At 39.3% G+C, this 72,089-nt stretch overlaps 1 protein-coding gene across 1 annotated transcript; it reads right to left on the bottom strand.

The window, feature by feature from the left end:
* Positions 1 to 17,439: 17,439 nt before the first annotated feature.
* Positions 17,440 to 61,829, bottom strand: LOC121665729 (vitellogenin-1-like). Its single transcript, XM_042030394.1, has 36 exons — positions 61,790 to 61,829; positions 61,463 to 61,483; positions 61,086 to 61,237; positions 58,395 to 58,646; positions 56,083 to 56,244; positions 55,240 to 55,391; positions 52,404 to 52,554; positions 52,148 to 52,305; positions 51,883 to 52,048; positions 50,673 to 50,795; positions 48,898 to 49,116; positions 46,620 to 46,837; positions 46,442 to 46,539; positions 42,017 to 42,141; positions 41,829 to 41,930; positions 41,627 to 41,746; positions 41,186 to 41,375; positions 41,004 to 41,097; positions 40,706 to 40,891; positions 34,333 to 34,477; positions 32,582 to 32,801; positions 31,514 to 31,683; positions 30,448 to 30,871; positions 30,008 to 30,267; positions 29,869 to 29,925; positions 28,839 to 29,033; positions 27,611 to 27,817; positions 26,299 to 26,441; positions 25,637 to 25,775; positions 24,318 to 24,453; positions 23,427 to 23,613; positions 22,927 to 23,024; positions 22,252 to 22,346; positions 21,987 to 22,146; positions 20,639 to 20,800; positions 17,440 to 17,674 (listed from the first exon to the last, which is right to left on the bottom strand). Exons 1-36 carry the CDS (start codon positions 61,827 to 61,829, stop codon positions 17,556 to 17,558), a joined length of 5,646 nt encoding a protein of 1,881 aa, XP_041886328.1. The 3' UTR covers positions 17,440 to 17,555.
* Between the last annotated feature and the right edge of the window lie 10,260 nt (positions 61,830 to 72,089).

Raw genomic sequence — 72,089 nt, 5'->3', positions numbered from 1 at the left:
TAGATACAGAAAAAGTCATTCCAAAGATGACAAAGTCCTTGAGACTAGATAAAGATATGTCTTCTTGTGTTTCTTTTCCTTTATCTTAAAAATGGAGGTAAAACAGTTTCCTTTACTCTTGTGTGCCTTGTTTGTTCCAACCCTGGGCCTTGAATTTCAAGGACCATAATTTCTGTTCAGGCATCTCTCTGACCTCAGTAGCCCTGACCTCAGGCTGGTGTTTCGAAGCACTGCAGTTAAAACTATAGCAATATTAATATTATCAGTAATAGGCAAGGCATCTGAAATGGGAAATATATCTGGAAATACTTTTTCTCACTTTCCCTTTCAAGAGAAAAGAAGTATTTCTAAATTACTGGAATGTAATTTTTTATCTCTTCTTAATAAGAGCAGTGTCCATGGTTACGTCGCTGCTGTCAGTCATGCCAAGTGTTGTTATCAAGGTACAGCCATGCATAATAAAAGTGATGGTGTTTATAGTTGTTTTATTGGTAAAAATTATATTCCAGCTGAAAGGTTTGGTGAAGATGAAATGGAGTTTCACTTTGCATTAAACAGGAAAGAGTGCAAAGGAAAAATAGCCTATTAAAGACAATGCACTGTATGCAGGATTATAAATTTGACCCTCATTTTGGAAATGAATCTCTAATCTTGCTGTGCAAGCAACACATGCTGCGTAATAATAGCACAGCCATAACATCAGGTTTAAAAAACTGCACATTCAGTGTGACAGACTTCTTTGGAAATGACCTAAATCTGGTGGAATGTGAGTCAAAGGCAGGCTAACTTAAAAAACTCTGGTGATCCACTTTGAATGTTTTCACTGCTCTGTCTCCTGACAAGTGTCTGACATGGACACAAATTGCACGGCAGATAGTCCTTGCAGCAGCTACTCTTGACTGTGGCTGGGAAAGTGGCTTCTCTTGGGAACTAACTAAAGTACATTCATGTTCTCCTAGGAGGTCATTTAGTTGTCTTTGATACTTGAATTTTAGTTGCTTGTCCATTCCTATGAAATCCAAGTGCCTTGAAGGCTGAGTGCCTCTATGCCCAAACTGCTTCAGTTCGATGGGATATTGCAGAGTGAAACTGGGGGCTAATTCTCTAAGGACATACAAGAGTTCTTATGCTTGCAGTCGAGACATGTAACTCTTGATTGTCCTGATACCCCACAGGATCAGTAGGGCTTAAGGGTGGAATTCTTGGAAGCTGGTGTACTCAGAGCCACTTCAGTAGGCCAGGAGGAAATCTCCTTTCCCCCACATAGGCACTTTGAGTGAGAGGCAGAAATCTTTGTACACCACAAGCTCTACCCAGGGAGGAGGACGAATGAAGCAGTGCCTCATGCTCCCTGATCTTGGGATGCTGACCTGGAAATGCAGCTGTCCAGAAAATCTCATCCCCATTTTAGGGAAGGTAAGATGTGTTAGAAAAGATAAGGGCAGGTGAGTTATAACATATTATTCCTTGTCAAATCATCTTTACTCTAAAATACTGGAGGATATTTATTCTAAAATCCTTTAGGTTATTCATTCCTGGATAGGGGATTATCAATTTTGCTTTCCTTTTACTGCAACCTAATTAAATATTACTTGAAATGGGGGGTATGATGCCCCAATTAAATGGATGACTGCTGTAACGATAGAACATTTTTTAAATTTAATGGAAAGGATTCCGGTTCCAGGTGCTGGCAGTACCATGGATACCAAGGATATGTACTGTCCCCGAAAGGAATGCCTAACGGTAGTGAGGCTGCAGTAGTTACATTAGTGTTACTATTACACATAACTTCTCTCTGACCCAGGAAATATAATAGCTTGTACCAAACTACTTCAGTGGAAGAGAAGAAAGTACGTCTGCACTGTGCCATGGAGGGGCAATGCAGAGACATTCAAGCTGCTGCAGAACTGAAATAATATAATTGCACTAGCACGTTGCAAATAAGGTCTGCCAAGAGGATTGGCATCATTATCTAACCTAGTGATTATGGAGCTTGGCCAAGAGTGAGGTATTCCTGGTCCCAGTCTCTATGTCCTTGATTATTTCTGGCTTGTATCTGTTTTTTAATCCAGATGCCATCTAATGTTAGATATTTGAACATCCGAGGGAGCAGAAACTGGGTCCCAGGTCTCTTATACTCAAATCCAGGTTTGTCCTTCTTTGCAGGCTCTGCATTTTCCCCCAGGAAGTAGAAGCAGTAGTTTCAGCTCTCCTCAGCAGGGAAAAGCCTGGAATTCAGGTCTACCACTTCCTGAGCAAACACTCTATTCGGGTATTATGTAAAAGGCCATGTCTGTGAATAAAAACTTGGTATACATTAAGATTGCTCAAAGCATACCAAATAAATCAGGCTCTTCAGGAGGGACAGCTAGTTTGTAAATCCCAAGCAGCCTTTGTTGACAGAGAAGTGCTTAGATTGTCAGCTCAGCTTGGATTTTTCAGAAATCTAGTGCAAAATCCCTTTGTGTCTTCAGTTTTCATTACCCCCTGAGCTGTGAGGCGGAGTATTCGTGTTTGGCATTCAGGATGAGGTTCTTTGCCTGTCCTGTGCACCTATAGCAGCTGCACCCAGGGCCCCTTTCCTGTAAAAGGATTTGTGGCCAAAGAGCAGCAGTGCAGTGAGAGCAGGAGCAGTGCTGGACTGTTAGAGGGCACAAGCCTGGCAGAGGACAGCACCCAGTGAATCAATATTCAGAACAGGAGACTGGTGAATGTATCAAGACGGAAAGCACAAACAGATTCCCAGTCTGCTGACATGTTCAAAAGCTGCTTCTAAAAAAAAGAAAAAAAAAAAAAAAAAGGAGAAAAAAGGTTATAGATAGAACAAAGAGGTTAATTTTGAAAGAACTGTATAAGCCCAAATTTTAATTCAGTTGTGAAAGGAAACAGCCTTTTAATACACACTTGGGCAGTTAACGTCTCACCCTTGTTAGTTTCCTGAAAAGTGATGCTTATTGCTTACACACTAAGAGTGACTGTCCAGAGGCTGTGGCCCATACCTAAGCAGCCAGATAATAACAAGCAACAGCAAGTTCTTTTGTGCAGCTATGCTGCACTTGGCTAACTGCTCCCCATGTCCTGGGAAATGATGTCTAATGCCAACAACATTTGTGTCTTGGTTCTTGTCTCAGACATGTGGAATTAGAAAGCCTGATATGTCTGTCCTGGGTACTCAGAAACTTCTTACTGCTCTGGCATCTTTTCCCAGACAGTATTAATTCTGCAACTGAGTTACACAATGGTTTACACATACTAAATCTATTAATGTGTTCATAGCATGAGGATTGCCAGGCCTTATTTACATATGTGGTTTATAAAACCTGAACATGATTTCCCGAATGCGTGCCAATGCCCTGTATCGTCTCCTGATATGCTCTGAAAACCAACCTCCTAATGACTTTTAGCCTATTCCTGAGGCTGCTTACGTTCTTGTAAAGTTGTTGAGTTACCTCTAACAGAGCCAGCAGCTCACTACTGAGATTTCATTCCCTTGTGAGATGGTAAAGCAACTCTTTTTCTCAGCTGCATTAGTTGTCTCACTGCAGATAACTCAGCCCAGATTTGCATAGGTGTTGGATGTCACAGCTGCATGTCCCAGTGGCAGCAAAAGGCACCCAGGAGTGCTCAGTGCTTGCTGAAAAATGACACTATTCGGATTTCAAATTTACCACTGCAAATTAGAGGAGTGGAAAGTATGAGGCAATGAAGGATAGGATTTATTTGCATTCTCCTGATTCCAGTATACTGGTGTGACTACTAAATATATTTTGAGATCCCCTGAGTCTTAGTGAGAATGTAATATTTTTTTTGTTTTAACAAGGAAAGGAAGAAAATGATGGATGAAATTGGATGTCACAAATTTTATTTAAACACGCTGTCGTTGATTTGCATTTTATTTCTTGGTCCAACTGCAGTAGGAAAAGGCTGCTTTTTCAGCTCTCCAAGTTCTATGATTACAAGAGAACCCCCTAAAGAGCTGATAAAACAAATGTGACAACTCAAGATAAATAATTGCTCCTGGCTAATTGTTTCCAAACTACAGATGCAGTCATATAGTCAAAAATCATCATTTCATGGAACATGGCCAGTTCATGGAACATCTGTTTCATATAGAAATGCTGTGATTCATTTTGTATTCCTGTCCATTATGTGCTCTTGGTGAATTTAGTGCAATTACGTGTAGAAAAAGGTTATTGCTTTTTTTGAGGAAGGCACTGTAAGCTGCCATTTTTCAGTGCTGTATTTCTGTGCTGTATTATTCCTCCCTACAAAAAGCAGACAGAAAGGTGTGTCAGAAAGACATTATCTTCAAAAACACATGAAAGGTGTCAGTCTGATTTCAACACAGTTTTGCGCAATTTATGATTGTTTTCTGTCACATTAACTGTTAACTCTCCTGTTTGGTAAAGACACATGTTGATAGTTAAAAACTTCAAACAAGAAATGGCAGGATTTTCTGAAAAAAATTGCTTGTGAGAAATTTTGCTGGGCTGTTCCTTCTAGTGCAACAAATAAACAAACTGCCGTACCAATAGAAGAGATTCTGCCCAAATTTGGCTCTCCACCCACGGGAATGGATGTGGAACTGAAGCCGCAGTGATCCTGTCTGTTAATTTTTCTGGGTGTTTGCTCTGTTATCTCACTTCCTTTCCTATAAAATGGGATATTAATCCTTCTTTCGTTCAGAGAATTAGTTGGGTTTTTGCAGTCCTTTGGTACTATTAATGTAGGATTTCCTATGCAGTTTAACTCATCTCTCCCTCTTTGCACAGACACTCCTCACTACACCAGGAACCTTTCTTTACAGAGTCAGATTTGCTGTTTTTCATTAGGAGCTGATGAATGTAAAGCTGAGATTTTCCCTGAGAATCTGGAAGCGAAGCTGAAATCACTTCAGTGAGAAGTTAGCTGGCATGGTGAGTTTTATATCCCTAAATTAGCATTGGAGAGAAGGGGAAAACTTAAGAAGTAATTTCACAGTAAAGCTTCAGTGTGCTGGTGAGTAGGAAAATAAAGTATTCTTCATCCATGAATCATGCTCACTCCTGGGGAGGAGAGATAGATACTTATTGCTCTTGCCATTTACCCTCTAGCCAGCTGTCTGAAGAAGAGTCATGCACCTATAGCCACATGTTGAAAATATCTTCTCTGCTCTCTCAAGTTGTTATAATGGTTAGAACAGAGAGGAATTGTGAAGGACTTTCATTATTCTCCCCATTTAATTTTGCAGGATGCCCTTTGGTGCTTTGGCTCTGCGGTACAGCAGAGTCATTCTGATTGATGTATACATCTGGTGGACACCAAAATAAGGCTACCATTACTAAGAAATACTGACTTTGATGTCATGAATTACAAAAAGAAGAAAGAAAGCAGTAAGACCATTTTGAAAACATGAAGTAGCAATGCTTACTAATTTAGCAGATATAGCACAGAAGAAGAACACCCAAAAGCAAATAACCCCCCTCTAAAGTATGGGACTGTAGTGCTAGCAAGCACCAGTTCAGTCTTATCTCCTATGGATACAGTTGCATGCAACAGCAGGAGTGTTATTTTCTCCCTGCATGATACAAGTCACTTCCACAGGAGCCAATATGCAATCCTAAGAGCTAAGTGCTAGGTGTTTCATATTTGCTGAATCTCTTGCTTTGAGTCATTGATTTCTTCACATCGAATCTCATCTCTGGCCCAGTTAGTGAGCCATTAAGTGAGGAGTCTACTGTGTTGATGAAATAATAATTCTGTTTACAGAGCGCCTTCTCACCAAGGCACTGTAGGTGCAGCACAGTGGCTGCTTAATTCACACTCTTTTAATAATTAAAGCTTTTCTAACTAATGCCTTTGTGAAAAACTGAATTCTTGTGTGATCTTCAACCAGAAGCAATTGCTGAGAGGCTTCCTGGGGAGCAGCTCCTAGAAGGTTGCCCATTTGTTTGGTGCCAGAGCATGCTTTCCTTTAGAATGAGGAAAACATTTCCTTCTTTTGATGAAGGTGCTCAGACCACATACTCAAGCACATCAGCTGAGAAGGACAATGCAGTTGTACTCTATTTCTGCCACACTTTTGTCCCATTAGTGATCATCACCATACTCTGAATACATAAGTCATGTGACAATTCAAAGTCTTTTCTCACCTTCTAAAAAATTAAGATATGCTGAAATGATGCATATTCCTTAAAGAATAAATTGTCTTCTGGTAGCAGAGAAAAAGACAAGCTTAGGAAAAGTAAAGGCTAGCATGTCTTGCTGCATCCAGCCCAATCAAGAATGGCAGGAATTTACCCATCCAGCTGAGGATTTCCCTAGAATGAACAAAATCTTGTTAATATGTTTTTGGACAATCACATTCTAAAAAACTCCCTCTACTTTTTTCTTTCTTTCTTTTTTTTTTTTTTTTAATTCTCATGTATAATTAAGGAAAGAAGGAGAAAGGGAGTGAGGTGTGCTGGCTCTTAGATGATGTACTGTCTCATTGCCTAACATCTGCACACTGCTGGCTTAAATATGAGCATTCCCTCATGTTCCACTTAAGATTCATTAGGGGTGCTTGCAAAACCTGTCTAGAGCTTTTCTTTCCTGGGCCACCAAAACACATTTTGTGTGCTGGGTGAATCTAATCCAGGAGAGTGTTAGTTACCAAGGCAAAGATTTTGCTTGAACCTGAAGGGCTTGTGTCTTCTCTTTTTCCCTTCTGTGGACATTCATGAAGTTTTTGTAAAAAGACACATTAGGGCTCGGTACATACCTTGTGTGGGTGTAAAAATGACACACAAAAAGAAGGATGTAAATGATCACTTGTCATAATCTTAAAGTGCCCTCATTAGTGCTTTGCATCTCTAGACCTGCTCTTGGGCTAATACTGGGTGATTAATTAGTTGTAGTGGCTGGATACAGCTCTGGAGTGACCATCTACAGGGGGATAGCTGAGACACCAGCTGTGAAACATGGTGTCTCTCACATCTGGCTGCCATGACTGTCCTTGTAGCACAGTTTAGACTTCAGGTCACATTACTGCTTGCTTTTGAACAGGAAGAAAACCTAGCAGGGAGCAGATGATAGTCCATGTTGGCAGGAATGAATCAATTTGCTTCTTACACTTGTGTGAACACTGGCTTCAGGAAGCAGTGTCTGTTCCCACTGCTGTGGCATGTCCTTGGTGGCCATGTCAGGGGACCACTGACATACTCAACAGGTTACACTCATCAAGCTGAAATACTTTGAAAGTGCCCAGCTTTTATTTTTAATATTCTCGCATTTCTGTGCCTATGTTTGGAGGGAGGGCTAAGGGACGGTGCAGAGAGAATAATTTCAATTCTCATTGCATTATCCCAAACAATTTCTCTGAAGGTTATTGGCTGCTGTAGTAGGTGAATAGTTCTGGTGGCATTAACCCACCTGTGAGCAGCCTGTTTCCTGAAAGCTGCCATGTGTCCTGGTGTCTGGGTGCTGACAAAGGGCTGGAGCTTATGTGGGTAGGGTCTCCAGACCCCCAGGAAAGGGGTGGTGGTTGAGAGCAAATGTCATCAGCCAAACTGCATCCAAGTGGCACCATTGCTGGTGTGAAGGCAAGGGAGCAGCTAACACAATCTCCTCAAACAGTGCCTTTGAAAATATTTTCCTAAGATTTTTACTTTGCTTTTGCCACAAAAAGAACAGCTAGAAGATAGTTTGAGAGCTCTTTAAGATAAGTCCTTTTGTGCCTTTCCTGCAGATGCAGGTAATTGCAGAGAGATTTGGGATCTGTCTAAGTCAGATCCTGCCCATTAAAAAATATATCTCAGTGTTGGATTTGACATACAGTGTTGACATCCTTCTTTCTATAGTAAGTCAGATGATATGTTTAGCAGACAGCTACTTTGACAACTTTCCTTCTGAGAAGCTGGAGGAAAATGCTGAAAATTTCTGTTGCTTTTGACATTTTATGTGCTTCCAGGGCTAATCTTTGTAAAATTCTGATGTTGGTGGGTCACTTACTGATACCAGAGGCAAATGCAACTCCAGAGCCTGAATCTCATTGTAGTTAGGGAGCTGGACCTCCTGTTAACAAAAAATATTGCCTTGCTTGCATTAAAGGGAAAACAGAGTCACCAGCTTCTGAACTTTGATACCAATTCTGCAGGATCTTTCTAACCCTATCATTTCTTTCCATTAGAAAAATCACCTGCACAAATCTTTCAAGAAATTATCAAACAAATACTGCTTCCTCTTCATAGTTTAAATTACGTCTTGAATGATTCCCTACACAGTGTTCTTTACTTTCTTCCTTTCACTTTGCTGCACCAGAAACTACCCTCTGTATCTCTAATAGTTGAATAGCTAAATACCCATATTATGTGATAATGAATAACTCCACATACAGACCCTGAAGCCATTATGAAGAGTTATTGAACAAGACTTGAGCTGCCTATGTGCTCATTCAGAATGAGATAAAAGCCAGACAAGTGCCTTGTAGAGTGAGTCAGTCTGGATGTCTCATTGTATCACCCCTTACATTAATAAGAAACACTTAGAATGGGATCTCAACAATTTTCTGGAAGGTTTCTGACTAGTTACTGTGACTATATTTTTTCAGAATAATTATCTTCCATAGGATGTACAATATCTAGTTTGTTTTCATTTGCATTGGTTTGAAGAACATTAATACATATACCACATTTTTACTTGAGTATTTGAGGAGAGTGTTTGGCTTGCTTGCAGTTATAAAATTTTTTAGGGACACATGTAATGAAGTGTCAATGTGTTTTGGGAGAGTTCCAACCATGAATATTTTCAGCGTGTCTTACATCAGCATCTCTGGTAGAAGATACCATCACTGTATCTTTTCTGAAGGTACAGGTAGGCAAAATTAGCCATAATGAAAACTGATTATATATTAATGTACAGGGATTAATTTTGTTAAATGCTTGGTTTGCCCTCTAGTGGCAGTGAGTTTGCAGCTGATGGACCCCCAGGAAGCAGCCAAGAGGAGCTCAGAATATCACTAATGGATTTTATTTAACTCTGTTGTTTGTTTTATGGTTCTGTCTATTTATCAGCCTCTACTGTGAGCATATAACTGTATAGAGAAGGCTTCCTCTCACCTAGAGGTCAGGGTGAAGTGTGAGTAAACCTATTTCCTGCTGCTCCATTCCCTCAAGGGTAAAACCGTAGAGGAGATCACCGAATCGCTTATCTAGAAGGTAAAGGCAGCAGCAGCTGGTAGGAGCAGAGGGGGCTGCTGTTTGGTTTCCTGAGGGTTTGCTGTAGGAATCGGTTCAGCTTGTTGAGACGCACTTGATTTTGTAGTGCTTTCCTGACAACCCTACTTAAAAACTAACAAGGGAAAAACAAGCCCTGCAAATAGCATAATGCAGAATTCGGGCAAAGAGAAGAACTTAAAGTGGGAAAGGTCTTTTCATATGAATGAAATCTTCTGGGGAGGGAAGAGGGTGATGAAACCTAGTAGCTGTGAAATTGATGTGTTGATCACCAAGCAAGAAAACCGCTTGGTTTGTCATTCAGAAAAATTATTGCAGTTTTCAGTCTTGAGACATTAGTATAGTAAGGCAGACTATGCCACACATTTTATTCCTCACATACTGCTTTAAAATATCTAGCAACATTTTTGCAGCAGAAGAAACTTTTTCTCCTTTTTTCCTTAAGTGCATATTGATGTGGAGGTAAACAGCAAGGCTCATGTTTTCAGTGTTAGTGCAACTATAGGGGAAATGGTTGACATTTAAGGATGATGTAATGAGGAAATTACCAGGTATCTTCCTGAGGGGGCTAACTCTGGGTGATCCCACTCCATCTGTATTCCAGACACCCATGACTCAGGGCCATTGGTTCTTAAAAAGCACTATTTATTACTGCCTTGATTGCCTTAGGATGAAGTGCTTGTAGAGCAGTGGAAGTGTAATGAGAGCCTTATTGGATGAGAGACTTCCCAAGCTAAAATATGAGTTTTGGCAGCTTGGCTAAACAAATACATTTCCAGCTAGCAGTTGTGAAAATCTCACACTGTCTACAGCCCAGAGGTTATGCAAATGTAAGCTGTTGTGGCACTGCTTGCTTCTTCTGCTCCATATGGAGCTGCAGTTAAAAGGGGACTTGATGACTGGAACAATGGTGAAGGGATGGACACAATTACAGGAAATATTTCTATTGCTCTTACGGGGCCTTTCAGGCATAGAGTCCCGATCATCTAATCTCAAAAAAAATCAGATGCATATATAAATAATTAAAAAACTTATTTTAAAATGAAACTTTTAAGGAGGAACAAGCTCAGGAGGAGCAAAACTTACACATTTCAACTACTCTTCAGCACCACGCTGAAAACATGAGGCAGGTGAGTGAAGGTGACATTCAAATGTTTGTACCATAAAGGATTTACCCTTAGAATTGATAATAGAAGCTGTAAAAGCAATGAGAAATCCTCCTTAATTATTTTTATATTTATATTGGCATGATATAGAGCCATACTCTAGTCTGAGCTATGATTCTGCTCGGCCAGGACAGGGTTCTCTCTGTAGATGCTTGTTCATGTAAAGCTGCAGATTTGGTAGAACACAGAGCACAGAGCTTTGCCTGTGCCTATAACCTAAACCATGACCTTTAATTCAGCCAGTCTGTGCCTACTCATTAAGAGAAAGCTGAATTGCCAAACATTGTGCAAAAATTTAGTGCTTTGAGTGCTTCAGATCCTTTGAGAAATGTAAATGAAATAACTTCATCTCAGCACCCTTGAAAAGTTCCTCTGTCCCCTGCCTGAGTGAAGGTGGTGAGGCAGAGAGCAGCCTGCAGGTGCTGCAGAAAGAATCCTCTTCCCAGGGCAGTTTGGGGCTGTCACATTGCGCCTCGCTCTGTGCAGGAGGGGGACATCGGCATCCCAGCATTTCTCATGAGTGGAGCAATCCATTTTGTCGATCTACCAGCTGGCCAAAGGATGGGGGCAGTGCCAGGTTCCCTGTCTGCCTGGTGCTAACCAGCTGGCCCTGGGCATGCTTAGGAGCCTGCAGAGCCAAGCTGAAGACAGGAGGCAGCGCGGGGGAGTTGGCTGGTAGCTGGACTTGGAGTTGGCAAGCTTACCCGGCCCAGGGAGCAGTGTAATCCGTATGGCTGCAGCTGGGGATCTGAGGACTTGGCAAAGGGGGCAACCTGCCTGCCAGATTTATTTTGGTCTGTCAAGCAAGGTCACCAATTAATTCCTCTGGAGCATTTCATTTTGGTTGCATTAGGATTTTCCAATGTGAAGCTGTAGTGTTGTAGAGATTGATGCCCAGCTTCACAGAGGAAAGAAAAAGACTTAGGTACGATGCAGGTGCTTATACTCAAGACTGAAATCCTTAATACTCCCTTCTATACCTTTAAATAGCAAATTCTTTTAGTGCCTAACTTTCACAAGCTGTAGAGCTCTCCAGCACCCTAAAAAGGAGCCTTGCCTCTGCTCAGAAATGGTGGAAAATCTGCAGGGCTCAGCCCCTTCTCACATGTAAGACATGAAAAGGACCACACAACTTGCTCTTCTCCCTGTACCCCTTAATTTCTACCAGTAAACCCCTCTAAAGCAGAGCACCTGTGATTATGCTTATTCAGTGTTCCTGCCTATTTTCATTCAATGATTTAACAGGTTGAACAATCATCCGAGATGTGAGCCTCCTTCCCTGGCCCACCATCCCCCGGCTCTGTTTCAGAATGGGCAATGTAGGTGCCAAAACCTGGAAGGTGATGTCAGGTATGGAAACCTGTTCCCAGGGAGCCCAGGACCCTGTGAAATGGGATGTGTATGACAACACCTTCAGCATTTCCTACTGAAGTCTTGGTAGGTGTCAGGCTGGAGGGGAAGGTACCTTGGATCCCACCTTAAGTGCTTAACTGTCCTTAATAACAGAATTCAGTACATTGCTCTGGGGACAACCCTGAGCTCTGGCTTCAGACACATGAAAATCGGGTCTCGTAATACAGTGACTCCCAGTGCCAGAGACAGTGGTGACTCATGGTGTAGATCAAAAGGAAGTGGTGGTATTTCTCAAAGGTGAAACGACGTTCAGAGGTACTGATGTATCTGCATTGAGTCTGCAGTAATGTAGGCAGGTTAATGTCATGGTGAGACAAGCATTTGTCTGCCAGTTCTAGCCCCAGCCTGAGCCTCTGTTAATCTCTCATGCCCATAGTGAATCTAATCTGATATCATCCCCCAAACCATGAACAGATCTTGAATATTAATAGTTTTGTTTTGACCACAGAAGCAGGAATCTGAGTAGAATTCTAGCATGTTAGCTTATTCAGCTCAAATTCTTGGCTCTGTTTCTTTTGCTGTAATTATCTTTTTTATCAGCTGGCAAAAACAAAGCATCAAAGCAGCTCTAACTAGAGTAAATTCTCAACCATATAAGAGACAGATATGACCATGGTTACACAAGGCATTTAAAGATTGTTTCATATAATGTGTATAAGGAATGTTGAGTTGCTTCTACTTGTGAAAGTTAAAAAGATACATGGAGGAAATAATGTAAAAAAAAAAAAATGGAGATAAGTTTGAGAGGAGCTAGTTACAACATTTAATGTGTTTCTCACCATTTACTCTGTTTTGAAATTAATTTCATTCCCAAGAAGATTTTAAGAGTCACGCAAATGTCCTGACACTTTAGTATGAAAAGATCATTTTTCCAAGTGAAACAAAACAAACGTGGCAAAAGCCTGAGGATTATTATTTCAGCACCCTAGTTTAGCACTATGGCTGTTATAGTGACCCTTGCAGAGTTTATGCAGGACTTGGGGTTTGATGGTGCAAGTATCCAATTAGTATTTTTCTCCAAAGCACTCTCAAAAAGACCAAATACATCAAAGATGGTGGAGAATATGGCTTTTCAGTAAGAGGACCCAAATATACTTGGGTTAGCTGCTACTGTAAAGATTTTGAGTTAATTTTGCCTATGGTATGCAGATGGCAATTGGTGTCATCCACAGTAATCCACAGAAATTTTGGATGTTCAAACTTGGGTGTTCTGGGGCCTGAACTCCAACCTTGCATTACATCAACATCACCTTTACAACAGCTACTGTGTCACAAGTGCCCTTGACTCAGCCTGTTTGTGATCTCAGTGGAAGACACTGCAGAAAGAAAGTCCAGAGAGGAGAGGGAGCAAGTCTGTAAAGCTCCAAAATCTTCAGCTCATTGATATTTTAACCTGGGGTACATTGTGAATTCTGAAGATGCCTGAACAGATGGGGCACTGTGCACAGCTGTAGCACTGCCTGCTCTCCCAGGAGCAGGGTGAGGGTGTGTTGAGGTGCCTGCTTTTGTCCTGACCAGACCAGTGGACACATAAATAGGGAAGGAAAACTGGGATGGCAGGAAGAAACAGGCTACAGATAATGAAGGGAAAGCTCTGTGTCAGATCTGTTGATATAGATAATTAATTCCTGCTGCCCAAACCCCATCTGAAAGGCAACTTAGTAATGTTAGTACAGAAGTGTTTGCTGTGAATTACAGCTAGAGTGAGCTGCAAGCAAAAAAGAGTGATAACCAGATTTTTTTGTACATTAAGCATTTTCAGGTACCAAAATAACAACTTTCTCATATTGATTCAGGATGAACTGTAAGTACTATTTTTGAAAAGCTCTGGATTTTCTTAGTAAACTGTTCTTCCAGTACTGCTTGCAGTATAATTATTGCCTAGCCAGCAATAACAGAAATAAGAATGTCTTCTGCAATGTCTTTTTCCTCTGGGGACAATGTGAAATGGTATTCAGAATGGTACCAAACTGTTATGTACTTGCAGGAAAAAAACCACATAGTAATCAAGTGTGGAGATTAGAAGGAAAAACACCCCACCCCAAAGCTTGATTGGACTCTATGTAAAACTACCTGGAATGTATCAAACCTATAAATAAACCTAAAGGAAAAAGGTTTAAACCATTGTAACTAAATAAAAGCGCCAGTAGATGGCATGAGAGACCTTGAAATTCGACATAAAGCTCAGCTGGCCACTAATAGCTACTCACTTCTGCAACCTTCTGAGCTGTCTCTGGTTTTAGCCCTAACTATCGTATTTGCTAGATTCCTGAGGTTTCTTATTCATCAGCTGCACTTAGATCCACACAGTACATTTATTTTTAGGGACAACTAAAGTTCATTTAATAACTCATTCAAACATGCTGAGTAAAAGCCTAGCTCTGTTGAGTTTAACCATTGGCTTCAGTGGGGTTAGAATTGTAGATGCTATTTTTTTTTAATGCTCACACTGCGGAGCTGGTATTTCATTTCCAGGAGGGGTCTGGTATTAGTGGTTTTGTCCTTTCCTATCACACTGCAGCTCCTTTCTCTGGAGCAGAATGATCATGCTTTCCTGAGAGTCACTGTGTCTTTTAAAATTAGTGAATCAAAAGAGCCAGGTCTGATGGACAAAAGGTTTGTTTTCTTTGTCTAGGATACAAAAGGCTGTCTCTCCAATAGCCTTTTGCCTATCTCTCTGTAATAGCACCATCCAATTCTAGGCTTTTATGAATAATCCACTAAGGTTTAACCAAAGCTGACCGTGAACAAATTAAGAATATTGTTTTGATTTTTTCCAAATGTATATTTATTTTACAGTTGGATGAATCTGAAAATGAAAACCTTCAACTTAGCAATAAAATATACTCATGTGGTTAGGAGATCTAGTGGAAAAATTTACTTTTCATTTCTAGAATCACTGAAGAACTTGCAAAAGACATATGGGACTATAAATTCATAAGCATTTCTGACTCCATCAAGTAGGTAAGTAGTCATATCTTTCTGATGCAGAAAATGAGACACAGAAGTCCCCAGGCTCATGCAAAACCACATTACAGAGCTGCAAGGGCAGGATTAGGACACAAGCCTGGCTTGTGCTTAGGTCTGCATCTTTTTTCTGACACTTTTATTTAAACAATACTAGAGTACCATAATTGCAAGATTATATTACTTGGTCACTGCAGTGAAGTCCAGAATTCATTAATACATATCATTGAGAAGCACTAGGAATGAAAAGCAGAATGCATAAAAGCTCAGTCCATGTAGTACACATTTTAATACTCAGTTGGGTACATAGCTTTGGTTTGCTTTATAAGATAGGACAGGCATGATTTCCAAATGAGATTTAAGTCTGGACTGCAGATATTCTCCCAGATGGGTTGGAAATGTCTGTGTGGTGCATTAGAAATTCCAGAAGGGCTTTTTCACACTTGTACTGCTAATGTTCTTAATTCCTTTGGCAAAATGAGCTGGTTCTAAGTCTTTTGCTTTGCTGTGCTCACTGCCAACCTCAGGCTTTACCAATGTTCATTACATTGTGATTTTACAGCTGCAGTGAAGCCTTTCAGTCAGTCAAAGGCATTCAGCTGTCTCAGTAAGAGGGCACTAACGAACAGGAGCTGGAGAGAAAGGAAAGCTGCCCCTACAAAATGGAAATAACGAGAGCTGTGTCCCACCTGTGCCCTGTGCAGACCAGAGAAAGGTCTGTGCCTGTGACTGCTCTCCTCCTGGCTGAGCCTGCACGGCAGCTCAGGCTGCAGTGCTGGTGGGGTGATGGTGGGGGAATTCCCTGCCCTGTGAGCAGAATTTCTTCTCTTAAAGATGGCTCTTTGCTGTTACTAAATTCCTGTTCTAGTAGTTGAGCATGAAACTTCATTTTTCTTCTCTCCCTACTACCTTTGTCTTATCTGAAGTGGTTGACTGGCAAAAGTTTCTCTTTTGTAAACAAACGGATTAAAGAGAAAGGTGTTGGATTAAAGATGACAGTTTGATCCTATGAAAGTCAATGTCAAATCTCCCATAAGCCACAGTGAAAACAATACCAGGAAGAAAAGACTAGTATGAGTTTAAAGGAAAGCGGAATGCAATATTCTTCATCTCCCCTTGTGTTTGAGGCTATCTGTTTTGCAGTCTGGCACTTCTGATGAGCTAGTAAAACACAGCTTTTGTACAGGGAATTTGTGAATGCTTTATAACAAATAAAAGCACAGGGCAAGAATTCATGTTACTGGACTTAGTTTAAAGATACATGCATGAAAAAAGCTATTGAATACAGTGCTGGCTATTTGCATATATTTTCAAATACAATATATAGACTAAATTAAGGCTGGGGCAAGAGAAAGAGGCAGGTGACCACCTTTTGCCTTTTGTAGGTTATCCTCAGGAGAAAGGTTTGGGGCAGAGGCAAATGCGCTTGCCCCAGGGTGTGCACCAGCCATCTGGTTTGAACAAACTTGTAATAGCTTACTTCTGGAAGTAATGATGTTGTGGCTGTACATGGAGAAAAACCGGGCCTTTTCTGACTTGAAGTTGGTGGCAAGCTGCAACTCGAGAGAGAGTAAAAGGAGTACCACCATACATTACTCATGTTTCTGCTCTTGAAAGAACAGCACTGTGAAATGTTATGCTGTAATTGTTCAACTATTTAGTCTTCAATCATCTTTCTGATAGATCAGTTTTTAGTTAGAAAGAAATTTATTTTCTTTAATGACAGTTTCCTGCCAGGGTTTGGGTTCAGCTGTACCTTGCCCATGCTAAGGCTTCTCTTGGAAGAGTGTGCTGGCTGCTATTGCCTGTTATGGAAAACATACCATAGTTTGGTGCAAGGCTGATTTGCGACACAGGGTGAAGAGATATTGTGCCATTGCTCGGGGTTTGAAGGTGCCACCTATTCCTAGTCCCTGGGGTGGGAGGGAATTACCTTTCTGCACAGTGAAAGCTAGCAGATTGACTCTTTACAGGTTAAACACAGTCTGACTGTCCTGCTTGTATTTTATTTTAGCTTTATGATGCTATTGATCTTACATATCTTTCTATATATTGCTTTTTGGAGTATTTGGAATGCTACTTGATGCATTATTGTTCCCTGAAGTTTTTGAAGCCATCATTTTCATAAATATACAATAGGAGATGGTAAAGCAAAAAAAAAGTTCCTATTCACACTTTCAGTTAGTTCATGAAGCAACAGCACATCCATTGAAATTTAAATGAAAATGGGGACTGTGTCACACACTATAGCTCTCTGGAAAGCTACAGTGGGAGTCTAGCAGTCCAATTCATTCCTTTGTAGAATGTACTAAGGCTAATGGTCTTGCTGGGAGTAAAATATACTTTTTTGCAGAACGGTGCCAGGAACAGACGTTGCTCTTTACCAGAAAACATAAAAGAAAACAAATGCTTACTGTGTCTTTAGTATGCTAAATATGAAATTCTTTGCACAATGGAATGTTAGCAGTAGCCATAATCATGTTTTCCTTTCATCACCTAGTGAATGTAATTTTAAGAGAGGACTGCTGTAATTATATCACAGATAAAAGGGAGCAGAATTTCTGTATAATATTAGAGTCGGCCTGATTGTTTTGTTGATAGGGAAAAATAAAGAGAGACCACATGAATACTTATTTAATGAACATATTTATTAAGCAGTGCAGACTGTACATAATGCATTTGACTTTGCAATAGGCTTATTCTCTTCAAGCACCTTTCTTAATATTTTACTACAGCTATTATGTTCCCTTCTTATCTGTCCAGCTATTCAATTATTTGTGTGGTATGTCTATAGCACAACGCCAAAGAGTTTAGCTTAACTACAGCCGCCAGTGCAGGTACAATCAATGTCAGCATCCACAGACTCCACAACATCCTCAAATGCAGATTTCTTATCGCTGCTTTTCTGCCATTCCAACAGGCTTACAGCAGTTTCTGTCAGAGGAGTGAAGCCATTGTTAACTAACATCCAGCAAATTAACACATTTCAAAAAATACAGTTTTGATGGCTGTCAACTCCCTCATCAAGTAAAGAATGAAATCCTGCCCTCACGACTGACATCTAACTGACTCATTGACTTGGAACAAGATTTTCATCCATGATATAATTACTGTAATACTTCCCTAAAACCAAAATGAATTACATTTCTTGAAGCATAAAGACAACAGGAGGCTGTGAAAGTGCTGGAGGTAGCCCCTGTCAATGTAAGACCACCACGTACCAATCCACATCAGCACTCGCTTTTTATGTTAGTGCTGCATATCACCAGGTATTTCAGCTGACTATTTGTCGAAGTTCACTTCTGAAGGGTAAGCCCTTTGGAGAATTTTCAGAGGTTCATAAGCTTCTAATTAAAGTTTTCCATATACTGTGAAATCTGGCAGAGCATTGTCAGTTGCAGTATTAACCTTACCACACTGCTTTATCAACAGCAGCTTGAACAAACCATATCCCTTAATGCTCAAATAATCTAAACGGAATAATGATATTCATCCTCCCAATAAATATTCCTAGTTAGTTGGAGGTTTATCATTGCATCTGAAAGAATATTAGGACATCCATTTAGATTAAGTTTGTATAATGAGAGTGCATAAAGCTTTCATAATTTTACTTCCATTTGTTTTATTCCTTAGTTGGACAGTACATTTATAACATGCCATCTCTCATCACAGGGAAATATGGAGACTGCTGTATGAGTTCAGGTTGTATCAGTCACTTATCTTCTGAAAGGTTAACACTCTCCTTGGCTAAATTACTGTCCAACATTAAGCACGGGTTTTGAATAATAAAATGGATAATAAATATTTCCCAGAAAGATGCTGGAGATGCTTTTAAAATATATATATTATATTTTCAGGCTGTGAGATGAGAAATGCTATAAAATGTCTGAATTCTGTTTTTGATATACATTATGTCTCTTTCTCTTGGGCACACTGTGGGTCTCAGCACATTCATATCCATGTAGAAACTGTTTCCTCACAAACTGGATCATGGCTAAGTAGCTGTGATCCCCATGGGTAGGCCTTGTGGCATGTTTGAAATATAAACCAATATGTGGACTTAAACTTGGAGTGATGCCTGCCTCAGTCAAGTTCCTAAGGCTACAGTCTTGCTGATTTGAGTACAACAGGAGAAATTCTGCATCCTTGTAGTTCATTTTATCCTTTCTCTGCTGGTGGCAGTGATGGGGTGCTTCTATTTTGAAACATCAAACTATCATGTCTGAGTTCTCATATAAAGAGCAGAGAAAAACTCTTTGTCCAGTGTATGTATGTTCCTAGAGTGAGAAAGATGAGGACTTCTACTGCTTCTACTGCTTCTCCAAATCATCAGGCAAAGACAGAACAGTTTTTAAGTGCTGGCCTTGTATTTCTATTGATCCTTAGCCTAAGAAAAAGCAATCGATTTACCAAGCTAAAGAACAATAAATGGCATCCTTCTTCTTCCTTCTCTCCCTTCTCCTCTTTTTCTATCTCCTCCTCAGGATAAAGAGACAAATAAATAAATAAATAAGCCCTTGATTAGAAGTGTTGATAGCAGACTTCCCAGTCTCTGCTTTGGTAAATGAACCAGAGAAGCCTGCAGTTCCTCTAAAAGCAGCACTGGCTGCAACAACTAACATCTTTTTTTCTGATTTTCCTCTTTTCTCAAACAGTTTTGTGAGAGAATGAGACAGCTTTATTATAGCCTAATATTCTGAGGCAGTGAGTGGTCTAGGGTTATGACACTTCAGAGATACAGACTGGGATACACAATAGAAATCTGTGAAACATGGATATAACAAGATTTTGGAAGGGTTTTTTTGTTGAGGGTGGGTTTTTCTATTCATGAAAGAATGCATCTATTCTCATTTCAGGGAGCCATCAGAAAACTATTAACACTATCACTGTGCTACTTGTTGAATAGGCTGTTGCAGATGACTATTACAGAGAGATTCTCTCTGCTTTTATGGCTGCTGATTCAGCACATTGCAGGTATTAATAACACAAGCAAAGTGCAAAGTTCTACACAGATGTTTAAATTCAGACATAAAATACCCTGTCCTCTCCAGTACTACTCAACACAGGGGTGCATTGGCTCCAGCGAAACTACACTGGATTATCCCAACTAACAATGGATTTCGCCAACAATGGTTAACAGAGAAGAAACCACTTTGCTAGATACTTCCTAATGGCAGGTTTTCTCTAAGCTATATAGGTATTTAATTGAAAGATTTGGAAAGAATGCACCAGAAATATCTGTAGGTTCCAGGCTGGATTCTTCTTCCATGATTATATAACTTCAGTGTGAACCTGTGTTAGACAGTGCCTCATATCCTGATATAAATGAAAGGAGAAAAAGGCCTGTGGTGTTTTTTTTTTTACAGGTATGAGAATGTGTGTATAAAGTACCTTAAAATACAAACCATTTTTTAGAACAAGCTAGAGAAACTTGCAGCAATGTGTTTTTGCTGATGTATTGCACAGTGGCATAGCATGGCAGTCCAATCACAGCAGTCATGTCACACTACTTGACTGACTTTGGATTGCTTTGCTTGCCCTGGTCTACACAAAATTGCAGGCTGTAATGTGCATAAAAGGACTCAGCGTTGCTTATCTCAACTTTATGGAGGTCCTGAAGACATGACAAATTTTATTTTGTGATTTTATTGATCGCTGCTGCCCCTTCTACCAGCTCAAGTGTTTTTCTCAGATGATGCTACCTGCCATCACCTAACCCAGCTTTTAGCTGGCCAGCACTGTCAGCAGTTATAGCAAATACTAATGGGATTAAAAACAGCAGCTTGGAGAGGAGCTGGAGCAATACAGGTCTGTGCATGGCTGTGCTGTGTTTTGTTCTTTTGAGTGCTCTGACAGCTCCTGCAGTACGTGACATGCAGAGGGAGAAAAATACCATACCTTTTGGGAAGCAGTGGAAGCCAACCTTTACTGAAGCTTTTTCGATTGGAGTACAGTCTTTTATACATTTCAGTACTGGGTCAACAGAGTAGCACGTGGATTCCTCACCATCAATAGTGGGATTTCGATTCAGCTTCACATAGCTGCGCTGCAGCTTGCACCCTAAGAGGAAAAGGAAAGGTAGTTAAAATTGTAGAAATAAATCCCAATCGATCCTTGCAATAATAAAGGTCCATATTTTCTCCTCAGCTTTTATTAAAACACAGGTATCTGACAAACCATTTTCACAGTAGTGAGGTTATCAAGATAGGACAATAATAAGTTGAGGAAAGAGTCTGAAAGGGGAGCTATTTTTAAAATCTAATTGCACAATATAACCCAAATGGAATCATGTATACTCAGTTTTTTAGAACTACATAATACACAGAAAATAACCTCTCATGTCTGAAAGCTATTAAGAATAGATACTGCAAGCACAATGGCTACTTCATTGCATTAGGAAAAATGTCAACCGTAGTGAATGGATTAAAAAAAAGGCAGCATTTATATAATAACATCAAGAATAATTTTTGTATTGGATGATTTTTATAATGCTGCAATTATCTCACTAGAAAGGTATAATGTAACTTAACAGGATTCAGCTATGACTGTTTCCTGACACACAGATAAGTACAATTCTGCTGCCACTGAAGTCAAGGAGAAAGCAACCATTAACTTCAATAAAATTATTTCAGGTCCAAGGTAAATGGAGACCTACCAAACAAAACTGTATTGATCTTATGGGAGTCTAACATTGTTTTTCCATCTACATGTGAGATGAAGCTCTTTACTGAAGGAGTAGTTCTAAATGTTTTCCTGAGATTTTGTTCTGCACCACATTTCCTCATGTGGTGCAGAACAAAAGTGAAAATTTTTGTGCTTTGGAAATTTACAGTAATGTATGATCTGACACTGCATTCATAGTTTGCAACTTGTGTGGTTAAATTAAGTCTGCAGGCAACAGCTGAAACAGTTTTGATACAGTGGTGAAAATTGTACTTTTTTTCAGTGGGAGCAGGATTAGGGCTGATTTTGCCTCTCAAGAAAAAAGCTACTCAGTGTAAGAAATAAAAATAAAGTATTTAACATTGAATTGCACAAGAGACAAAGACTTTTGCTGGAGTATATATTCACAAGCTGTGTTTTAAACTGTCAGTGGTTAATAAAGCTAAAATGGATACATATTGCTATTGAAATTTCTAAGTAAAAGATATCTGCTCCTTAAAAAAACCCCTATTTTCTAGCTTTCAGCAGAGGAAAAGTGAAATTATAATCTATCCAAGCATGAAGTTTTTCCAGATACACTCACCACCAGAACAGGTTTCTTCTAGCAGTACCCACGAATGAACAAACGCAGAACAGCTGTGTGCCAGCCTATGGTTTGGCATGAGGAGTTCATTGGCCTTTTCCCTGTCATTATTACCACAAACTCCGCAGGTCTTTCCTCTCATCCATGAAGCAACAGTAACCTGCAAAATAGCACATCTTTTTCGTGAATGCTGTAGTGCTGGTCTATCACACTGGCAAGGTACTAGGCAGAAAGAAAGTGGTAACCTTGAAAGTGAGTGCAGTACCTTAAGATTTACACCATCAAAAGTCACCTTCTTCAGTCCCAGTGCTGGAACTTCCACAGTAACGGTTGCTCCATTTTTATAAATTTTAACATTGTCTGTAAAAAGATGGTGAAACATACAGTGATCATCTTAAATTAATGGAGAAACTGTGTAGCACAAAACTCACCACAAAGCCTTTTCCTTCACAATGATCATTTTGCTGCTACAGTTAAATATATACATATATAAATAGAGAGGAAAACCAAAAATAGAAGAAATAACATATTTTCAAATATATTCTACTGCTGTTACCTATAGTTGGAACTGACTTCTGTATCCAGTGTGCTAAATTTTGAAATGATGATGACAATGGTGGTGCTCCAGCTAAATGTCTGAACCAAAGCATCCCTCTGTGACTAAACATGAACATTTTTTCTGAACAATCACCAGCCGGGATATATGATAAGAAAGGGCTTTATTTATTCACCTGTCACTTATGCTGGAGGAAGGTAAGAGTGTATATCCCACAGGAAACATGAACGTAAGTCAATACAAATCTTAAGAAAGTAGTCTTCAGTTTTTCTTCGAATTAATTCCAATTGTGTTTTCTTTACACTGAGATTTTTCTGTGAAATTTATGAAAACTTGATATTTAGTTCCCAGGTCAGTCCTGGAAAACTGGGTATCACAGCTTACCTTTTTCATACTCAGAACCTCCACTGTATGATAGAACTCGTTCTTCATTGCATGCCACAAGGAGAGATGAATTTGAGGCAGGACAAATTGTGATGTTCCTTCAGAAAAAGCAAAAATCAAAGAGGTTAAATTAGTGGTTAATTTAAAATGTGAAAAGTGCAGATATTTGTGACTATCTGAATTTTGAATGGAAGAACAAGCAGTTTTCTTTCCAAAGTGCAAAATTCATTGGTACTTTGGGCTTTAATATTCAACCTTTTAAAAAAAGACAGCAGGGGGACTTAGTGAGCAAGTTATCAGGTATCGGTGGCTGTGGAATTCAAGACAAGAGCAACTACACCAAACAGCCTCAGATGAGGATCCCTTCTGCAAATTCTGTCTTTCCCCAGATGTCTCATTGAAAATCAGCTTCACCTTGGAACTAGAAATCTCCCACTCCCAGACTAACTCCCTGAAACTTTATACCTCATTTCTGAGCCCTCAGTATAAACCACACTTACGCTGATGTTGTATTTATGTGAACCTCTCTTGAAAAAGACTGAGGATCAACCTTTCTTGTAGTAATGATGAATTTTGGGTGTTCAGTACAGTCTTGAACCACCACCAGGTTACAGCTTTTATTGAAAGAATATGAATGGCTCACATGATCAAATGTTTTGAAATCTCTCTCCCTGATTTCACAAGTAGCTGCAAAACAAAACCAGAAAAGAAATGGCAGATATGGCCACTGTTTATGCTGCTGTGAACTATTGAAAGACACCCCTATGAGGCTGAACTAGCCAGCAAACAGGAAGGAAACTTCCTCACCTTCTTGGCAGAAGCCAGAGTCTGCAAGGACATGAGAGCACTACAAAATAACTACCTGCCATAGGCTATACTAGTATTGATTTTGATTATGTGCCAAACGCAAAACTCCATCTAACAGGGACTAAAATGTACGAAATTCTTGAGAAACTGGAAGCCATAGCAAACTGTGATAAAAACTCCCCATTTCCCACAGGAGTGTAGGCACTAACCAGGTAAGACTCACATGGCTGCCTCCTTTTTGAATAAAATCAACTGGGCAGAAAACTACAGGGACTCTCCTGTACCCATCATCTCATGCCTCTCAATGCAGAGTTGGCACCTTCTCAGGAGGGGCAAAAAACAACCTATAGTCCTTGAAGACAGGAGTGACTTCCAAACTCTGAATGTTTACAGCAGTTTGAAATCTCTTCATTCACCTGCCAGAAAACCTGCTTCTCCATGAGGGAATGCACTGCTGAAAGCAGGGCTAGAGATGCTATGCTTCCCTAAAAGACCATCACAAGAAAAGGCAAGGCCCAGCCATGGCAGAGTATGGATCTACACACATTGCTTATTCATGAGACAAACATATAAGTAACATTTACATTGATCTTCTTGTGCTATTTGTGAAGCTATTTCAGGAAATAAATTCCAGGCAGTGATATCTCGAGTCTCGTAAGCTGAAGATGGGCCTAAGGGCAGAGTGAATGGCAATCGGAATCCCTGACAATAAAGTGTTACCTGAAAAAGCAGAAATGAAAATACATTAAGATAAATTGAACCATATGCTCAAGATATGACTGCAAAAAAGCCCTACTCTTTTCTTGAAAAAAAAAAAAAAAAAATTCTTGAAGATGTATTTCTATGATTGCAGTTGTGTTAGTCTCTGCAGAATGCAACCAAACCTTCACCTTTTGTGAGGAATCATTATCATCTCTTCTAGTCATACTTCCTGACTTTTTGAGAAATTGTTAAGAACATTGAAGAGTAACTGATGGAGATGAGTTTAAGTGATATTTGAGTGACTTAAAAAATAAGGTAATAAGTTGAGTAACTGAGATGATGGATGTGTTTGGAAAAATGAGTATCATTGATTAAGGGCTGAAAACCAGCATGTTCAGCACTGGGGTAAGATCCTTCACTGTAGCTACAAATTATATTTGCCAAGAGAATCAAATGAATGCCTAATGTGCCTACCTCTTCATTATCACACATTAAAGATCCTGCAATACTGAAGCACCATGGAGGGTTAAAGACACACTAATTTCTGTGTGTGAATAGCTAGCTGTTATTAATTTACCAGAGATCCATAGGGGAAATTTTTCAAAGAAGCGCAAAGGGATTTGGTGGAGAAAGACCAATTAATCAGTGGGAGTCTTCAGACCCTGCCTGTGCAAGCTGCTCTGAGAGGGTGGGTAACTACTCCAGTTTGGTTAGGGCAGATTTGTATTTGTGGCTTTCTCAGACCAGTCACTTCAGGCATGGTTACTGCAAATGTGGGACTGGAGTGCCAACACACACAGATGCTGTTTGTGGGTGCAGCAGAGTGTAAAGTGTTCTCAAGGCCCCCACCATCTGCTCTGAGACCCTCATTCAAGAACTAGTCACGCTGGGTAAAATGCATACGGGTGTGAGTACAGAGCAGTCATACTTGAGACAATTTGGGCCTCACTGCTGTTCTCAGAACGCAGATAAAGTATTTGACTACAGAGTCTGATTTTCAGCTCACTACTACACTGGACCAAAGCAGCACAAAATCAAGAGAACTGTTGTATGTATTTCAACACCCACCTAATGTAGTCAGGTATATAGCAGCTTCTCTAAAAGGGAGTATTTTGCTTTTTGTTTCTTTACATTAAGTGTCAAAACATTCTAAGTTGAAAATCATTCAAGGTAAGAATAGGAAAATATAAATTTAAGGTACCTCAGGAGCTTTAATTACTGTATCAATTGTTCGTGGAGATGTTGCAGCTGCTCTTACTACAAATTCATGAGATGGATTTCTCTGATGTATTTCTGAGAAGCCCAACACGAGTGCTGCACCAGGAACGTATTGCACGAATCTAGAGATAAACAAGATGTGACAAACTCAAGTACATGAACAAAAGCACACATGGGATGGTAAGAACTACTGACAGATCTGAAAAATCAGGAAAAAATGGAAGAACTGAAAAGTCAAGGAAATAATACTTTGGGTCAAATTAAGTGGTTGATTTTATCCAGAAGAAATACATTGGTTTTATTTTGCCTGTTTAAAATGGTTATTTTTTGAGATTGAATAGAAGAACTTTTTAAAACAAAAAGTCATTTTGAACTGAAATATGAAATGATTAAATAAGGAAAATGAAATCAAGCATACTAAGCTTTTAAATATTTGGAGGCTATCATTTAATATGAAACATGTGGACAAAGTAGAACACATTCATAAAAGACTTGTGTGCCACTGAACTTGTGGTTTCCATCCAAACACTGCCCGGACAAGTATGTTTGGGTTAAGAAATTTCATCCCATTCTTTCAGTGTTTTTTCAAATGCCAAATACAGTAAAAAAGTAAAATAAACACTTATGGAAGAATGAATTACATACACTGAGCTTGTCTTTTTTATCCAGGATGGAAGCTTTTCCCATTGCACCTTCAGCTGTGCAGCTGGCTTCCTTGCCAGTTGTCCTGTAGTAGCCACGGCTGCTATCCTGTAATCCCGGCACTCCTTGCCCCACCTCAGTCTGGCCTTTATAAACAGGGAAACAGTCAGCCAAATTTCAGAAAAGAATCCCAGAACAAACCTTGACCATTTCAAACCACAAAATTTTCTTTCACCAATTTGTGCATTGATGCTTAATATTTCCAATCTTTCTTTTGCTCAAAACAGGCTGACAGAGAAATTTTGACTTCTTCATGCAAAATCTGAGGCATAGTAGGAAAAAGGTTTTGTGGTCTGTGCAGAAGTACATGTACATGTTCCTGTCTCAAAACAGCCACTGAAACATGCTGAGATTTCCTTAGATGTGGTAACTTCTTAATCAATATGTACTTTTTCCTAGAAGAGGGCTGCACTAAAATTTCTCTTCACCTTCCCCAAGACCTCCTGATTTGAGCCCACCCCACTTTCTTCAATACTGAATATCATGCTGAATTTGTTAATTACAGCTGCAAAGAGCAAAGGTTTGTAAATTTCTGCACAAAGATCTCTTACTCTAAAAGGGTCATGGGAAACACAGGGATATGCAAAAAAAGGAAAGACCTGTTCCTTCATTTATGATACTCTCTCAGGCATCAACCCATTATCCAGCTTTGCTTTTTCCATCTTTTCATAGAAATCCTAAGAAATACAACACTGTAAATGCATTTGCATTATGAGTCTTTTGAAATCACAGTATAGTCTGACTTGGAAGGGACTGAGAAGGATCATAAAACTCCATCCAGAAGGAGTTAAACTACTAAGTGAACGGCCCATACAGGGATCAAATCCAGGGTCCTTGTTATTAATACCATGCTCTAACCAACTGAGCTAATCCAGGGGTCAATAAATTATATACAGAAAAACAGGCAGATTCCTGGACAAGAAAACTCATAGTAGAGCAAATAATAAATAGTGGTGAAGAAGTCAATTTTTCAAATATTTTTGTGCATCTACTGGTTATATTTTGATTTATCTTGAAAATCAATATTTTTTGCCAGATTTTAAAGTGTCTGAGTAAATTTTTTTTTTTACTCTTAATCTATTTCTAATTCAAAAGAATGGTGAAAGCGAGGAACATTTTCTGAAACTTCACCAACTTTGTGAAACATTTAAAAATAAGTATGCCTTTCCTGTTTAATACTCCTAATCAGCAGGTTCTCTGTGCTTACTCTGGGCTTTGTAGATGTCTTTCTGTGCAAAGCTGCCTGTGCACTTACCTGTGCTTTCAGAGGCAGTATCACAGCATCAGCACACGCTTTCCAATTGGTTTCAGCCAGCTGAACCACAACTAGTTGCACATCAACTTTGGCAGCATCAGAACGAACATATGCTGTAGCTTGATAACCTTGATTTCTGTTGTCACTCCTTACTGCCTGTGCCACAATCGTAATGCCGGGTGGAATTACATCTCCCAGGAAGCTGCGCTGAAAAACAGCCCCCAACCATCTGTGCTTAAGTATTTCTGTGTATTCACTGGAGAGCCTGCAGTCCAGTTAATGTGTGCTGATCGCAGGCAGCAGCCCTTGTCCTTCATCAGTTTAGTTTGCAGCACATATTTCCATATCCCCAACAGTTAAGGATAAATATGGTTGGAAACTTAATTATTTAAAGATATGATTATTTTGATGAGGGATCCAAGACTCTTCTAAGCTATCTTTATGCATAGTAAGATTTTGTTCATTATTCCAATGTTTCAAATAGCTGCCTACAGTGTCTACTCGAGACATTCAGAGCAGTATACACATTCACAGCTTATTTTACTATACTACAGTTTCTTCAAGCCAATCAAATATTTTGAAATCCTTCTTAGTACCAGAATTCCCCTAGACATTGCCTGCATTTGCAGAGCTATTTGTTCTATTATTATGTAGATACCTTTATGCAGTACAATTATAGAATACTAAGTGCATAATTGTCTTGGGGTGACAAAAGGTAAAGATGATCTGTGCATAATGGGCCTTCACATTTACCAACCAGTAATGTCCATGGAAAATCTGATTTTAGTTATACTCTGCATGCACTCATGACCCCCAATCTACATTTAGAAATAATTAGGCAGACTTATTTATTTCCTCCTCCTTTTTACCTAAAGCAACTGATTTTGCATTCTGGGCTTTCATGGGAAAAAGAACATTCTTTTCCCTCACAGCTACATTCCCTTCAACTTTTATAATTTCCAAATCCAGGCTTTCACATACTGCAAACACCTTCAGAAATGAAGGAAAAGAAACCAGCAAACAAAAACCTGAACACAAGGGAACTTGAAAATTTTTTTGGGGGGAGAGGAAATATCTCAATGAACTTCGACTTTCAATTTACAGACTTGACTTTTAGTGTCCCTCCTGAGCCTAACGCCCTCAGCTGGTTAGTGCCAGCACATCTACAGCTCCCGCTCAGCAGCCAGCTAAGCCTGGCTACTCTTGGCTACCACACACAGAGCTGTACCTCGTGTGTCAGGCTGGAGCCATGTCTGTGGTGGTGGATGCTGACTCTTTTGCTCCTCCTCGAGTTGTGGGCAGAATTTTCTCCATGATGGTAGCTGCTGCTGCTACTGCTGCTGCTACTGCTGCTGTTTCTCTGGCTGCTTCCTGACTCAGAGGAAGATGATGATGAACTGCTTGATCCTTTATGATCTGGATGCTATGAAGTAAAAATAGGTTAAAAATGTATGAGATGGCCTCTAGTTTTACAGTGTAACTATCAAAATCAGAGATGTCAGCCTCCCTTTATAGGTGACAGACATATCTAGAGTGTTACTTTTATTTTCATATATAGACATGAAATATGTTGGCTTGGAATGTGCCTCGGATCCACCTCGACATTTCTGCTGAAAGAAAGACTTCATAGACACTGATTGCAGATGGCAACATCACACTGTTCAGGTCTAATGCTAGGGACAATGAAAAGTGGCATTCAATAAGTGGTCAAATATATCCATACCCAGAAAAAAAAGAGACTACAATTTATGAAAAACACTATAAATCATCATCTTCCTCTTTCACAAGCAGGATATGTAATAGATGTAACAGGTAACACCTACAAAAGCCACTCCATTATCACCCTTCTAATATATGCTGAAAATAACTTGTGCCATAATGCATACTGAACCTGGTTTCTGAAAAAAATCCATGTAATGATTTTGCCATGGTTGCCTAAGAACTGTGGACATAACTGTTTGCATTGGAAGGTCCAGCTGTTTTATCATTTCCCCATCGTCTTTGTTAACCTAGCTTTGGCTGCATTGAACTTTTGTGTGTCCTGACCCAAAGTTGAGGATTGCAAGTGCTGCAACACCAAAAAAATGTAGTGTAATAGCATTTTAGTAATAAATCTGCTTTTTTTGTTCATCATCAATATTGTTATTGGTCATTATGGAGTGGTCAAGGGAAATGGCCCAAACAAAGCCCTTCAGCAACAGGCTTGATCACATCAACTGTAGCTACCATGGCAATGTGCACTTGAATTAGGCACCTACCCAATGGATGTGAGCAGACCTGAAGCGGAGACTGTAGACTTTTGGAAGGTGAATGTCCTGCAAAATTCCAAAAGAAGTTATTACCTACAGCTCAGTCAAGATCACCTCCTAGTAGAAGTCAAAGTATTAGACATTTTACCCATTCTGTAGAAATGTCCTGACCGCTGCCACTGTTCACTTGGGACTTGATGTGTTTTGTCTCAGCTCGTTTGTCAGATTTGCTGTGACGATGGGAAGCACCAGAGCTTTCGCTGCTGCTGCTCCTGCTGCTACTCTGTGTTTTAGGCTTCTGCTCACGGACACTTCTCTCTCCTTCAGCAGCACTGGTAAGTGGAAATGATGTGGTCTTGGACTGCTTCTTAGCTTTATGCTTTATACCAGATGCTTTGCTGCTGCTACCTGCACTGCCTCTAGTACTGCCTTTGCTGCTGCTATTACTGCTGCTGCTGCTGCCCTGGCTGCTGTCGCTCCTGCTTCTGCTGCTCCTACTGCTGCTATGCTTGCTGCTGCTATTCTTACTACTACTGCTTTTGCTACTGCTACTACTACTGCTCTTACTGCTACTGCTGCTGCTCTTACTGCTACTACTGCTGCTCTTACTGCTACTACTGCTGCTCTTACTGTTACTACTACTGCTCTTACTACTACTACTGCTGCTCTTGCTGCTACTACTGCTGCCCTTGCTGCTACTACTGCTGCCCTTGCTGCTACTACTACCACTACTACTGCCACTGCTACTACTACTACTATCACTACTACTGCCACTTCTACTGCTTTTGCTGCTGCTACTGCTGCTACTACCACTACTGCTGCTACTGCCACTGTCCCCAAAAGGGTAGAACTTCTTTTCTTTGGCTTTGGACTGCCTTGTTTTCAGATTTATCTGGGTGCCTCCCTGTGATGCTCTGTCATCAGAGTCGCTGCTGGAGGGGCTGCTCTTTGTACTCTCGGCACTTCCACTAGCGCTGCTGGCACTGGACGAGCTTCTGTATTTTCTTGTCCTCTAGTCAAGGGTAACATTGGAAAAACAAAATTATTTTCTTGTGTTCCTGCAGAACGGCATAAGTAAAATCAGATGCAGACACCTCTGAATCTCTGCTGCCTTAGAAGACAAGGTGTATGCTTGATAATCTTCTTGCAACACATCACAATCACTCAAAGGCAATTTCATAATAATGTGTTAAACCCACACATAAGCAGACCAATACCCCAAACACTTTTGTGAAAAGAAGCACATGCAGCAGTTGTTGACTGCACAAGTACATGTAACTGGTATCAGTAATGACAATGTTGTAGCTGTCACTGTCTCAGGGCAGGTTGTATAGCTGGTGTCAGAGCATTTTGCTGCAGCTGCAGTAGCTGGAAATAACAGACTACTTTTTGGCCACACAACAGCTATTTAATCTCTTACAAGAGATTTTCAGAAAAGCATACAAAACCAACCTGCTCTTTCTAATGTCTTTCACTTGCAGAAAGGATGAGTGCAAACAAAAGACCTGCAGAAAGACTTGTGTGCCCAAAACCCTGTCTTTATTTTCCATTTTGGCATAATACCTAAACAAAGGAAGCTACTTAGTAAAAGAAATATAAATAAACTTTGTGTAATGTCTCCCACAAATCCAGAAGTGGAATTTTGCAGCAGTACCTGATCATCAGTGTCACCAAGGATTTTCTTCACTTTTTTAATTGCTTCTTTTCTGGAAGATGCTTGTGTCTCTGGATCTTCAAATGTTACTAGACGTACCATTTTTGTAGGAGCTTGGTCTCCTGCTTGAATTGTGACTTGTATTTTTTCAACAGGTGCCTCTGTGTAAACTGAAATTGCATGACAATTAATATTACTGTTACTATTAGCAACTGAATGAGAGAATAAGCCAATTTTACCAGCATTTATTTAGCCATTTTTTCCTCAAATATAAGTGTTCAATGATTATTATTGGTATTGAGCAACTTTGTTATAAAATTTTCTCTAATAGCTAAAGCACATACTGACAACCAAATTTCAAAATATTACCATGATACTGGATTCTTTTCAAATCAATAAACAGAATAATCTTGCAGATTTAAGTTGACCGAATTGGATTGCTTAAAGAGATAAACCATGGGTTAGAGAAGTAAACGTCAGAGAGGAATTGAGGCTCAACACTTGAGCTCTAAAGAATGGCCCAACGGTTAGGCCGTTAGTTTGATACTTAGGAGACCCAGATTCAGTGGCCTGCTGTGCTTTTATTTCTTATGATCTTGGATTAAGACATTAAGGACTAGATCCTGGCAGGGTTAATCCATAATTCCCTTTTAGAGTCTGGGTTTTAGAATGTAGCTACAGGACACTGCATCAGATCTGTTGCCCATGTCCAATTGCTTCATGCTTGCATCCCAAATCCGATGATTCAGGATGCATCAGACACACTCTGCAGGCACAGATCAGCTCTGCTTGACGCTGGCCATGCTGAGCGACATTGCTGGGAGAGCTGGGAAATTGCTGCTCAGGCAAGTGGGGGAGAAATGGATTTCTGCTGTGAACATAGTCTGTTGGCCAATACTGGCAGGCCTGGTACTTCCAATGGTAGATTTAGTGGTACTTAAGATGCAAAAAAATACATATGTATATATACATCTATATCTATCTATCTATCTATATATATCTGTGTGTATATACACACGCTTCTACCACCCACACATTATTTTCTTTTTTGTGCCCAGTTGTATTTACCTGGCTTGAAGCTCACTTTCAGGGCATGCTCTCCAACTAGGTAATAAAGAGGCACATTTTTGATAAATGCTGCGTGTACACTTTTCTTCTCAATGCACACTTGAATTCCAAATGTACTTGCATTGAAGCACACGGACTGAACAAATGGCTCTTTTCGGGAAGAAGAGTGTCCAGAAGAAAAAAGATTTCCTGATGACACATCTGCTGCAGACTGTCTGTCCTGTTAGGTAGCACATATGTCAAGTTAACTCAGACAACAGTGAGAGGAATACCTGGATGTTATGCATCATATTTTGGTAATCATTATATGTATTCTGCAGGGGGAATTAACCAGTTTATTCGAGATAGCAAGGCCATGACATAGGACAATTTGGTTTTAAATTGGACAAAATTATCATCTGAATGGGTCGATTAGACTACCTACTGTAAAAAGAGCTTCAGGCTATAAGAATGGAAAATTATATCACAAATTAATTCTAAATATTTAATTTTGTTTTCCTGGAATATTAGACAGTGTTAACATGTTCTTGAAAAAACTGAGTGTGCTTTAGACTGACTGGAGTCTTTCTTTTGATTTTTAATGTGTCAGACAACTTTCGACTACATCCACAAAAATTCTGACTCAGATGAGGTCTGACATGGATGTGATACTGTATCAATTAAACGGTCAAAACATATCATATATTAAAACTTTCCTCTAAAAACTATGTAATTTACATGTACTAAGCAATGCTTGCAGAAGAACAAATTGAAATTAATTAAAATCGGAATCAAATCCATGAAATGAAAACTATGATTTCCTGAAGCAATGAAGCAAATACCTAAAGACACATAATCATAAGCTTTCATTTCACATGTAATTCAGGTTTGCAATTAATTTTTTATGCAGTTTATAATGTCTCACAAGATTTCAGCCTTGCATGAGCCCTACCAAAACCCCTGTAATTTCTAGTGATATTGGGAATTCTCCACTCAGTGCCATTTTTCAGCTGCTGTTCATTTAAGAATAACTGCGGAGTGCCAAGTTTTCAGGAAGGGCAGCACAGAGACACAAAGCAGGAGAAAGCTTGTTCCAGGATATTGGAAACTGCTATCACTGATAGCACATTTGTCTATTGACTTCTTCATAGGAAAGTGCTGCTCTTGTCCTCTGTGCATCTCTTATTTTATCTGAAAACCCTTCAGAGTTGCAGGACGACAACAAAACCAGAACAAGACAGTGTATTCCTCGCTTCTGTCAGTCTTTCACTGAACGAATGGTCACACGACGCCTTCACAACGCTGCCCATCTTAGAAAGCCTATCCTAGCTTTTATGGAAACCTGGCTCAGGAAGTTGTGACACAAACTGCAATCTGTCCTTGAATCAGGATACTTATAAGCATTAAATTCAGCTGTACAAGTTGAGCAGTGGAGCACCTTGTGGAACATTTGTGACTGTTGCAGGAATGTGATACTTGCATAATGGTTGCAAAGTCCTTTAAAGATCGTGAGCCTGTAGATGGCAGTGCAAAATTAATTACCAAAGAAAATACTTTTGCTCTAGAAAAAGTGTTGCAAGTCTGATGTATTACACTCCAGATTTTAAAATAATGTTACCATAGGGCTATTTGTGTTATTAGATTGAACTTGACTTATTTTGAGTGAAGCAGCATTGGTCAGAGATGAATTGTGCCCTTTCCCAAAGAGAAAAGAAATGGTTCCCTCCTGTTTAAAAACCCAAAAAAGAGTAGTCAAACACTACATCAGTTACCCTGATGTTATCAGTCTCGTCTGATGCAGAATCTGAATTGAAGGACGTCTTCATTATGTCGGGCACTGCTTCAGGTAAAAGAACTGCAGTCATCTTACTAGCAGTCAAATCCCCAATATTTCGTGTAACAGCAAATGTCTTAGACCTGCAGAATAAACATTAGAGGAAACGTGTTGATAAAGCACTGCTGAGGAAAAGACCTGAATAATGCCTTGTAGCCTGCACTCAGCACAAAGTATCATACCTTGCAAATTGCATTACAGATATTTACAGCATCCTTCCTGTTAGCTGTGGTTTCAAGGACTGCTAAGAGTAAATAAAGACCCAGACCAATCTCAGGGGCAGATAGCTCAGTTAGGCTTTTAGAACCATGCGTACAGGTTAAAAACATTGCAGTTGGTCGGATCTTCATACCCTAATTCCATGAAAAGCAGCACACTTAGAAGCCTGGCTATGGATTACATTATTAAATTTTTGAGTCTCCTATTTTGATCTCCTGGACTTTTAAATTTTTAAACTCATTTCTGTGTGTTCGCTGCACTAGCCTTAGTTCTAATTTAACATTATATTTGGAAAAATACTACCGTAACTTCAAAAACAGTCTGGGGACTGGTGGCTACTCAAAGCTGTTTCCTGTACAATTTTTATTGAAGAAAGGAGCATGAAATCATTAAGTGTCTCCAGCTTGATTTAAATTCACTGGTACTCATGGCTTGGCCATGACTTGGCAAGACATCATGGAGAGTTGTGCAGGAAGGTTAAAGAGCCTATTTTATGTAAATACATTCAGTACATTGTTTCCAGTGCTGTAAACGCCAATTGTATTAGTCAGGATCCAGGATAAGTGATAAAAAGTGCAGCATGAGACCGAAGCTCTCACAGCAAAATATCCTGAGCCCCTGGCTTCATACCCACATTCTTCATGGAACTTGTTCCAGTGCTGTGAACTACGAGTTTTGTTTTGGGACAGAGAAACATCTCGAATGTTGTGTGCTTTTGAGAGACGAAAGCCTATTTCTCTCAGCTATTAACACTGTGCTAGCTCTATCTTATTAGCCATTTATCAGTTAACATCCATCTCGAAATTCCCCATGTGCTCCTTCTCAAGGATGAAGCTGATCTCTTTGCCCTGGGGCTTTTGTGGTCTGCCAATGGAGGTGGCTGCTGTGACAGTGAATGGAAAGATGGTCTCAAAATGGTCTCTATTTTAATACGGTCCACACTGTACTAGCCTGAGCAATTCCGATCTAACCTATTTGAAAGATGAATTTGTATTCATTTGATAGCCCTCTCTTCCTCTTGAAGGCTCCTACCGTGCTGTGTGCAGTGTAAAGCGCACAATTGCTCTTCATGTGGAACACCTCAATAAAACGTGTGTCACCTGTGGGCTTTGTTTTCTTTTCCATCTCTCTCTTTTTTTAGATAAGGACATGACAGCAACGCTCCACGCTGGGTGATAGGAGAACCTTGAAGAATGGAATCTGAAATAAAATATTCTCCCTAACAAGCTGAGGGATAAAAGAAAATACAAATCAACTTGCATTTCAGGTGGTTCATCTGGGTAAAGAGACAAAAAGGGAAATGGTTTTATTTTAATACCATTCAATAATTCAAATGACCACTGAACTGTGGGCTGGATCCCCAAGCAGAAAGCCCTGGGGTTTCTCTTCCAATTTTTTTTAGTATTTTTATGCCAATAGTCTACTCCTGCCACCTAATGAAAGTGGAGGATCGATTCCTCCCTGTTGAGCACAGAGAGCCGACAAATGTAGCTGCATCACAGGTGACACATGTCAGAATCACACGGAACAGTAAAAATAGGCTACAAGTGCCTGCTCTGGTGCTTTAACAAGAAAAAACAGTCACAAAGAAGGCCTAAAGCTATGGTATGAAAGAGTCTGTTCTCTCTGATCCCGCACAAGGGAGAAAAAATAAAAAGAAGATTTTCCAATATGTATTAGTGCATTTTTTGGATGAGAGAAGAAGCTGCGCTATAATATAAGCCAAACTCACTGCAGGGGTAAGGGACAAGCAACTCAGCTACGTTGGACCCACTGATGTTTCAGAGAGTGTGGCCTTACATGCATCCCTAACATGGGGACAGAAGAGTTCAAATGTCTGTTTAATACAAAAAAAAATCAACAAAAAACTATTTTCCCAGGTTTTAAAACACAGCATGACATCACATCTAAATAAGTGAGATGCAAGAGAAAATCAGCCAGCCAGATCTTTAGCTCTCTTTCTGCTGTGGTGAAACAAAACCTTCTGCCTTTCCTACGCATCTTCCTTCCAACTTTAGTGCAAAGGTGTTAAAAAAACAGAGATTGGAGGCCCAGGTGTTTCCCTTTTCTGCCCCCCAAACACACCTTGCTGCCTCACAAGATCACAATGTACACTGCCTCTTCTGCATTTTCTGCTACACGTGGTGTAAACATGTTGGGCAAAGAATTTTCTAATTTCCTGGTTCATCTTATTTATAAGATGCCTATGTGAAGCAATTTCTGGTTATCCTACAGTTAAAACAAGCAAAAAACCTTATGATACAAGCTCTATTCAAGATTATGTATATACATCCATAGTCTGTCATTATGAATATGTGCATATGTCATTATGAATACTAGCAAAGTGCATTCTTTCTCCATATTTATACTTTAATCACAAAGCTCTAATTTCCCCTGAAATTTATTTGATTTTTACTTTTTGTAAATTTTGTTTAAAAGTATGTTGAAGTAACCATCTGTAATATACTAAATAATTATGTTAAAAGAGTCTTAAAAATAACCATTATTTTTAATTAAATTTAACTTTGATAGGATTGAATTGAAACACATGCTATATATTCTCTCCATAGGACGATTAATTACTTTGCTCTGATTTTTGCTACAGAGAGAGTTGAGCCCATAATGTGCTGATTTGTCTTGGGAATGCAATCTCTCTATCACCAAAGTTTTCTTTTTTTTTCCTTTTGAGTCTGTGATTACTTACCTGAATTTCTCTTTGGCTCTTGAAAATTTATATAAATCCCACTGCTGTGACAGGTTATAACCTGTATGGTGTGTAGGATATAAATGAACTTAATGCTATTGAAAACTGCTTCCTGTGTCTGAATGTGAGAGATGATGGGGAAAATAATATCACATCCTACCTAGCTTTAATGACATGGGACTGTAGAAGGTAACCCGCTGACCATCAAGACAGTGCCCAATACTAAAGTATTGTGAACAGAGCTCACAAACACATGAAAGATCAATAGCTTTCTAGAACTATTTCTTTAAATGGTGAATTTAAAGCTAACAAGGGAAAGTGTCACAATATCTCTAAAACATTGACTTCAATTGGATCTTTATTATTTGTTAGATCTACGCAAAAGGAAGAAAAAGAGTATGTTACACTAAAATTTTTAACCCACTCTATACAGCACATCCCTCTCTCTCTCTCTCTCTCTCTATATCTCCTTTCTCTCTACCGTGCCTTCACACCTTTAAGATTTTACTTTGCTTGGTCTTTGACCTCCTCAGTGATGTGCTTTGATGTTACATTCTCTAGTTATTGCTTTGCCTTCACTTGCACTCATTGCTGTTTCATTGCTCTGTGTGGTTTCCACTGGCCATTTGTTTTGTAACAGTGAATGGGAATGCTTTTTGGAGAGAAATTGATGGTGCTAGAAGTCATCTAGGGAGTATTAACTTTCTCATATACTTGGCATTATGGAGCTATTTCCAAGTGACTACTTCGCTTTATAAATGGTAATGCTGCAGGGTCTAGAGCAGGGCTTGTGCTGGAACTCATGGGTTTTTCTGCTGTAATAGCTTGTTTCTGATACTGACTTGCTTTCTGCTTTATGGCAATGCATTTAACCCTTTTTTGTGTCTCATTTGATCTCCCCTTAAGTCAAAGGAGGAAAATATTTTTTATTTGTTTGCAGGGAAGATCCTCCTTCTAATATTTCTAGCTCTGCTTGAGGCTCTAAACTCCCTATCAGTATTCAATATTCTCATTTCAGTTCAGTGTCCTTATTGAGTTCATTAATATCTACCTCACCCTCTCTAACAGTGAGAACTAGTGAGAGTTGGTGCCTGCTGTCCCTGATGACCTTAGAAGCAGACTGTCCTGGCCTCCATAAGAAACTGAACCAAAAAACCCATGCAGCTAACTTTTGATCTCTGAAATGCTGAGACACTCCCTACTCTGCATGGAGAGGACCTGATTACAATCACACTTGACAGAGTGGAGGAATTGTCTAGGAAGGAGGATGAGATGTCAAATGCACGTCAAATGGTCTGTGACTATCAAAGGGCAACGGAAAATAATGATTAGCCTAACTGGTGGCTAAATTGAGGAGACCTGCAGAGCATCTCTGGGCCAGCAGCCATGAATGCTAATTGCAGCTGGATCAAGCAACTGAGCTCTTTTGTTACAGCTGTATTCCTAGAGTAGAAACTTGTTAACATTTCAGTGGTTTGTATAATCGCCGATTTCTGTTGTCAGTGAAGCTTTTTCCTTGGTGATGAATTTTCAACTTCTCTTTCTCAGGTTTTTTTTCATGTGTGGGCGTGTAAAGGTTTTCTAAGTTTGGTCTACTGCTTTGATTCCTTGGACTTTCTGTTTCCTCCCACTCTTTGCACTTGTATTTCCATCTGTTTTCATTTGTTTGGCATCTGGCTACAACAGTTTTCCAGAGTGTATTGTAATTGCATGCACTGATAATAAATCAAGGAGACCTAACAGATAAGAAAACCAAATGGCAGCCACAGGGGAACAAGGTAAAACCATAAGAAACACCAAACCCTCTATGCTTCAAGGCATTGTCATAGGTTAGCAAGCATAGTCCCGGCTTGCAAAGGGGTGCTTACAGCTTCCTCTATGACCTGACAGAACCGATCAGCTGGCCAGTTTGAACAATTCTTTGAGCCACTTAAAATTGTGACTGCCTCTGTGATCCACACTTAAGAATAGAAACCCCGAGGCAGAGAGTCTGTCTTGTTTTTCTGGTGCTGGGACAGGTGGCTGGGGGCCCCGTGTGGGGGCCAGTGGGCCCAACCCAGGCTCTGTTTGGGCCAGGCCGGGCCGGGCCATGGCCATCCTGGAGCCGATGGGCCCTGTTCACCCACGGAACCCCCCACAGCTCTGCTGTGGGCAGCCGGAGCAGCTCGGCTCTCCCCATCCCCACTGCAATAAGCCACATTCCAGCTGCAAGGCCTAGGTGAGATTAACCCTTTTAGTGCTGTGAAGAGCTGAAAACCTGAGGGAAGAGAAAGAGGAGATGCTTAAAGCTGAAATTCTGTTGTGAAGCTATGATATGTCAGAGTACCCGCTGTAATTTCATGAAGGCATGGGGGCAAGGGAGGTTCAACTTGTGCTTGTGAGCAAAAGCACCTGTGCTGAGATAGGCAGATGCTGAAGCAGCTGTAATTTCATGAGAAGTTTGGATGGGGAGAGATGGAAGTGATGAGGACTTTTGCTCCAAATGGGAAAGGAGAAAACCTCAGTTCCTAGAGATGCTCCCAGAGATAGTCCTAGAGATGAAGATGAAGAAGACCCTTTGCTCCCAGGGAAGGAGAAAGGCTTCTGTTCTTAGAGATGAAATGCTCCCAGAGATGGGTGAAGAGAACTTTTGTTTCTGAACAGCTCAACCTTAAAATTGTACCCCAAAAACCTTCAAGAGTGGACCCTCGAAAGCAGTTGTGGGAAAAGCTGCAAGTTGGGGGAAGGGACTCACATGCGAGCAGAGAGACTCCTCTTCCTAAATGGACTGAACAAGGTTATTATGGAAGTGGTAAACAGACGGAACCTCTCAAGGGTTGTCTTTTTACATTGTCAGTGGGAGAAGGGAGAAAGGTAGGGGGAGGAGAAGAGTTTTGAAGATGTGGTATAATTTTTTTTCTTCTTTATAAATTTCTTTATATTCTTTCAAGTTTGGTGCCTGCTTTGTGTTTCTCCTAATTCTTATGTCACAGAAGATACACAGTAATGAGTATTTTGGACTAAACCACTACACGCATCAAATGCAAATATAGACGGGTTAACTGTTCTAACTGATAGGATTCAGCTGGCTTATATCTTACCTAGTGTTTCCAGTTCAAATAATTGTATCAAGATAGAAATTTTATGTCATTTGTGTTTCAGATAGCTTATGGGTCTCCACAACTGACATATAGCCCAAAGGAGGATTTTCAGGTGAAGACCACAGAAATTAACACATATTTCAAGCAAAGCTTTAGTGCATGTCACTTCATTTAAAAGAAACATAAACTATACCAATCAACACCACTTATCCAAGCTGTAAGTCAAAGACAAGATTCCTAAATATATTTCAGTTTTCTTAGAAGACTCTGCTTTGCTACATAGAAAGATACTAAGTGCTATGTCTTACCTTATGCTAATTATGTTTGTCTCATCTTTACATGGTGGCATTTCAATTTTGACATTTTTTTCCCTCATCTGGATAGTGGCAACAACATTCACAGGTACACGACCATTCATTTTGGTGTGTGCTTCCAGCCCTGCCTGGACTGTGCGTGTGTTGATTCCCATTACAAAGGTCATCTCCTTGGCCATGCTGAAAAGGTAGAGTGAGGGTATAATTATGTTCACGCAGCGAACAGCTGTTGAATTTTTATGGCCTCTGTCACTTGAAAATATTATTCTTTTATTTTATACTAAATACTTACCTTAGACTCAGTTTTGATCTCAGCCTAATGTTGGCGTTTAGTAACTCAGTTAATCTGAAATCAGACTTTGGAGAAGGTGTAATCTGTGCCTGAACTATTACAAAGAAAGCAAAGAAAGCATTAAAAATGCCCTCTGGTCCTAGAAAGTACATTTGTATTGCTCAAGCAATGAGATATGTTACCATTTCCTGCCACTTTTGTGATAGAAGAGTAATAGAAGCTGGTCTCTGTTGGGAAGCCGGTGCAGGTGGGCACAATGCGACGGATCTCAGAGGACAGGAGAGCTTTGGTCCACTGCCTCCCTACACCACTTTGGAGGCTACTGATTATTCTCCTTAGTGAAGGGATTTTTTCATCAGATCCATACCATGCCTGCAATTACAGAGTTCAACATGTCTAAATAAGCAGAACTTGAATATCATGATCCGTGTCATTAACTATGCCTCAGGGGAAATTCTGCCAGCAATGATTGTAAATAACCCTGATCAAAGCTTGACCTTATTTGCCTTGATTAATACTAGAGACAAAAACTCAACCATGAATTTAAAAAAGGAGAGAATGTATGAAAGTAACAGTATTTTAGAGCTTTTGATGCTTGGGTAGTGGTGCTTTAAAAATGATACCTGCAGTGCATTTTGGATGGCGTTTTTATCAAGTCCACCAAAAAAAAACTCTTGGCCAAACATCTTCAAGTAACCTGATGCAAAAGGTTTGTCACTGGAGAATGCCTTCCAGTCAGAGAGCTGTGTGAAAAGATGAAAAAAGCCTGATTCTTCATAGCATTTGAGAAAGCAATATGAGATTTTATTTTCCCTCAGAATTTACCGTTTTCAGGATTTTCTTGAAGTCATAGTCTGTCTCCCAGTCTCTCTCAGGAGAGTAACCTTTAGCAAATATCTCCTGCAGTCCTTCAACTGTTATTCCCACCTGTGGGAAGAAGTAAAGTACAAATACCAGTTGGATGATGGTTGTAAAAAGGGATTAGAGGGCAAACTGTGGGTAGGCTGAATTACCTCCCAAGGATCAGCCACTCTTCCAAGGAAATGTGTCCTCAGCTGAGACATTGCCACAGTTGGAATTAAGGTACCCGCATTATTCAATACCAAATATTTAGCTGCCAGCCCACTCATAAGGAAATCTGCAGATAAATAGGCAGTAAGACACAGCACAGTTAGTTTCTAGGTCAGAGTGTGCAGATCATATCTGTTTACTAATTTAATAATCAGCATCATATGAGCAAGGCCAGAAAACCCAGCTATAAAACTGATGTTATATAACAGTTATAAACAGAATATTCTGCATTTTTTAACTAATAATGGGCAAAGCTATAATCTCACTGATTGTATGGTGGTTATGCCATTTTTCAGTTGCTTCTACTATATCATAGAATCTTATTACGGTTTGGGTTGAAAGGGACCTCAAGGATAATCTAGTTCCAACTCCCTGCCATGGGCATGGGCTCCCTCCTGTAAACCAATTTGCTCAAAGCTGAATCCAACCTGGTCTTGAACAGTTCCAGAACTGGGGTGTCCACAACTTCTCTGGGCAACCTCTGCCAGTGTCTCATAACCCTCACAGTAAAGAATTTTTTCCTAATATCTAATATAAACCTACTCCCTTTGAGTTTGAATCCATTCCCCCTTATCCTGTCACTCCATGCCTCTGTGTAAAGCCTCTCTCCAGGTCTCTTGCATGCTCCCTTCAGGTGCTGGAAGGCCACAGTTAGGTCACCCCAAAGCTGCCTCTTCTCCAGACTGAACAATCCCAGTTCTCTTAGCCTTTCTCATAGGAGAGGTGTTCAATCCATCTGATCATCTTGCTGGTCCTCCTTAAGACTTGCTCCAACAGGTTTATGTCCTTGCTGTGCTGGGGACCCCAGAGCTGGATGCAGCACTGCAGGTGGGGTCTCACAAGAACGGAGGAGAAGCGCGGAATCTCCTTCCTTGTCAGGCTTCTTTTGCTGAAACCCAGGACATGATTGCCGTTCTGGGCTGCAAGTGCACATGCTGGCTCAGGTCCAGACTCTCCCTCTCCAGCACCTTGAGTCCTTCTTGGCAAGGCTCTTTTGATCTGTTCATTCTCAGCCTGGATTTATGTGGAGGGCTGCCCTGACCCACGTGCAGCATCTTGCACTTGGTCTTGTTAAACCTCCAGAGATTCCTAGGGGCCCACCTCTTGAGCTTATCCAAGTACAGAAAATATGCCTGTCCATATCATTTACATCCCGTCACACTCTGTAAAATCAGCTTATGAAATGCTTTTATGAGACATCATTTAGGGCACCTTGACAAAGGAGATGAGAAATGAAAACAGATTTGCCTCCTTTGCTAATAGTTTAGGGAAAGTGATACAGATGTCCTGTAAGGACAGATGGTGAGCTATAGATTTGTCTCTCAAATGACTCAGAAGCAATTTAATACATCTAGTTCCAAATGCTGTAACCCTCACATGAAATGCACCAATTGTTAAATTATTGTTAACTATTGAGTGAACTTTGAGCAAACAATTTGTTTCTCTTTATGTCTCTACTTAGATTTATCATCTATAATGTTCTTAGGTACCGATAATCAGTGCAGAGCACAGTCAGGAATTCTTCTGGGTCTTGGCACAGTTATATCCTGTCCTGTTTTATGAATTAAAGTAATCCTACAGCTTTTCTAAGATTCCTTAGGTTTCAAGAGGAACAAGGCTGACAGGAAATGTAGGCACCCTTGCTGTGCTTCCTTCTAGCCCTCCTCCCCTGTTCCTACACCATTTGGAGGATAAGGAAGTATGTATGAACTGTAATTTTACTACAGTGCCTTCACTGTTTTGCTGTAGGAATCTGCTGGTCTATCCAAAACGCTGGGCACTATCTACCTACAACATGTGAGGTTCAGAAACAGCTCATGCAATCAAGACACAGGTATTTATGCCACCCCACTTTGGACAGAGGAATAAGTGGAGAACATTCAGTAGATAGTAATGGTGATACTACAAAAAATAAAAAAGAAAAATGATGCCACACTGGGACATTACTAGTGAGTTGACAGGAAACTTGGCAATGTGAAGACTAGTTTTTCTCTGAATGAGCTTAGCCAGAGCAATCGTAGATGCTTCATGGACAGGACACTAAAACTAAGGCACATACTTTTACTGAAGTTGTTAAAGCTATCTTTTATGTTCTAACCACAAAAACTGTTAGTTAAAAACTCCGTGGTACTTCCTGATACTTAATAAGAAGTACTGCTTATAAATGATTAAATGATTGTATAGAATTCATTGACTTGAAGACAGCAGCAATATTTTCCATACCTCAGGCATTACACAGTGCTAATGATCTAAGAATATATTTGCTGCATCACTGTGAGAGTTTGATGACACCTGCATATATCTGATTAAGTGTCTTGCCCCAAAGATGAGGGAAAGAAAACTTAGTGAGCAAAGAAAGCAGTCTTTTGTAAATATAAGCATTAGTCCACATTTAAATATATGAATCTGTGCATACTGAAAGTCAGATTCTCTCAATCCTCACACTGAGAAGAACCTGGGTCACCCCTTTGATTTCAGTAGCAATGTGTAGAGCATGAAGCACTATTTGTGGTGGTCGTGTGTGACAAATTCCAGATTAGAGGTAGATTCAGCTGACATTATTGCCTATCATTAAAAATTCAGCATCTAGTACCACAAAGATCTGTGATGCTGAGGGCAGATTTTTGTTTTTATCAAGGAGGTAGGTACTGCATTACAGCCGTCACTATGGTAACTCCTCCAGAATGGACTCACTGAAACATGTTTTACCTGTGGCTAGTGGAAACAAATCAAATCAGAAAGCTGGAGGATGGGTCCTCTTCCCATACCAGTGTAGTAGGAGATTGACTTAATTTAGCTGAGTTATCCAAGTCTAAGTTTAGCATGTGTGAGAAAAAGATCTCGTTTTTTTTCTTCAGGATGAGGACCTACCTAGGTGTGGTAGCCAAATTTCTGACAATGGGCTTCACCAGGAAGTAACAGCAATTCCCTGATGTACTGCATTCCCAGGCTACAGCCAGAATAAAGTATTCCATTTCACATAGCCCCCCGCCGGCATCCCTCATGCATATTGCACCTTTCTTTCTCACTGTGTGAAAATTTAGATGGCTTAATTTTAAAAGCAAAAATAAGAAGACAAAATGAGTACCTAAACCAAGAAACAAGTATCTTCATATTAATGGAAAATGTATCTATCCCTGAATGTATTCTAAGTAGTACAAAATTCACATGGTGTATATTAGTGACTGTATTTCTTTGGGCACTTGCTGTCTCCATCACTGAGGCAGCAAGCATGTGTACAGCATTTTACTGTGCTACTTGCAGTATGTATTATATTTATTTCTATTATAGAGCACATTAAATTGTCAAGTAAAACCCACAAAACTGGGGCAGGACAATAATAAGATTTACAAAAGTCCTTCAAACCACACCCCTGTCTCTAACAAGAAGGCAGAAGTACTTGTACACTCAAGCCCTGTGGATTTCAGATGTTTCAGAGTCTCTTAATATCGATTACTTTGAAAAGAATCTTAACACATACCAGTGAATAACAAAAGTGCTAAAAACATCCAAGTCCTGATAGATAAACAGCATGTGTAAGGAAACTGTGTTTGGAGATTTAATCTCCCTAGTCTGCCAGATACATATGCCAAATCTCTGAGGCTGTCATGGTCATTTACATAAGGGAGTTGCTTAAAAAATCTACTGAGAAAAATAACACACACGGAAAATAGCAAAAACTACAATGTGGCCCAGCAAGAATCTGTCTTCTAATCTGGTCCTTCCCTGCTTTCACTACATTTTTATGTGCAACTCCCTCTGATGTAGCTGGCCAGTCTCCAGATATCATGCATGGATCTGCTCATTCTAGTAAAGAATCTTGGTAGGAAGATGCAAGAAAAATCTTTAGACAGTAAGCCTGACGTAGCTGCTCATGGGTGCAATGAATTGTCACATCTGAATGTTTTCAGAGTTGTCTGTTTCACTGGGCACGGTTGTTAGGGTGAAGAGTATTTAGCATCACATTGAATGCAACAGAAGTTGTAGGTGTTCAACACCGGCAGTAATTTAGGTCCCTTCTGTTTGTTTGGTGCTGAACAATAGTATGAAATTGTTAAGCACCACTGAGACTATGGTGTTTGATACAGGAGCATGTGCCTCCCCGACTAATGAAAACAGAGGGTTAGAGCCCCACAACCCCTCTGGTAATTTCATGCTGGCAGTGTACAATGCAAAACACACAGGGACCTAAACACTCTTCAAATGGAGAGCCTGAGATTATAGTTTTTTCACTGAAGATAGGTAAATATGGAGGAACAGCATGCAGCCTAACAGCTGGATAGGAGAACTGGGCTCTCATACTATACAGTTTTTTTTTTCACACATTCACCAGTATATATTTCTCTACAAAATCTTCTGGATCTTACCTTTAAAGATACTGAAGCGGAAAACCTTGCTGAACTGATACCCAGATCTGTCAAATTTGGGACTTAGTGCTCTGATAGCCATTCTGCAGGCAGAAGCCCTGAAAAAGTTTAGTGAGCACATTAACGTTTCAATTAGTTTGCAACAAGGTTTTTCTTCTAGGAAAGGAATTTTCCTTACATCACTTGAAGATCTGGAGCTGTGCTTCTACCCAGGGCTCTCAAGTGAGAGTAGATGAAACTTGCCACTTGCATGCTAGGCTCCTTCAGCACAGCATCAGCTAATGTCATCACTATTGGAAGACCTGGCTTGGTTTCAAGCAAAACCACTGCAGCTAACATTCGGATTCGAGAATGAATTTTGTGATTCAGGAAAATCTCAAGGGTAATAGCCTGGACCTGAAAACAATAGATATATTCAGTTTTACTGTATGTTTGAACATTTTGCTGATAACCACCCAACACCAATGAATGATCTGTTTCATAACTAGCGCAGTAAAAATTTGGATTATTTAATTATTATGGCAACACTGTTCCTGGTTTCATAGTCTGAGGGCTGGAAGCGACATTATGGTAATGTAGTCTGACTTCCTACACAATCAAAGCTGAGGAACTTCACTGGATAACTTCTACATCAAGTCTTTTACACCTCTTTGAGCTATCTGACTCTAGGTAAAAGATTTCATGAATCCATTCCGTACCTGAGAAGTGATTTCAGTGATCACTTATCCCTACTCATAAAGGTATAACTTATTTCTAATAATTTGATCTTCTGGGGAATCTTCTGCTAAATAATAGAATTAGAATGAAACAAACAAAACCTGATTTATTACCAGAAATCTCTATGCCATATCGGCAGCTTAAACCAAAATTTAATGCAATAAATGTAAGTTCCTCAGTACTACTTGTGGTTGATGTGTTTGACCTCAGCAATATTCACTACCAAGACTAATTTTGAACTGGAATATTTGCAGTTTCCAGGGCGGGGACTGAGGCCTTTGGTCCTAAGCTTTAAAATGGGTGTGGATGATGCACCACTGTTCTGGCAAACCATCTGCACAGCCCTATCCTGCCAGGGAGAGTGCACGTCCATGAGCTGTAATGAAGAATGATCCAGAAAACTTCAACAAACTTTGGAAAAACCCTGATTGGTTTTATTAATTTGAATATGGTGATCAAATACCAATGTATAAGAAGTGACAAAGATGCAGTAGGCCTCTTTCTAAACGAGGCTTTTCAAAATAATTCATGGCCTTTTTTACTGTTTAAGTATGCTTAATCCAAATACTGGTGTGTACCTAGCTACAAACCAGGTATTAGACTGCTTTTTGAACAATGAAAAAAGTGGTCACAATCATTAACTTGCTGCAGATCAATTTTCTCCAAAGAAAATGCATAGAAAATGAAACTGAGTGGTCTGGGGCACATGTGGAAAGCCAGGCCAAAGAGCAATCAGAGATGCAGTGTTGTTCTCAAACACCAAATTGGTTTTTTTTTTCTTCCCCAGCAAATACCTTAACTCCTACCCTTGCAATTCTCTCCCTTCCTCCCCTGCATTTCCCCATCCAGCTCCTGCACTCTACTAAATTGTTTCTTTATTCTTTTTGTTAAAAGCATATCCTGGCGCACTATTGTCTGTGGATCAATATGTGCACTCAAACTGGGAGTCACATGCAAAAAATGAGTGTAATGGAAACCCTGATACTGATTAGTGGGTGAATAGTTAATGAAAGCTTTTATTTTACTTTTTATATTAAGATTTTACTTATATAAAACAAAAAATTTCAACATCAGGACCAAAATCTTGGAAACCTTGAAAAGGTTTCCTTTTAAAAGCAGACTGCTTTAAAGTGAAAATGATTGTAAAGTGATGTCTGTGGTAGATGAGAGTATGCTGGTGTAGCCATTGTATGTGGGATCTAATAATTATCCCAGTGAGGGACACAAGTCACATTTAGTAAATGCTCTGTTTATGACTTAAACCCGCACAATGTCTGTAAATTTGTAATTAGGATGCAAGCCCTTGGTGTCTATTTACAATAAAATCTGGTCTTGAATTACGATTAGATGTGGCACTCAGCATTCAATGTCAATTCCCTGAAAACCTTGTTTTGTGGTTCTCTCACATACCAAAGGTGAAGTAGTACTAAACACATTTGGATCAATAATTTAGTTTTCTGTCTAATGTCCTTGGAAATGAAATGTTTGGAATGGAAATGCTGATTTGTCTTCATCAACAATGAATGTATCCTTTTAATGGGATTTTTTTGTTGCAGTCTGAAATATTGGAGGTTAATGTCAAAAGAAACAAGGCATGCCAAACAAGGAATGGCTAAGTATTTTTTTTTGAAAAATAATGCAATATTTGAAAAAAAGACCTGTTTTTCCTTCATCACCCATTATTAGCAGCCTTGTGAGTGCAAGTCACAAGGGCAAAGGAGGAAGCTTTGTTTTCTTACCATTTTGGGGTCTTTTAGGCCTATGTTTTTCAGGGCCATCACAGCAGTCGCATGGACCCTGAGTGGCAAATCCGAGGCACCAGTTGCATATCCTGGCAAAAACTTCTTGATGTGCTTGATGCTGGCTGGATGTCCTACATTCCCAAGGGCTTTCAAAGCCAGGGAAATTTCTTCTGTGCTAGACTTGCTCAACGCCTCTCCTGCAAAGCCATGAAGAAGCTGAAAAATGAAAACAAATATGTTGAGCTCAATTCCAGCTCTTATCTATATTCCATCCACCAGCCTATTCAGGGGTTTGACTTCCATAATTTCAGTTTGTTCAATTCATTTATTTTAAGTATTTTCAAAGTCTTTTTTTCCCTCATGAATAGAACATTTTATTCATAGAACAAGTATAGCCAAGACAGCTGCAATGAACAGCTTCTTCATCACTCTACCTTAAAGTTATCAGGTAAGATTTTTAAAGGAAAAAATAATGGCTAGGACCTAGTTCCCACTGCCTCTCAGGGTTAATTGGGAACCCTGAAACAAGGATGCTTGAGCATCTCTGTCTCATGGTTGAAGACAGGTGCAAAAATACAGATACAATTAAACCTTCAGACCCTTAAAAAGATCCCTGAATATATGGCTAGTGGTGGTGCCCTTAACCAGCTATGACAGCCTCTTTTCAGCGTGGATTAATAGCTGGAAAATGAGATCATTGCCAAAAAATCTTTTTACAGCCTTCATTGTAAGCAACTGGATCACACTTCCATTAGTGTGGCAAGATTAGAAGTAGTTGTCTGAAAGCTGAATAAGAGAAAAGAACTAAATCCTGATAGATAACAGTTTAAAATGATAACAAATGGCTTTAAAAAAGAAACTGAGATATTAGAGAATAATTCAAATACAGATTCTGTACTTTAAAAGAACACATTTGAGATCCCTTGATGGTGCAGAAACAGTCTACTTGATATAGCTAATCAAATGAAGGGACATTTGAATTCATTGAATAAGCCTATACAATCACTTGCTTCGGGAAAGGATTTTCATTCTCTGACATAGGGCTTCTCAGATTTAATTAGCTCGAGAGCACTGGTGGCAGTTGTAACACAGGCAACGTGTAGGAAGGTTGCCCATGCCTATGTACTACAGGAAAAAAAATCATGTCAGGCACACAGTGTTTCTGGAACACCCTGCTCTCACTGGGGATGGTGGATTGATGGGTGCCAAAGACTGAACACACATTTCTCTTTCCTTTCTTGTTACTGGCTGAGTGGTTGGCCTCTGTGAACCACGACATGCGTTTTTAGAACTGGGAAATGCTATTTAATGACTACTCAAATTGTTTTGAGGCCTGCTGATTAAAAGCAGTGCAGAACAGGGAGGGTATTACTGTTGTAACAACCTTATAGTCTGTGTTGATGACTGGGCTCTGCTTCTGGCTGGGATACATTAATTCTGACAAAAACCTAGACTTTTGTGTCACTTAGTTAATTTAGAAATATGCATAATACCTGTATTTAAAGTATTTTTGAGCAATGTCATGGGACTTCATTAATAATTGGCAATAAAGCACTCAGAGATACTCAGATAAAAAGTGTTATGAATTGTTTGCTTCTTCCTCTCACTCTCTTTTGTGTGCTAATCTAAAGATAAAAATGTTGTATTTAACCAACTGGGGTTCCTTTCCCCAAAGGAAACACTGCAGTGAAGTGAAATACAGCTTTCTGAATAATGAAGAAAGAACTCAAGGCTTAACTTTTCTTTTAAATGATAAATAACAATGTGATTACCTGGAGACACTCGGAGCAGGAGTCAGATGAGGAGCACTGTTTGTGGCACAGTGAGGCGTAGCTGAGATGGCAAACCTTCCCAAGCACAGAGGTCGAGCGCGGGCAATGCTTTTTTACAATGAGCTGGGGAGAAGGCAGTTGTTCGTTACCCCCATTAATGAAGAGAAACATTATTGAAAAATATGTTTCTGCCCAATGAAAGACAAAACCAGGCTTTTGATATTTTTTTTGTTGATGGATTTTCTGTTAATCAGTGGATAGTACTGTATTTGATAGTGTAATTGTAAAGCAATTCCAAGTAACATCTGGAAGGCAGATCTGTTGCCTTTATAGTGTTTCAGATTTAAATTTGGCATAGGCTATAATCCAAAGGGAGGAAATCACCCCGTTATGGAACAGAAAAATGCACATTATTGAAGAAACATTCATCATGTTTTATGATTGCCTCAGCTGTAGATACAATGAATTTGAGATTTGTTGTGAATGGACCTCAGTGCTTTGGGCAGACAGGAATACTTTGTATAAATGTAGGAGCTGACAGGAGGCATCAGCCCGCTGCTCTCTCGTGTGGGAAGCTGAGCAACACCACACAGTAACAACCAGGCTGTCATGGCTTTCGCTGAGGGTAAAACCCTGGTCTGAGGTTCCTTGTCTCTACCTAGGGTAGGCAAAGATAAATTCTTGCATCTGAGACTGGGATGAAACCCTGCATATAGGGTTTCATATAGAAAAAATTGCAAAAATAATTACACTTTCTCCTACGTGGCCTTCACATTGACATAATTCCCTTGGTTTTGACAGATCTTCTCAAATTCATACCCATCCTTCTAGGTCAATTAGGACAAACACACGGATATAACAAATATGTATTTCTTGCTCCCTTGTCTTTGTAGACAGTCAGAGAACTAATTTGATGTAACTATAAAGCACATTTGGAAAAAGAGCAACTAGAATCCACTGTATGCAGCAATACCCCTCAGAGACAGGGGTTATTTGGCTCTTTATTTCCTGTTTCATTCTGGAGTAATTTTTGCCCTTTTGATTTGCATTCTCCTCCCCTTAAGACAGCCAGGAAACAAAGCCCTTTCAACCTCACTAGAGGACATAAAACCTTTATACTTTCAAAGCCTTTACTATCTTGTCAAAGGAATAAATACAACAGATGTTAGAATCAGCAAAGAGTGGATAGAGAGTGTTTAGAGAATCCTACCGTTGCTTCCTCCATCACATCCTGAGTTGGAGTGCTGGAGTGCAGAGCCACAAGCACTGCTTGAGTCACTTCCCAGTTGGTGAGCTCTTGCCTCTCCATTTTATGCCGCAGGAACCTGAGTGCACGGTGACTGGCCACTGCAGGAATTATATCCAAAATGTGGCGCCTGTAATGGGAAAGACAAGCAGCATTTTCCAGATCTGCCTCTGGAGACAGGCTTTCCAGAGGTTCTCCGGCAGAAAAGTACCACCTTTGTTGTCTGTACCTGTATGCTGGCCGACTGGAGAATTGCTTCCACACCGACTCGTAATTCTCCTCATTTGCTGCACGGAAGAGGTGCAGAAGCTTGAGGGCTTTTGCGGGTGCATCACTGGGAAGCTGGTCAGAGGTCACCTCTACTAATTCTTGCAGGCTTTCCTCTATCTGCAGAAAGATGAAAATGCAGGAAGCTCACATGCATTGTATCCCACATGCACAGATTTTAACCTCCAACAAAGAATCTGTCCAGTGGCTGAGTTTACCTGGCTTTCCACATCTTTTATTTTGAATAAGTGGACAGGAAGCTGAAGCAGTTCACTGCCAAACTGGTACTGAAGGGACCCACGATTCTGGTACTCTTTTGGTGGGACCTCTGCCCTCTGCTTCTGCACATCAGTCAAAGCAAGTCTCTGCCTGGAATGGAGAACCCCAGAAAGAAAACATCACAAGATGCAGGGTACAAACTAAAAAAAACCCCAGTAATTGTACTTCCCCACAACTGCAAAAGGTTTTGTTATTGTCAGGGCAAAGATATTTACAAAGAGATGCATTTGGATGCGATGCTCAGAACCATACTCTGAGGAGGTATGCACTTGCACAGCGGGGCTCCGATCAGAGCCAGCCTTTGCCTTCCTTTGGGAATAACCTGGCTTGAGAGTTTATGGAAGAAGAGGGAGGTGAGAAGCTGTGGCCTGAAGAATATCACAGGAAGGATGTGTTGCGTCTTAAGGAGTAAATTATGGACTGTAGAAAAACACAGATGGGAAACTTGCTCAGAAATTATAATTTAATTTAAACATTTTAAGAAGTTCATAAAAGCTGTTATGTGTCTGTGTCTCCTGGAAGCTTCAAATGGAAAGTTTTTAGATACAATAAGAAATGCTACAATAGTTTTACTTGCACTATTACAATTCCCTCCCCATTTTGTTTGGTAAGCTGAATATCCTCGGGACTACAAAAGAAGGTTCTCCTGAAGCTTTAAATTGGATTTACCAAACAAAAAAGGGCCACATACATTCAGGATTAGTCTTTCGAAAAGTGCTCAACCTTCTGAAAACTTTTTAAGAAGCAACAAACCTTCATCATTTGTTATTAAGGATAATTTCATTGAGAGACTGTCTCTACAAATATTTGCTATCTTTTTACATTTTCAGCTAAAGATATGCAACCTATCCTACCAATTATGTTTAAAATGGGTCATTTAGGACACTATAATAAAGTCAGGCATTCGTACTGAACAACTGAAAACATTCCAAAAGCAATATTGCTGTACTACAGAGTATCTCAAAATCTCTGCAGAAAATTGGTGTGTTTATTTTGGAATCTCTATGATCTTCTGTATCATTTCTATTTGCTCCTTCCATATGGATTGCAGAGAACGGCTGCAGAAAAATAGCATATAGCTGCTTTAAAGACAAGCAGCTTTCAAGAATTCAAGAATTTGAATAGAAATCGCTACAGAATCAGCAGAGATTTTTTATCTCTTGACATTTTGTACAATATTATTGAAACGGCATTTGGGTCAGAAAGTATAACATCAGGTACACTTGGACAGATTTAACTTCCCCTTCAAATCATGATGCATCTATTATGTCTTCATTTTCATTGTTTTGGGAAGTGATATAGCTGCCTAGAATAGATGGGAAAATGTTATATTCTGAAGAGAAGAGAAAGTGAGTGCTAAAGATAGGATTAAAGTGGTGAAACAATAGCAAAACCTCTCTTGGCCTTGAAATGTGCTGCAAGAGTCTTATACTGAACAGGCCTGAAAACTCAGATCCAGGTGTTTTAAGGCCTTGATAGTTTTTTTTTTTTAAACAGAGAATGCATTGTGGAAATAACTCCTGAAGACTTGAGTGAGATATTCACATCTTCCCAACTATCTTATATTTGTCCCCTTCAGCTGGACATAAAAATGCAGAGAAAATGGGAAAAGTAAAGGTACTACCCTTCTGAGAGCTGAGAAAGAACTTAAGGAAGACATTCTCTACAGGCTGCAGAAGGGGAGTGTAAAACGTCATAAGTCCATTGTCTCCAGACTGTAGGTGACTCACAACAACCTATAATTCAGTAAGAGCACTGCAGTTGTGTCTATCTACACCTTGATTGCAAAAGATAAAAAAGCCACTTTCACTGTTCTGTTTGTTTTTTTCTTTGCTTGGTTAGCCAAATTGAACATGATCATTATATAAATGAAGTTATTCAGGGAGTTATTGACATGAACTTTCTGATGTTGCTGTTTCCAAAACCATATATTATACCAACAGATCCTTGCAGAAGATAATGGAGCAATGAAGATTACAGCAGCTGTAGGGTAGGATTGAAGAACACCTTCTTCACAGTGACATTTATGCAAAAACCTCTCCCTTCAGTAGGGCACTCCTATTTACAGAGCTCACAATTAAATGGGTAGCTGAAATTTTTTTCAGTAGATGAATTTTATAGATGAAAAAATTTTCAAATACTAAATGTTTGAGTGCTTGAGCTAGGAGCACAATTTCATAGACAACCATATTCTTGTTTTGCCCCAAATTTCTTTATGAAATATGCAAAATTTGCTGTAAAAAAGCAAATGCATTTAACATGCTTTGTGCCCAATTGTTTTGCAACAAATTTCCTATCAAGAAACCGTTTTGATGGCAGATTTGCAAGCAGCCCATGGTATTTAGGAATCCAAAGTCCTATCTAGGTTTCTTGTGAACTAGTCTCCAAGGACCTCTTACTGCATTATTGTTTTCCAGAGAATTCTCTTTCTTGAGTAACTGTCTTTCAAAGTATTTTACTTCAAATATATTAGTTCACAATTTCTCAGATGGAATTACATTTGTTTTGGCTTTTACGGCATAAATCAAATTTCCCTGAGAAATAAAATAGTCAAGTCCTGCCAAGTTTAGCTAACAAACTTTGGATAGTGATGTGCATGTTTCAGGTTTATAACTAACAGTGAAGGTTGTTTTTATGAGCTGTTTGGGATTTTATGTAATTAAATACTGGCAAACAATAGGCTGTGGAAGTAAAGGATTTATTTCACTTATGGAGTTTTACTCAGATTACTGGGTTGCTGAATTAGTTGCTGAATTAAAGGAATATGTATGGTACCTTGCTTCTACAATAGCATTCCCTCCTGTTATCTCATTGAAGGGTGCAAACTGGTGGATTTCTTCGACATCAGCTTGTATAATTACAGCTTCACTACGTGCATATTTAATTTTGTAATTGTAAGTAGCAGTTGCCTGGGAATTCTTGTTCCTCTTTACAATATAAAAAAAGGAAAGAAACAAAGAAAATAAAAAGTTATTGAACTTCGAAATTCTGTGACTAGAGGATGTTACCTCACCCACTTCAACCCATTTATTATCCAGGGCTGTTTTGTTCATTGGCCATAAGAGCAATCAATGTGAATTCTGCACACTCACTTCCATGGGAGAGGTCAGGCATGCTGCCTTTCTCCATTACTTCTACTGCTAAGAAGTGTTAGCTGCTTTTTCCTTTTCCCAAATATAAGTAATTGGTCATTCCCTTGAGAAGGAGACACATTTTCTAAGGAGGAGAGCAGCTGCATAAACCACACATTTTTTTATTTCAAAGACAGGATTATAGTAAAATGCAGCAGTACCTGTCTTGAATAGCAGAAAGTGGACATTGTGAGTATTTTTTTCACTCAACAGAATAGGTGAATTAACTCATGCTGATAATTAACAGTTTCCAAGCCAGCTAGCTTGAGCTAGCTCAAGTGTGCTTGCAGTACATGACAGTGTGCAGCAGAGACCTCTGCTTCTCTGTGGGATCATGTTCATACAGAAAGAAAATATTGACAACTGGATACAGCAGATCTGATTCTTCCCTCATTTTTAGTATTTCAAACGAAGAGATTATGTGGATATCAAATGGTGTTCTGCCAAAGAATATAAAATACATGTACATAATACCACTCTGATTTACCTGCTGGCAGGTCTTGCATGGATGAGTGTATGCTGAACCTGTGACAACTTGAACTTTCTTTTCACAGCTGTTCAGGTCCTTGGATTTGGTCACATAGACTAGGTTTGCTCTCTTGTTTTCCTGAATTGCATATGTTGTATTACAAATACCTCCAATCCCAGCCTGGCAAAAATGAGAACAGGATCAGAGAAGTTATGCAAAGCTTCACTTCACCACATGAAATTTCCTGTTTAATTCTGCATTTTCAAAATCACCAGTAGAAATGAATACCTTTTTTTTCATTATACTCTCCAGAAGCAAAATCATGATGATCATTACTTTCATCTTTTTTTTTTACATGTACAGGTTTTCAGTAAGCCAAATCAGAGTCCCACTGAGAGAACTAAATCTCCCCAAAGTTTCACTTGGAGCCTCAGGAAAGGGGAGTAACAGTTTTCAGTTAAAGCTGTTGATTATGAAATATGATTTGAGGAATATTAATAAAAAAGTGCCAAAATAATTTGACCAGTCAGAATGAAATCTTAACAGCAAAGTATTTCAAGGTTGGAGATGACATTCTGCCCTCCAAACTTGCTTTCATAGACAGCTTACAAATGCCTATGGAACAGGCCTTGCAATATCAGGTGATCTGTCACAATATGACCAGCAATAATTAAAAAGAATTTCAGGATAACAGCGTTTTGATTGTGGGTTTTCTTGAGTTCACAGTTTCAGCTGAGCTCTTCGATAATATTTTTAGAATATACATTTATAAGAGCTTTTAAGTTTCTACAGTCAGTGAGATTTTTGTAGAGAAAAAATGCTTGATTGCATTTTAGGAGGAAGAGTTATTTTCCTGATTTTTTTTTATTGTTATGGATAGCATAGCTAGTGCAGAGACCAGCTCTGGGCTATGTGAGAGCAGTGAAATGGTCACGTGGTGTTTAGGAGGCAAGACATACCCACTTCAGCTTAACAGAATTCCCTGAGACACTGTGTCTTTAGTAAAGGCTAGAAATAGGAATTGCCCAAGCTTTCTGAAAGACTTGTACTCTGCAAATACAAGTGTGGGGCTCTGCACACTGCAGGGTGTGGTAGAGACATCCAGACTTCAAATGGGAATGTCCAGCCCAGAGAATTTAGTGGGATGAAGCACACTCCTGCCTAAGTGAACTTTCTGGCTGCAGTTTATGGCTGGCTCAGATAGGCTAACCCTGAACCCACAGGATGGGATGTACACTTTCCCAGCTTTGTCTTTTAAACCTTTCTGCAGCTCAGATTTTTGGGACTTCTAATGTTGATCTTCCTTTGCAGAGTGACTTGAGATTGTCAAGCAAGGCTGCCAAAACTCATTAATCAGTTGTCTGAGAAAAGCAAAGAAAACTTGGAAATTATTCTAGGAGGTGAAGTCACATCTATTGCCTAGCAGTGAGAGTAGTATATACTGCTAACTGAATTAGAAAGAATTAAGATGTGAAACTAGATATGAGAAAATAGTGCCACAGAATATCCAACAACACCACACAGATTTTTATGTGCGGCAAACAGCGTGAAAAAAATTAAATCATACATTTCGTTTCCCAGAAACAACTCTACTTACATAAAAATAAATTAAAAAAATTTAGGGTTACTCTGGTCTACAGTTTCGATAAAAGTAACATAAAAGTATAATAATTTCAAGGTTTTTGCTGATCTCTGAATGGAATGTAGTCTAATCAATGTAAATATGGTTTCACAAAAACTAAACACATTGCAATTTCTGTGGTGAATAGTAATATCAGATGATTAACCTTGACTAATATATTAAAAATTGAAAAACAGTGGAAATTCCAACAGAGCATCAACTGCAACTGTCAAAGCTGTTACAGTAATGTTATGACATATATACTATTTTCTTCCTAAAAGAGGAGCTAGAAGAGATTAAAGTATATATGATTGGTAGAAAAAGTCAAATTACTGTTATTTTAAAGTTAATATTAAACTGTATTGTTAAGCTTGTTTTATACAGTGTTCACATTTTATGTAGGCTTCATCTTTCACATTTTACTTTCTCTGAAATTAGAAGCCAGATTTTCTAAGGGTTTAATTCTGCAAATGCATTTTCTGAAATACTTTCATCAACCAGTTTAAAAATCTGCTGTTCTGTTGTCCTGTTTAATCACATCTCTATCAAATGTTGTCCCATATGAAAATTAATCATGATTTCCCACACTTAGGTCTTTCTTATAATTGAAGTTCATATCAAGGATGAATTCAGAAAATGCGGTAGAAGACTCTGAAGTGAAATTTTATGTATTTACAGATCCGCCACCATGGCCAAACCCCAAACTCACCTCGTGTAAACTGTATGAATTCTGCATCTTCTTTATGCTCAACTCCAGCACGTTCATAATCCCTCTGTAGATGTTCAACCCATCATCCGAGACAGAATCAGGAGCCATAATGTTTCCCACGTGGCCATTGCTGTACTCAAACTTGACGGGGATACTGAGCAGCCCAGTCAGGGCCTGGGTCAGTTTGAGTGATCGAGAGAATGGGCTCGTGGGCCAGACACCATTGTACTCTGCAGCTTCGATTGAGTGAATCTAGAACAAAGGGGAAATACAATTCCGCTTTAATTTCTTTTCCCCAGTTAACTTTTTTTCATTATAAATAAGCATCTAGAGCTTTAATCACATCAAAAATACATGTTTATAGAACACAAAAACTCTTCAAAGGGGAAACTTAGAAGTTGTCATTTAGCATAACTAGTGTTAATACACGTATTTCCATATATGAAAGGAAGTATTTCTACAGGCTGTATTTCTACAGCCACTGCACTCTATTCTGTTTCATAGACAATCCGTATTGCCAAAGGTTGACTTGTACAAAGAAATGAGCCAGAGAAGAACCACATGAAGCAGGCTGCTACCCAAAAGTGGTGTGGAAGGTCTGCAGGAAATTGCAGGAGAAAGTTAATGTTGCATAATGCATCATTAACTCCTGTTGTGAACTCTGCCATTTCCCTCACTGAGGTCACAGAGCACAGGCAGCAACCTGAAACTAATAAACACGTGGCCTCTAGACCAGCCAGACACACGGAATTAGTTTGAGCAGCGGACAGCAGGCTACAGAAATTGTACTTCCCTACACGTTTTGCTGTGGAACCAGAGGCTGAGGCACTGTCTCCAACCCCACTCTGCACTTCATGCTCCAGCCTCAAACTGGGGCACATCCAAACAAGTAGAAAGTTGTGCTAAACTATGCATAACTTGAATAATTCCTACCCCATGGGAACAGGCATGTTTAGCTTAGTTTCTCGGAGGACCCTTCCCTTCTATACATTTTGACAATTTAAAGAGACTTTTCTCTGACACCTCAGGCTGGCAATGTGGTGCAAGATGCGGATTAGTTTCTCAAAAAGCCACACAAACTAAATTCTCATACAGCAAATCACTGGAGACGGCACTTTCATATTTATTTTTGTTATTGTTGGTGGAGATCACTGCCAACCCCAGTAACTGAAGCTTACAGGGAAGGCTGTTACAGAGCAAATCCCTCATGCTGCCTCTTGGACATGCTTCTGGCATATTGCATACAGGCAGGTTTGGGACTGCTCTGCAGGGTCAGGGCGAGGTAGTTTTCCCCAGCCCTCGGGGCCCAGGCAGGACTTAGGCTGTCTGCTTGGTTTTGAACACAGCTGGCAATTCTTACTTGTAGGTTTGTGATGAAAAAATTGTCAGCTGGAAACTGCCCAGGGAACAGAGCTTTTTGTTTGGGCTGAATGTGAACTAGTAGGCTGCAGATGAAAGTTTAATTCCCTGAACCATCCCTCCAAACTGTCTAATTTAAATATAACAGCAGCAAAATAAACTTTTCCCAGAGAAGAAGGGAATAAATGTACTATTACCTTTAGCTTAGAACTTGCCCCGAAAGTTGTTGTGTTTTTTTGTCTTTTCTCTTTTTCTTGCCCGAAATTATTTCTGAAATGGAAACTTTTCACAAATGCAGTAGGGCCAGTAAAATCATGTTAGCAGGTTTTAGAGAACAGGAGTCAATTTTTGGTGAAGACTCACCCTGGCACACCAAGAGCTGTTTAAGCAGGAATGAAGGAGGATCTGGGGTAAGGACAAGACTGCTTCTTCCTCTTTTCTGATGGGGAAGCTTTCTAGTCACCACTTCATATGTGTGACTCTTATTTCCTTGTTTTTTATGTTTTGAAATCCATCCCCTTACAAATGTCATGGAAAAACTGTTTCCCATCTAGATCTATTATAATTTGAGCTTACAAAAATACCTAGTAACAGCAGGCTAATTCAGGCTGGAAGGCTACAACATTTACAAGCATTTATGAGACAGTCACTGCACTTTTTAATCTAAAGTTTTCAATTTGCCAAATTAAAGCTTTTAGAATGATCATTTTTCTTCCCTGTATACAGAAGACTAAGTGGAGTTTGTGTAAAGCAGTTGAGGTGTGCATTTCTATACACTCATTATAAGTGGGGATAGGCTCCTATTAAAGGCAAAAGTAAATTTCACATAATCAAACCCCTTAGTAACTACTCTGCATGCAGTAAAAATATACAACTGAGGATGAAAAGAATGTCACTCAGGACCCTTCAGAAAAAGAAGCTACCAGATGACATTAATTATGCTAAATATTGAATCACATGCAACTACTGTGGCATGTTTTATTGACTTTTGTCTGCTGGTTATGAAATCAGTTGATTAAATAATCCTAGGTTGTATAGTTCGGAACAATTTGATTGATCCAGTAATAAATTATTGTGCATTTCAAATTACATTCCATTGTCTCCCTGACCACAAAGCAGAAGAAATCCTTCAAGCCCAAGGCTGGCTTGAGCTGAGAATTACCTGGCAAAGTGCAAATAGAATTTAGGGCACTGTATAAAAAATAACAGTGTTAGTTACATTATCCCTTAGTAAGCATAACACACGATGAAACCTAATTACTTCACAAAAGCTTAAAAAAGAAGCTAAGTATGATGAGAATTTTACCTTTCAAATTGAATACATTTTCTTACCCTAATAAGACAAAGTTTTGGCTCAATACCACTAATTTCCACTTTACTTTTTATTCTTATTCCAGCTCTTGCAAGTCCTTTCTCTGGAAGTCCACTGAGAAGCATGGTTTCATAATTAAATGTATAAACCTTGTTTTCACTGAAATCGGGTTCTGCAAAGAAATGGTTCCCATAAAATATTATACAGAAGGTACAGAACATATTAAACTACCTGTATTAGAACGTATGGAACAAAAAAAGATGAATTTGTTCATTTTTGCATTGCACCTGAACAAAATTAGCTGTTGTAAAGCTATATTAAACATTGATATACTTTTCAGATTCTATTTTTAATTTCACTCATTATAATTATATTAGTTGATAGGAAAATTACTTACGGTAATTAAGATGCTGGCTCCCTGAAAGAGAAAAAAAATAGCGGCATGAAATGACAAAACAAACCCAAACCAACTCCAAAATGTTAACGTATTGTGGTATAAAAGGCTAGATCTCATCTTGCACATATAGCATAACCCTTTCTAATTAACTTCTATTTCAGCACTAGCTAAATGCCTTTTGTTCCCTAAACAACAAAAGAATTAATAAAGTGTTTTTCCTACAACATTTTAAAGTTCATGTCTGCAAGTGAACTGTATTCAGATTCTGAAACCTTTTCCTGAATATACAATTTTAAATTCATCAAAGCAGATAAGTTGCATACTTACCCACCAGGGTTAAAACCAGGGCTAATATCAAGCCCCTCATGATGGGGCTAAAGTAAAGGTGAACGTGATGGGTTTTTCTTTTATAAAGGCATGTGATATCACATGTTTCTTTTGGCACATTAGTTTGACAAATAAGTGTATTCTAGAATGCATATTGATCAATCAAAAAATAAACATTTCTGAGGTCACGAATGCTGACAACTTCAAATCACCTCATGATTTCAGCTACCTTACTTTCTGTGTAGTTCACCATGTTTGCAAGCCCCGTGAAATTCAGAAGCATACCTTGGCAGGTATGTGCTGAAAACAGGTTTTATTTTCAAAATATCCTGCTTCCTACTTTTCCCCATTTCTCTACATTTTATTTACACAGTAAAAATCCTCTAAAATTTAAATTATGCAAATATAGTTCCTCCATCATAACTGAAATAATTTAGCTTTTTTTCCAGTCATGTCTTCAATCTCCTGATATTTTACTCTTCATAAGGGTCACTGCTTTGGAGACAAACCTTGCTCATATTGAAACTCTACTTTTAGAGGAGAATTTCCGGTTGATTTATAGATGTAGGCTTGAGACCCCTTAGAGCTCACAGCCATGCAACGAGAAACTGCCTTTCCATGGTATCTACCATGTCTGTCTTTGCAAGCATATCTTATTACCCACACCTGGAAAGACAAAGCTTGTCAGTACAACCATCACATTAGCCTGTGGCTAATAGTGGAAGCTTATACTATGAAAACAGGAGGGAAATTAATCTCTTTGTTTTTAAGGAGAATCTAATAAAAAGTGAGTTACGTTTCCAGCAGGACCTCAGTGAGTTGGGAGCATTGGAAGCTTCTCAGTAGGTTCTCATGGGATTTTTGCCGCTGTCACTCTTGGGGAGATATATCCAGAATTTCCCACTTGCAGCAATAACATTTAGATCAATCCTTAGCAAAATTATGTCAGGAGGGAGTTTGCTCCCTAACTTCAGTTATACGTAATTTTTGCAAGTGTTTAACATTTACTTTGAATTTAAGCTTGTCTTTTGGTCAAATGATAAATTAAATATCATGTAAAAAACCACCTGCTTACAAAGGTTACGGAGGGGACAGGAAGGAGAGCTCAGGAATGTATACCTGGTATTTCCTTGAGGCTGTGGAAGGTGCAACACAGCAAATACTGCATTAAGTCAGGCAACCAGACTTTATCTTCCAGGAGGAGAACAATGATTTCTCTGCTAGTATTGTTCTTCAGGGAGGAGAAAGGTGAAACCTAAACTCAGGTACTAAGGTCTTCACCTTTAGGCCTGAAGGTACATTTACTGCAGGCCCCATCAAACAGTCCTTTATGTGATTTCTTCATTTACTTGGAGTGGTGCCACCTGAATGAGGAATAATGAAGTTCATTATTGTGGTGCCAGGGCACCTGAGCTGGAGTGAGGGATGGAGCTGCATGGTCCCTCTACTCCATCATTGCTCCACCAGGAGTCAAGTGAGGGCTCCCTTTCTTAGGCTCCTTCACTACCGAAACCTCTTGAAACCTCTTGAAATCCTGAGGATTTTAATATCACAGGTTTCCTTCATGAAGGGAATGATACAGAACTGGATGGGTAGTCAGACCTTCCCTGAAATTAAATTTCTCTAGTAAAATATTAAAATATATGGTAGACATATGAACCAATTCAAGAGATTAATAATTGTGTTGTTGGTTCAATGTGAGCTCAGGTGGTGAAAATTAAGTGCACACAGATTTGCCTCGATGTTTTCTCCTAGGGTGCTGAGTTCTGTGAGCTGTGAGAAGACACACCATGTTAGCGAGCCCTGTGAAATCCAGCAGCACACCTTGGTGCTGTCAGATGTAGTCAGAAATTCCTTACAAACAGTTACATTTTTTGCAGCCAGAATGGAAGTAAATGCACAGCAGCAAAGTAATACTGTAAGTGGTAACATGCAAAACTCCTGCTTCGATCACCCTGCTTTTATGACACTGCTCATCAATGCCACAGCTTGACCTCTGCAGTAATATTGTGCTATCATACTGAGCTCAACTAGCTCAGTTCCACAGGACAGAATATATAAGTTTTTATTTTATACAGAACTGTATGAGAGAGAATATTTACTTAAGCATTGTTATTAATAGCACGTTGAAATACCGTGTGAGGGACACATACATATTAAAACAGAACTACAGCATTTTTCAAGTCTAATAAAAGGTTTTATAATTAAGGTGTAACATGAATAGATTTGTTCCAAATGGGTAGTGAAAATACTGCATTTCTTTTTTCTAATGAAGCACACTGAGTCCAAGCTTACAATCAGCATGTGGATACCCGATTGCTAAAATAACAACTACAATAATTAAGATGGTGCAGGCTGCCATTTTCTCTTCATCTGCAGGATGTACTCTCTCTTTTAAATAACTCCTCTCTACCCAGGCTTTTTTTCATGGGGGAGAAGAGAAAGTGATCTCAGAACTGTTTTACCCATTATTACTTTAAAGGAACTACCTAATAAATTCAGTAACTATAGAGGAGACACAGCTAGAGTTTGAGGGTCACAGCACTGGGCTCTAATCCTTTCTTCAAAGTGGACACCTCATTCCAGCTAGTTCTGAGGGAATAAACAGGAGATTTATCACTTTAAGGAAATGGACAAAAGGAGGAAAGGTAAGAGCCATACATTTTAAAAGAAATACAATTTTTCTTACACATTCAACAGGTCATGTTAATGAACAAGAAAATATGCGAAAAATAAATAAACCACAATTAAACAGACCCTCCACAAACAACTTCCAAGTGCCTGATTTGGTTGCAGAGGAAGGCAATTTAATGTGGGCATAGGCTTTATACATAACCAGTGTCTTTTCCTTTTTTCTTCTTTTAGGCATAAACAATGTAGAAAAGGAATTGTTAAAAAGCAATGGGGAATATCTTGGGATTTTTTTCTTTTTAAGAAGAAAATATATGGTGTTGAGTGTTATGGAGAATGTGATGGCTGTATAAGGAGTGCAGTAAGAGGAGGTAGACTGCTTTGAATTTACAGGGCACTTGCACCATAGATGAAACATGAATACAGCCTAATTAACCTGATTAGAGCTATTGCTTTTACACAGCAATTGTCTTTACATAACACATTCTGCTTGAGTAACAGAGTCTTATTACCTGCTGCTGTACTGCCACAGATAGCTCTGCACTCTCCTTGTTCTGTATTCACATTGCTGAATTATGGTGCAGTGATGCCATTTCCATCCTGCTAATGGATAGTCTAACTACAAAGCAGAGATTAGCCAAACAGCTCCCAAGCAAACGTAGCAGGATAAAATAGATATAATCAGTTGGCTAAGCAAAGTGATTTTTAGCCTTCAGTTTTCCTCATTTCAAAAGATTTTTAAAAGAAAGCTTCACACCTATTTCATATTTAACATTCACTCCTTGAATGTTTTGCTCAAAACATTCAGCATCTGTAAGTGTGGCATAGCCTCCAAGATAATGTTTGATATTCTCTCCAGAGACATTGTCTAATGAATAAGAATGTGTTCTAGGTTGGGCTAAATTGCCGTATGCTTATTCTAGTACATTCACAAAGGGATTTTTTAAACATTAGATTGCTTTAAAAGGTACTTTTTGGTTTTTTTTGAATGTTATCCCAGTTTGATGTTGGCACACCACCAATGGAGTGATAACTGTGGGAATTGGATGCAAGGTTTGAAACCTAAAACAGGTAGGAATGCTATTTATATATTGTCTAGCTTTTGGTGTATGCATGTTTTGAAAGATACTGTTGGTCTAGATTTATAGAATAGCTGTATATAAATTTTATTTTTGCTATTATATGCTGTTAATATAAAGCCACATCTTTGTGCATTTTGTGAAGTAGTTGGTGGGACTCTTCCTAATGTGTCGTGTGCATTGCCTGTCATTTCCAGATAAAAGAATGAAATTAAGAAGAGGAGTGTGGAATCTGACATTCTCAATCTGAAAACAGATTGTTTTGACACAACTTAGTTTTACTAAGAAGCTCAAAGGGTTTTATTTGTATTCAGATATGGAAAACACATTCTGAAGCCTTACAGTCCACCACTGCAGCTATAATCATTGGCTCATCAGCCAGCATACTGTTTTCAGCGGCTTCAGGATTTCCCCTTCCCTTTGAGGACATACTATTTCCCAAGTCATTCAGTAGGGTTAAATGTTAGACAACTTGCATCTGAGATTTGAGTCACTTCATATTTGAGGACTGGTGTTTACTATGTAATTCCATTGCACTAGAAGATAACTAATAAGTTTATCTTAACCCTTAGACTTCACGGTCACAGAGTGATTAGCTCCTGTGGCGTTGGTGCTGACAGGAAACCAGGTAGCCCTGAAATTTAGCTGTGTCATGACTCCAGCTCAGTCAGTTTGGGGATGAAATGGTGACACCACAGATAGGACATGGAGAGCTCTGTGCCCTGCACTGATTAGGCCTTGTTCTGTAGGCTGAGGTACTGCTGGTGATTGCATGCTTGGCTACAGCTGTCATGGCTGCTAACTTATCTGAAGGGGAGAATACTTGTCTAATGTTTATTTTGATGAACTATGACTGTATAAAGTGTGGGCACTGCTGCAGGGAGGTGAGGAGAACCCAGACCACCCCATGTGCCTCAGGATTGAAAGCAGGAAGAGGGAACACACCTGGTTTAGCGGACTCAGCATCCCAACCCTTTTTCAGGAAGCACTGTGAACACACAAAACAGCTGCTACTTCAGAAAACGACCCATGATCCTCTGTCATATTGCATCAGGATGCCTTTCTATCCCTGGAGGAACAATGCCCAAGTCAGTGGTGGAAGAATTTTAAAAAGAAGAAAATTCCCAAGGCTTTTTTCTTTACAACAGTCCAAGTGTATTACATTGCAAAACTTCAGATTCTCCCAAAAAAGGAATTGGGCTTATTGTTTTTTTTTCAAAGTGTGGAGTTATAAAAATATATAATGATTTCTCAGCATTGCTACTTATATTATGTATAATGATGATTATTTGTTTGTTTCATGGACCTTCATCTATGTAACTTATTCTGTTACATCACAGAACCACTGCAAGAACAGGACAGGTCTGGATCATCCCTTTCTAGAGTCAGAGTAACAGATAGATTTATGGTGTCAGGAGAAAGCTCAGTATGAACTTACCCTCAGTACAGAATATATGAGGTGTGTGATACCTTAGTTTCAGAGCACTGGGTCACTGTGACATTAGGTCATGGGTCAGATAAGATAAGCAGTGTATTATTCCTGACGAAGGAGCAGATAATACCCAGCCAGTTCAAACAACAGGCATTGACTTTACCCTCACAACAAAAGGTAAAAAAGGCAAAATCATCTACCAGTATTTAATGAATGACTATGACTTCTAAAGTATAAAAGGCCTATTCATATACAAATAGGACCACATTTTGTTTTTAAGTTAGTGTGAAAGCTAGTTCAGTAATAAATTGAGCATCATGTTTCATCACTTTAAAAGAAAGTTGTTACATGGTTATTCCCACAACAATATGTATTAATCATCGTAATATTTTCTGTATATGACAGTTAGAGTTTAAAATATTAAATGGAGCACTGATATTCATATCTGCTTATCAAGGACTGCAGCACTATGGTTCAACATTGCCCATAAAAATCAGAGGACAAACTAACTCTTGAACACACCTTTGGCTAAAACCATGAAGATTTAATTTAATCCCCCTAGTATAAAGAATGAAGGCTGAACAAATTTGTATATCCAGGGGAAGTGGGATCTGAGTGCAGATCCAGGCTTGCTGTCTTACACACACAACTGCATTTTCTCCCATCATGCAGAAAGTCTCTTAACCATTTGATGGGGAACAATTCTAACACTTATAATAAAGACTGTCTTTTCCCCCAAGAAGAACATACATCACTAAAACGCTCTTCTCCAGTGTGGAATGTGCAGCCCTGATGTGTAACTACTCAAATTCTATTTTCAAGACTTTTAAATATGAATATAGGAACAAGTTAAAGGCAGGCCCCTGCTCTCTACTCTCTCTACCCTGCACTGAAGTTAATGGTATCTGTTCATGGAGTTTAACTGGAGCTATATCTAGTGTATGCTGACACTAATTTGCTCTTTGAGAATTCACTGTAACTTCAGTGCAAACAGTCAAGGAATAAAATAGTTCTCAGTATGAATAGGGCTTGAAAGTCTGCTCTAGCATAGGTATGTCTCAGAACATTAAAAATGTTCCATGAGACTTTATTTCAGAAACCATCCAATTTTAAAACTGTTCAATTATTTTTTTTATAATAATACCTAAATTAATTTTGTTATGCTCATCTTTGGAGAAAACACTAGGAACATTGTTGTTTTCTTGGTTTTCAAAGACAAATGACTGAGAAAGAAACTTTTGAATTAAATTTTCAAGAACTGCACTGATCAACAAACAATATCTCTCAAAACTTAAATTGGACATAATTATCCATTTTTTAATTCTTCAGAGAAGGCAATAGAATGAAGCCAGAGAGATCTCATGGATATTTTCTGCAGTTTTGTCTTGTTGGCTTTCCTTTCCCCTCTGAAAATTTATTCGTTCATTCACTGGCTGAATTTCTTCTGGAATAAATTGATGTAGCTCCAATTAAATGGAATTGGGTCAGTTTACTCCAGCTGTGTATTTAGTATTTTACAGTTTTCAACACAGGAAAATGTTGGTTGATACTACTTGTTTTTCTAGAGACTTTCTAAGAGCCAACTAAGTTCCCTGGAACTGATTATTAGTGCATAAACCCTCTAATTGAGGATTTATACTGCAAAATACAAAGAACCATAAGCACTATCTAGTAAATGATTCAAGCATTCCTATTCATTTTCCCAGAATTTCTGGACACTGTGACACAAGTGAATGGAAATTTGTCTTCCTCTTGATTTAAAGATTGATTTAAGATCTTTCCTACAGCAAATAAAACTATTTGGATTCATATGTCTGTGAGTTTTCAGAAGTGAATGTTTATTTTCCACTCCATTCTGTACTTGTGCACTTCTAAATATATGCAGCATATACCACTATCAGGTGTAATAAATATGTGCATTTAAGCATATATATTTTTTTAACTCCAGATTAGTTTTACAAACATTGTATACCACTTGTGTTCTTGGTCCAGCCACCACAGGCTTTTACTCTTCAGTGCAGGTGCCAGTGGCTGCCACCTCACAGAGTCACAGCAGAACTGCCTATTAACACAGCCAAGACACTTAACACAAGATTTTCGTGTTTATAAAGCTCAACTATCTTTCTTAGTGTAACTATTACTTATAAGCATTACAGATTTTTTCAAATCTGCCCATGTTTAGCCTCTCTAGACGGCTCCTGGGCTTTCTCTAGCAACAGAGTGCTTCAGAAGATGATGGCAACGCCACTGTTGAACTTGGAGTTAAAGATGCTATCATTTTAGGTAGAAGTGGTGATACTAAATAATTCAGTGTCTTTCTGGATGGTAGCAACCCTATAACCTTTCAGCTCTCCTCACCAACCAATCTACGAAGAAATGTTGCTAGGAGAAACTATGGAGGAGTGTGGGAACGGCTTGTCTTCCAGGCATAAAAGTAACTGCTGGTATCAACAAAGGAAAATTAAAATATGAGACATACATCTGTAAAAGAAAATACTCTCTCCATGAAAGCACATCAGCAGCTCCCTCCCTAAATTTCCACTCACTCAACATGCTGGGAAATGTATAGAAAAAGATAAAAGGGAGTGACAACAGTGCATGTACCCAGACTTAGGCAATGTCTGAAGAGAGAGTAACAAATGTTCTGTCTTAATGAAGCAAAGAAAAGAAACAAATCTCACAGTACACTTTGAAAAGCCAGGTCAGTCACCTGGCAAACAAGAAAAAAAGGCAAACCAAGAAAATAGGCTATCAGTCCAAGCCTCACAAAGCATTCACAAAATAAAAGTACCATAGACTTGTAAGTTAGTGGTTAATAGGCTCTAAAATTATAGAACTCTCTATAGCACACATGGAACCACAGATATGTGAGCCAACCTTATCATTGAAGATTATTGGAGCAGGGGGTTCAAAGCACATTGAAATGAAGACCATTATAGGCATTTCTAGATACAGTTCTCTGACTCCAAGGAGCAGTTTAGCAATGGGTTTGAAACTGTCTGCCTTTCCATCCTGAAGTTACAGCAAATAAGAGTTCATTGCCATTTAATGGGTGAATTTTCTCTTGTAAGAACAGTTAGACCTGTGGACATATCCTTTAAAATGGACCTGGACTGAGCTGATGAACCTCCAGCTATGAGAAATAAGGTGCAAGGACCACAACCAAAGCCAAAAGGAGGCAATGTGCTTCTTCAGAAGCAGCGGGAAGAATAATTCTGAAATAGGCTTGAGCTATCTGCCATGAAAGGTGGCAAAAGGTGGAAAAAGGTGTGAGGAGAAGATTTGTGACAACTCTATGGAAGTGCAGCTTCAGAGAAGCAGCCAGTTTTTTCATGAGGGCATTCCCTGACCCCAAGATATAAGAGGAGTGTATGGTGCTAAAAAGCATGAGACACACAAGATGCTGACAGCAGCTTCAGATTGATCTGGAGAGCGGGAAGGGACGATGGACTTCTCAGGGAAGGAGTTGTTCGATTTCTCATCAGAGCACTTCACCCTCACTGTCACTCATTTTGCTCTGGAGCCTTATAAGATCTTTAACCCAAAGCAGGTAGTTTTGTCTCACTAATGATACTTAATTGGAAACCTATTGTTTTTGCAGAGAGACTCTTAGGTCTCCTCAATAGGTGGATCAAAATAGCATGAGGTAAAAAGGGATTTAAACTGAAAGACACAGGTGACATTTTGTCCATGTTATTACCTCAGTATTAAGTAGTTTATTTTTGTCTCTCTGTCTTGGGGAAAAACGATTTGGATTTGCCCTTGAATATGAAAGACAATAGAGAGGCTTTAAACAGTTTAGATAAATACACAGTAAAAATTACTCTGGAAGCAAATGAGAAAAATTTGAAGCTACACAATAAAAAAGATAGAGATATATAGAAAATTCTACTTTTCCATTTTGAAGTCCATTTAATATACTTCAGATTAGAAGGCTGGGAAAAGATGTCTACTTCAGTCTCTTATCTGAAGCCAGGAGCAAGTGTACAATGCAGAAAAAAAGGAACCAGAAAACTCTCTTTATTTTTCTCTTTGACCCCTTCACAGATCCTTCAGAACAATATAACAGAGCTTCAGATATTTTCTTTTTCTTAGTCTTGCACTTCTGGAAGACCCCTGAATTTTATATATTCTGTTTTTTCCAGTTAGCTTTTCTTTCTTATCTAGAAAATGTATTTTAATATCTGCCACCATTTTTAGCTTGTCTCTTGCTTTGTCGCACTCTATACACAGTGACTCTGTCTCAAACTCAAAGTCAAATGAGACCAACAATATTCCTCAGACAGCTTTTTTCTCTCTTAAGCAGCCCATTCTGCAGTTCTCTAAACTTCTCACTAATATACATTGCTTCATGGGGGCTTCAAGGAAAACTGAATAAAACTAGAGAGAGATAGGTGCTCCTGTTGGATATCCAGAGAGTGGAAGGGGAGTTCCATTTAAGTCATCCTTTAGGTGTTGCTGCCTCCTTTTGTGGTGCTCTGACTATTTTGTTGTTACAGAGTTGGACACTGACCTTGCCACTTCCCTTCCCTCCTTTTTGAGCTCACACAAGATGTGGGAACTCTGTCTTCCCAGCCTGCTCACAAATGACTTGTGCTCACCATAGGCATCGCTAACAAATGAATAAGCAAAAAAAACCCCAAACCCCCTCAAAACCAGACCCAAAAACCCAACCAAAGAACCCCAGAAAGACCAAAGCAGAGTTGCCTTCCTTCTGTGTGTGCTGTGTTGATTACCATGGATGTTAATAACTGCCACAGGGATGCCAAAAGGCAAAAAACCCCAACTTCACCTCAGCATTATAGCACAAGGGGTAAACAGAAAGTGAGAAATAGCAAATATATAAGAAGAGAGTCCAAAGACCTGATTCATTTGCTCGTGGTAATTCATGTGTTGCAGTGGGACAAAGATGCTCTTTGCAGGGGTGTAAGGACAGAGAGTAGAATTCTGACTTATGAGCTCCACTCCTCCAAATACATTACTGTTTGCTTGTAAAGTACCAGAGACAACACTACTTGAGGTGTATCTGCTTGAAGGAGGTTAACAGGAATGCCATCTCCCCTCACATTTCTGTTTCTCATTCTATTTCATTAGGTAAGATCTCTCCAGCAACAATTTATCATAACCTCATTAGCAATCTCTGACAACTGCTTTCTCT

This window comes from Corvus kubaryi, unplaced genomic scaffold (assembly GCF_017639235.1).
Source record: "Corvus kubaryi isolate FWS band 111438036 unplaced genomic scaffold, C.kubaryi_AGA036_p1.0 37334, whole genome shotgun sequence".
In the NCBI taxonomy this organism is placed as follows: Eukaryota; Metazoa; Chordata; class Aves; order Passeriformes; family Corvidae; genus Corvus; species Corvus kubaryi.
The sequence above is the reverse complement of the archived record's forward strand: the minus strand, read 5'-3'. Positions and strand labels throughout refer to the sequence as shown.

Bases quoted from the DNA above. Each gene is read 5' to 3' on its own strand.
- LOC121665729 (XM_042030394.1), bottom strand. From the start codon at position 61,829: ATGAGGGGCTTGATATTAGCCCTGGTTTTAACCCTGGTGG. The intron at 41,098-41,185 runs GTAACATATCTC...TCTTTGTAATAG, and splicing joins CACAAAAGTGGCAGGAAATG to TTCAGGCACAGATTACACCT. The intron at 30,872-31,513 runs GTACTGCTGCAA...ACCCTTGACTAG, and splicing joins TTGGTGACACTGATGATCAG to AGGACAAGAAAATACAGAAG.